General features: G+C 42.5%; 1 long non-coding RNA gene across 1 annotated transcript; it reads right to left on the bottom strand.

The window, feature by feature from the left end:
- Positions 1-20,095: 20,095 nt before the first annotated feature.
- LOC129163666 (uncharacterized) lies at positions 20,096-30,015 on the bottom strand. Its single transcript, XR_008563458.2, has 3 exons — positions 28,464-30,015; positions 24,495-24,577; positions 20,096-20,332 (listed from the first exon to the last, which is right to left on the bottom strand). It is a non-coding gene; the product is annotated as an uncharacterized lncRNA (long non-coding RNA).
- Positions 30,016-72,089: the final 42,074 nt, after the last annotated feature.

Below are 72,089 nucleotides of genomic sequence, written 5' to 3'. Positions count from 1 at the left end.
ACAGTGGAGAGGAAAACTCCCTTTTAACAGGAAGAAACCTCCAGAGAATCCTGGCTCAGTATAAGCAGCCATCCTCCACTATTCACTGGGGATCGAGAAGACAGAGCAGACACACACACACACACACACACACACACACACACACACACACACACACACACACACACACACACACACACACACACACACACACACACACACACACGCACGCACGCACGCACGCACGCACGCACGCACGCACAAGACAAAGACAAGTAATGTGTCTATAGTTATATTGTGATTTCTTAGTAATTATTCTGTTTGGTGAGAGATACACTTTATTGTATTTATCCTAGTGGATCTATAATTAAACGGATTAACTAGCAGTAGAACATCCAACGTCAAGGAAAGCAAAAAGTTATTATCAGGAGAGGGAGAATGTTTAAGTGGTTAGCAGTAGTGTGCTAGACGATGGCTCCTTCCATGAGGCCACCACAGCTCAGCAGAACATCATTATAGCTTCCTCTGGGGAGAAAAACACTTAGAGAAAAAATAAAGTTAACAGCTGAAATTGCAGAAAATAATACAGTTAAAGAGCAGATTGTAGAATAAAGTAGTAGAGTGTGAAAAGTGGTCAGTGTATCCTCCAGCAGTCTAAGCCTGTAGCAGCATAACTACAGAGATAACTCTGGATAATCTATCCTATTTAGATGGAAGCATGTTGGTGGCAGGGCAAGGGAGAGCCGTCTTTACCGACTGTACACTCCACCTCCCTCTACTCCCCCACTTGTCCAGATCTGGGCTAACATCAGATTTTAACCATAAGGCATATCAAATAAAAATGTTTTAAGCCTAGTCTTAAAAGTAGACAAGGTGTCTGCCTCACGGACTAAGGCTGGGAGCTGGTTCCACAGGAGAGGAGCCTGATAACTAAAAGATCTGCCTCCCATCCTAATTTTAGATATTCAGGGAACCACCAGTAAACCTGCAGTCTGAGAGCGAAGTGCTCGGTTAGGAACGTATGGAACAATCAGATCACTGATGTATGATGGATCTTGATTATTAAGAGCTTTATACGTGAGAAGAAGGATCTTAAAATCTATTCTGAATTTAACAGGTAGCCAATGTAGGGAAGCTAAGACAGGAGAGATATGATCTCTCTTTTTAATTCTCATCAGAACTCTAGCTGCAGCATTTTGGACAAGCTGAAGACGTTTAACTACATTCTGTGGACTTCCTGAGAGTAATGAATTACAGTAATCCAGTCTTGATTTCATAAATGCATGAACTAGTTTTTCCAGCATCACTCATGGAAAGGATGCTTCTAATCTTAGCAATATTCCGAAGGTGGAAAAAGGAAATCCTACAAACCTGTTCAACCTGGGATTTGAATGCCGTGTCCTGGTCAAAGATAACACCAAGGTTCCTTACTTTGTTCTCTGAGATTAATGTAATGCCATTCAGGTCAGGTGATTGACTAAGCAATTTCCTTTTCTGGATTTCTGGTCCAAAGATGAGAACTTCCGTCTTGTCTTGATTTGAAAGCAAGAAGTTTAGAGTCATCCAATTTTTTATGTCCTCAAGACAAGCCTGTAATCTACCTAACCAATTAGGTTAATCAGGGTTAATGGATAAATATAACTGAGTATCATCAGCATAACAGTGGAAATTTATCCCATGCTGTCTAATGATTTTACCAATTGGGAGCATATACATAGTAAAAAGAATTGGTCCAAGCACTGAACCCTGTGGTACTCCACAAGTAACCCTGGAGTATGAAGACGATTTGTCATGTACATTTACAAAATGAAATCTGTCAGACAGGTAGGATTTAAACCAGCCTAGCGCTGTTCCTTTGATCCCTACAACATTTTCAAGTCTTTCTAAAAGAACATTGTGATCAACTGTGTCAAAAGCAGCACTGAGATCTAACAAGACTAGAACAGACACAAGATTCTTATCTGAGGCCATGAGAATATCATTTGTAACTTTCACTAATGCAGTTTCAGTGCTGTGATACTCTCTAAAACCAGACTGAAATTCCTCAAACAGAGCATTAGTGTTTAAATGCTCACATACTTGGATGACCACTATTTTCTCCAGGACTTTGGATAAAAATGGAAGGTTAGATATTGGTCTATAATTCATTGGGTCATCTGGATCCAGAGAAGGCTTCTTAAGTGAAGGTTTGATTACAGCAACCTTAAAATCCTGTGGTACATATCCATTCACTAAGGATAGATTGATTATATCTAGAATGGGGGCAGTAACCAAAGGAAATGCTTCTTTAAATAATTTGGTTGGGATTGGATCCAAAATGCAAGGTGAAGATTTAGATTAAGCTAATATTTTTGATAAATCTGAAAGCTCAACTGGATCAAAACGGTTCAAGCACAGATGAGGTTCTGCAGTCACCTCTGATGTTGCCTCACTTACTGAGGAAGAAGAAATCGCATTAGGGAGGATGCTAAAGATTTTGTTTCTAATAGAATTAATTTTACTTGTAAAAAATCCCATGAAGTCATTGCTGCTGAGGGCTAAGAGCTATGATTCTGTGTGGGTTTGGCAACTGTACTGAAAAGAAATTTAGGATTATTCTTATTCTCCTCAATTAATGATGAGAAATAAGCAGTTCTAGTTTGTCGAAGCTTATTTTTATAAAGCACAAGACTATTTTTCCAGGATAGGTAGGCCTCCTCATGGTGCGTAGAGCACCATGTTCTCTCCAATTTCCTAGAGTTTTGTTTTAAGGCTCGTAAATGAGAATTAAACCAGGGAGCCAACTTCCTGTCCCTAAATACCTTCTTTTTTAAAGGGGCAACATCTTCTTATGCCACATGTAAAGAGGAATTAACATGATGAACTAAGGCATCAATTTGTGAGGGGCTAGAACTGAAAATATTGCCCTCTGCTACATGCCTCTGAGATGCAGAGGACAGTAAAGATGGAACAGTTGATTTAAAAGATGCAACTGCGTTGTCAGATAGAGACCGACTATAGTGAAATTTACTTTCATGTCTCGAGAACTCAGTTATAAAAAACTCAAAGGTTATCAGAAAGTGGTCCGAGAGGACTGGATTATGTGGAAAGATTATTTCCTCACACTCTATGCCATAAGTCAGCTCAAGGTCTAATGTATGATGGCAGGAGTGGGTGGAGCTATGTATTCTTTGAGTAAAACCAATTGAGTCTAAGATATTACTAAAGGCTACATTGAAGCAATCATTTTCAATGTCCACATGAATATTAAAATCCCCCACTACAATGACCTTATCAGGATTTAGCACCAAATCAGATAAAAAATCAGAGGTCTGATCCAAAAACTGGGAGTAAGGGCCTGGTGGACGATATAAAACTACAAACAAGAGTGGTTTTACAGTTTTGCAATCTGGATTAGGAAAACTAAGAATAAGATGTTCAAACGAACTGTAGCTATTAATTGGTAAGGGACTGATTAATAAATCCGAATGAAAAATGGTTGCTACTCCTCCTCCTCGCCCTGTACTTCGAGCAATATGATGATTTAAATAATTTGAAGGAGTCGACTCGTTTAAGCTAGCATAGTCCTCTTGCTGCAGCCAGGATTCTGTGAGAGAGAGCAAAGAAATCTTATTATCACAAATCAAGTCATTAACTATTTATTCACTTTGGTACAACCAAGTGGAGAGTCTAAAGAAAATTTAGAGTCTTCTAACGCTGTTTTCCAACTCCTTTTCCCTTTAGAGTCTTCTAACTAACAAATTCTTTGAAAAAATAGATCTAATGTTCAACAACCCACATTCAATTTTTCTAGTTTTCTGCTCAGTTGAATTTGTTCTAATATTAATGAGATTTCCATGATTTGCTTTATTAAGCCTGATATTTAATCTGTTTGATTTTGGCCGTGGGCAGGACACTGTCTCTATGAGGTAGTGGGTGGGTAACAGTACAGAAGCTGCAGAGGGGTGTGTTAAACTACGACTCTGCTTCCTGGTCTGGACCCTGGGTTTTCATGGAGGACTAATAAAACTGGCCATGTTCCTAGAAAAAAGAGCTGCTCCATCCAAAGTGGGATGGATGCCGTCTCTCCGCATCAGACCAGGTTTTCCCCAAAAAGTTTTCCAATTATCAATGTAGCCCACGTTGTTTTCAGGACACCACCTAGACAACCAGCGGTTGAAGGACAGCATGCGGCTAAAAATGTCGCCCCTGGGCTGATCAGGCAGGGGGCCAGAGAAAACTACGGAGTCCGACATTGTTTTGGCAAACTTGCACACCGAAGCAACATTAATTTTAGTGACCTCCGATTGGGTGTCATTACCGTCAGCGTGAATAACAATCCTACTGTATTTACGCTTATCCTTAGCCAGCAGTTTCAGATAAGATTTAATGTCGCCCGCTCTGGCCCCAGGTAAACATTTAACTATGGTTGCTGGAGTCTCTAATACCACGTTTCTGACTATGGAGCTGCCAATGATCAGAGTTGGCTTGTCAGTGGGAGCGTCACTGAGCGGGGAAAATCTATTAGAAACGTGGACAGGTTGGTGGTGGCCCACAGGCTGGGTTCTATGCTTCCTGCATACCGTCACCCAGCCGGCCTGAGGTCCCGGCTGCTCGGGTTCTGCTGGAGGATCGCTACGGGGTGGTTCTGAGCTAGTTAGCCCCGCGCTAGCTAAATAGCTACGGCTGTTTACGGGTTTTTCAACAGCGCAGAGCTGGGACTCCAATTCCGACACCCTCGCCTCCAAAGCTACAAAAATGCTACATTTATTACACGTACCATTATCACTAAAGGAGGCAGAGGAGTAACTAAACATCTGACACAGAGAGCAAGAGATAAGAGACGGAGAAGCAGAGACAGAAGTAGCCATAGCCGTGCTGAGGATAAGCTAACTGGACGAGCAAACTGTTCAACACCAAATAAACTGTGTGCGAACTCAAATGGTTCCCTAAAAGCTTGGTGGAACAACAGAAAATGTGTGTTTTAGCATGCTTATGTGCTATAATAACTCAGAGATATCTAGTACAGAGAAATTAAATCAGTTTTAGCGAGCCCCAAACACCAAACAGCTACACGTATTGCAACACTGAAAACAGGAAACGCCTTACCACCAGGTGCAGCCAATGATCCCTGCTGTGAAGTACTGTGCACAGGGTGAAGAGGACCTGTAGCTCCACCCCCTTTCGGCTCTCTGGCTCTAGATAACACACACAACACACACAACGTCTGATTGATGCCAAAATAACAGAAAACTATCTTTGTCAACCAAAGCTGACCACAATGGGATTTTTCTGTAGTTGGTCACAGCGCCCCCTACATAACTTTAACCTTCAATGACTTCAAAAAACTTGGTCTTCAGCGACAAGGTAATTAGGGACTTTAGCGACTGCACTCTGGTGTGCAGAAGCGGTCCGCGGTCTCTAACCACGGCTTACAGCTTATAATATTAGCAAGTTAAGCTAACTATTATGCTAGCGAGGTTACCGGAAAAGGTTAGGTGTTAATCAGTCACCCTTCTCGAACGGAAGTAATTCCGACGGGGATTAATATCACCGATTTCACAAAAAATGTTCACACAGTGTCACAAACACAGCGACAACCAATAAAACAGACAGTTTTCAACGTACCAAGACAGGAAAAATATACCTTCATATGTAGGCCTCAAGATGGCCGCTAACCACGTCAGCTTCAAGGTGTTTTGATGAAACAGCGCCTCCTGTGGAGGGCAATGAATGTGCAACCCCCCTCCAAGATAAAAGCACTGCTCCAAGCTGAAGGAGGAAAAGCTCGCTTTTTCCTTTTTATCTGAACTCACACTGAACAAAAATCCCAAATATGTCTCAAAATCGGCACAAAGTGTAATAAACTGTGCAGATATCAGGCTTAGCTCGCCAAATGTAATGATCTGAAGTTGTATATTTATACACTGTAATTAGATAATTTAATGATCTGATTTTGTATATTCATACACTGTAATTAGATCTAAGTAATTAATCAGAAGTGGTCGTTTTCATCATCAGGGAGTTTACTCAAACACTCTGTATTGACTAAGAGACAAGAAAAGAGAGAGTTGGGATCGTTTAAGAATCTTTAATTTCTATAATTATAAATTCTTACAATCTACCAGGACTATCTCAATGATGAATGCATATGGATTTGGATGTTTCGTGTTGGTGTGTGTGTGTTTTGTTCAGAATTTCTAGGCTGACGTAGCGAATCTGGTTGTTATGACTAGGCTACCACGAGGCTTCAGAAGCTGATGACATGAGCCGCCATTTTGTGCTGTGACTACGTACCCATGGAGTCTCCCGCGGTCAGATCAGGAGTGTCAGGTTCTAGAACCCCCCTTGGTGCTGGGCTGATGAAACAGTGGTGCAGCACGACAAACCAGTCTACGGATAGCTCCGGTAGTGGTAGCAGATCTCGGCGGGTTCAGCTCTTATTGTGAAGGAACCGTCGTCTTGTTGTTCAAACGATAGAAATTTCCAGCTCGACAGTTCAGCTCAAAGTAGGAAGTACAGCTGGCCAGCCTGTACTTCTCTTTTGGTGGTGATGGATTGAGAGCTGGTTGAAAACAATGTTGAGAGTATGATGTAACTCCTTTGGAGCTCGGATCGAACAGAGCTGATGTTAACGTGGAACTGAATATAAAATGGCGTTGCCTTATTTTATATCCTCTGACTGTTTACAAATCTCAGTAAACCGGATTGGACAACTTTCATAAAACAACCCAGATTCTGCCCTACCACAGACGAAAGTTCTGATTGGTTGAGAATAATGTGTCATGCGTTTCCATGGTAATGTATATCAGTCTGTCTGGTGCAGTCCTGTTTATTCATTAAACACATAACTCATGACATCTTTATTTCACAGATCATTCACCTGATTATTAATGATCAACATATGCTCTGATTAGCTTTATCACGAATAAAGTACTTTGATTAATCAATGAAAAGCGTTCTTCTTCTCTTCTTCTGTCTCTTCTCCTGGAATGTAAACATACTGAACCAAGCGTCCGACCTTGGTGATGTTACTGTGTGAAGGGGCAGCTGTTAAGGGCAGACCATTATAAGATTCATAACGCTACAGCATTAAACTTGGTCTGAGTCATCACACCACCAGTGTGGTAAAGATAGAGTATCCCCTAGTGGTTAGATGTGTAATTTAATGGTGGGCTCAGAGAATATGCTGGGTCAGGGTGAGGTGCAGATGAGGAGACCGTTCGCGGTTTCTGGTGTGGGGGTGGTCGATGTTTATGTTCAGCGGACGTGCCAGGGTGCACCAGACTGCCGGCCAGGCCAGAGCGGCGTGGAGCTGCGGGGGCCGAACGACGCAGCTTGCAGCTTTAATTTTTATTATAAGTTTAATTTTTCTCTGTGGCTTTACTGTCCTCTGTTATGTTCAGCTTGGTCTTCAAATGTAAGCTACCAGTTGTGTATTCCCTGACGTTTTATTTAAACTATATCTAATTATTTACATCCTGTTTGAAGGCTTTTTGAATCCTGGAGTTGGGCTTGGAGAGATTGGATGTGACAGATCCTGAATGACAACATTCCCTTATTTGGTTTAGAGTCTCTCTCTGGTCTCTCGGCCTGCCAGTTAGTAAAACGTACTCTACGTGTCTGGCAAAGCTCCTAAGTAAAGCCACAACAGTCAGCAGTTTGCGCACATTTGACTTTGACAGTTTGAACTTGTGGCCATCTGTAGGAACTTGCCGTTTAGTCAACGGTCACGTTTATCTCCTGCAAAGACTTTGCATAACAAGGAGGAACCGTGCTTTCTCATGCTGCTTTACATGTATTTTATTTCAGAAACGATCATTTCTATTGGAACTGACAAAGAGCCGCTATCACGGTAGTTTTTATTACAGTCTAAATCTCCAAAGTTAAACCAAATCCTGCAAGGAGTAACAATAAAAAGGACAGTGCGCAATCTCAGAACTCAAACTATTAGTCTGTGTGCTCAAACTCAGATTCAGAGCATTAAAAAAAAAGGCCTTTGTGCAGCTTGAATTCTTCATGCAAACGTGTTGCAAGCTATTTAATTTGTGCAACATATCAGCGCTGAGCACAAGCCAGGAATGCTTTCATAACACGGCAGTTCTGAGTCTGGATCCAGACCCGGGGTCAACCGAAAACCTGCCAAGAAGAAGAAATGTTCCACTTCCCGCCCTTTTTTCTTCCAGCTGCTTTCCATATTCAAAGTGACTGTTTATACTATAAATGATCGATTTATAACATCTTGCATTTCAGTATATCAGATAACAGGCAAATGTTTGCATTCATGGAGCCTAATCTCTCTTGTTTGATCACGTGAGAAGTAGAAACCAGTCTTTCTATTTTATTCTTTTGAACATTTTTATGCTTTTATTGGCATTTTTGTTACTACTTAATCAGACTTTCCTTTTCATTTCCTTGCTGAAACCTTATCTTGCAGACAGGTCGTTAGTGTTGGGTGTTTTCCCACCTGTTGTCTGTATAATATGTTCTGGAAAGAAAAGAGGTTGAGTACTTTGACCTTTGAACCTTTTAAAGGTGGAGTGAGAATTTTTTTTTTGCTGGAGCATTGTTTGCCACATTGAAATCCTGAATTGAAATCCTCTTCACATACTGATTACAACCAACAAATTAAACGTTTTGCCCAAAAATAATTTTAATCGCCTCTGAAAAGTACAATTCTGGAAAAAAACTAATTCACTCATTTTCAACATTTCCGTCTTAATGACTTGATCATGATCCATCCATCCATCCATCCATCCATCCATCTATCCATCCATCCAACCATTCATCCATCCATCCATCAACTTGCTCCTCAGAACATCTCCTATCCCGCTGCACCCAGCCCTCTCTGTGTACAATTGCACGTTCTAGACTCATTCTAGAAAGAGCTGGGCTACCTAGTATCACAGATGAAATTTCCCATTCTGTTTGCTATTTGTAAGTTTTAATTTAGGTGTTCTTTTGCATGTTCTGTTCAGAGTCTGGTTCTGTTCTTGTTGGGAAATGGTTAGGTGATCGACCAGTTGTCTGTGAATGCAGCTTGTCCTGGAAGAGCAGTGCACAAGCATGCACGTGTGTGTGTGGGAAGTTTTTTGAGAAAAAAGAATGACTGAGCAGGTTTGGAGTAGATTCAGGAGGTTTTGCGCTTATTTTCCATTGGGATTTTCCAGATTGTGGGTGGCAGTGAGTTTCTGTGATTTTGAAGTTATGAATAAACCAAGAAAGCTAAAATTTGCCTTGTTTTTCACCATGAAAACACCACTCTATATAATCAAACATACAGAACTGTTTTACAGTTACGTAGGTGTGGTATGTTAAGAATTATGACAGAAAAGATGAGATAACATTAAATTTTTATTAGGGGTACTACTTGATTAAAAGATTAATCTAATTAATTTGAGGATTTGTAATTCATTAATAATTATTATTCACAATAATTCAAGAGAATTTGCACCTAAGCAATTTTTTCTAAATAAAAAAAATGTTAGTGAGGCACAGAAGACATTCCCACACTTTAATGATTAAATGTATGTAGGTCTATGTGATTACTTTGGTCTCACTATGAAGGGAAATATTGTGGGATTTATTGGGATGTGTAAAGGTTGTCATATGTGTTATTCATAAAGTGTAAATGGGCATATAACATTGCCATGAGAGAGAGAGAGAGAGAGAGAGAGAGAGAGAGAGAGAGAGAGAGAGAGAGAGAGAGAGAGAGAGAGAGAGAGAGAGAGAGAGAGAAAGAGAGAGGTGTAGTGTAGAGTTCAAGGGAAGTTCTGCTGAGAGTTACAAGATGAATGTTGTCTGTATGCTTGTCCTGTTGTAATAAAGTTCATATGCACATGTGAAAACCTCTCATACATACATGTGAAAACCTCTCATATATACATGTAAAAACCTCTCATATATACATGTGAAAAACTCTCATATATACATGTAAAAACCTGTCATACACACACGTGAAAACCTCTCATACACTCAAAAACCCCTCGTACACTCATGTAAAAACCTCTCGTACATGTATGTAAAAACCTTTCATATATACATGTGAAAACCTCACATACATACATGTAAAAATCTCTCATACATACATGTAGAAACCTTTCATACATACATGTAGAAACCTCTCATACACACACGTAAAAACCTCTCATACATACATGTGAAATTCTGTCATTTATATATATAAAATCCTCTCATACACACACACGTAAAAAACTCTCACACATACACACACGTAAAAACCTCTCATACATACATGTGAAAACCTCTCATACATACATGTAAAAACCTCTTGTACTTACATGTAAAAATCTCTCGTACACACGCGTGAAAACCTCTCATGCACTCGTAAAAACCTCTCTTACACACATGTAAAAAGCTCTTGTACACACATGTGAAAACCTCTTGTACACACACACACACACACACACACACACACACACACACACACACACACACACACACACACACACACACACACACATACACACACACACACACACACACACACACACACACACACACACACACACACACACGTGAAAACCTCTCATACATTCATGTGAAAGCCTCTCATATATACATGTGAAAAACTCTCATATATACATGTAAAAACCTGTCATACACACACGTGAAAACCTCTCATACACTCAAAAACCCCTCGTACACTCATGTAAAAACCTCTCGTACATGTATGTAAAAACCTTTCATATATACATGTGAAAACCTCACATACATACATGTAAAAATCTCTCATACATACATGTAGAAACCTTTCATACATACATGTAGAAACCTCTCATACACACACGTAAAAACCTCTCATACATACATGTGAAATTCTGTCATTTATATATATAAAATCCTCTCATACACACACACGTAAAAAACTCTCACACATACATGTGAAATTCTGTCATTTATATATATAAAATCCTCTCATACACACACACGTAAAAAACTCTCACACATACATGTGAAATTCTGTCATTTATATATATAAAATCCTCTCATACACACACACGTAAAAAACTCTCACACATACACACACGTAAAAACCTCTCATACATACATGTGAAAACCTCTCATACATACATGTAAAAACCTCTTGTACTTACATGTAAAAATCTCTCGTACACACGCGTGAAAACCTCTCATGCACTCGTAAAAACCTCTCTTACACACATGTAAAAAGCTCTTGTACACACATGTGAAAACCTCTTGTACACACACACACACACACACACACACACACACACACACACACACACACACACACACACACACACACACACACACACACACACACACACACACACACACACACACACACACACACACACACACACACACACACACACACACACACACACACACACACACACACACGTGAAAACCTCTCATACATTCATGTGAAAGCCTCTCATACATACATGTGAAAACCTCTAAACACACACTTTACATACTTCAAAGGGTTCAAACTTATTTTTGAGATAAGAGCATTTTGCTCCGTTGGCTCACAGAAATATGAAGATGACACATATTTCTTATCCATCAGCGATTATCTGCCCTTTGATGATGGTTCTTCTGTTTGAGGTGATCAGGAGAATTTCCATCACTGGATTAACCCGATAACTGCTGGTAAGGCGGAAGATAAGTGCAGTTGTTGAAGCAAAAGCTATTGCTGCTGCTTCTCATTTGGTCCTAGGATACGGCTGAAGAATAATAAGCTACGTTTGGTGCAAATATTCAGTAAGTATGTACGGTATGTGTTTTTATATGTGTATGAGTCACAACCAAAGTGTTGTTTTAAATGTTCAGATCTCAGTTTTTTGGAACGTATTTTAGTGTCTTATTCGTCTAACTTGACCAAGTCCAGCTTTTCCTCAGTCAAACCAGCTCAAGGCCCCCAATACAGTCTGCTAAGCTCAAACAGACGCCACTTTGTGCCGGAGCCCCGCTTCGTCTTTGCTCTTCTTTTGAAGTGGGAATTGCTGCACTCAGAACATTCTGCAGTCATCGTTTGGTTTTTGATGAAATCCAACTGTAGAAATAGGCTCTTTTAAGAGTAAATTTGTTATTCATCTCCTGACGAAGTCTGATTTCAGTCACTCATTTTGGCCAAAACAAACCGATCTGCAAACCTCTAGATGCGTTTGAACGGGAATCCAGTTCTATCAAGGTGGTCCGTCTCATTTCTGTGTACACGTGAGCCAGTCTGTGTAAAACATTTTGAAGATTAGTCAGGGTAAGTTACAGAGTCTAACCTAATTTCTGTTTAGCAGAATGCTCTTGCACAACATTCCCTCCTCCCAGGGCGTGATGAAGGCCCTGAGGTGAGCATTTGGCCTCAGGTACACACAAACCGTCATTATCACAGTTATGGCCTAACTGCATTTAACAGCACTTCTGTCACACCACCTGTTTGTTTACTCTTGTTCTGACTCCCAGTGTGCAATCACGTGTGCACACAAACATTTTACAGTTCAGACCAGCAAAGATAAGAATCTGAATGGTATTACTCGTCGCTTGGAGGAGAGTTTGCGGGCTTCTGGTTGCATAAGCTGCTGTCATGTTTTCCAGCTGTGGGAGAAGAACCAGCCTGTTGGATGGGAGGGTTTGGGTTTTTTGTGTAGAGCTTCCAAGATGTGACCGTTTGTGGCTGAGTCTCACTTCAGGAACTCCGGGATGCTGTTCAGTTGAGTGATTGTGGCTTTGGCTGGGCGTGTGTCGCTGTGTTTGGGCCTCTGTTTCTCTCCATACCTGATGACTCGGAGTGGTCCTTTTCCGAAACAGAAACAGAGGATTTTCTCCAGCTGTAGAGACGGAACAGGCTGGCTCACGCAGGAGCTGCGAGTGTGCTCAGTCTCTGAATGCTATCATGTGACTTCATGCTTGCAAACGTTTTAAAAGGAAATGTTTAACTATTTTTTATTGAACGCCATACATTTGACAGCTGTGGTTGGACTGCAGATCAAAGTTCAAGGCTTTAAACTTTCATTTATTTGATCATTAAAGCTTAGAAATCCCTCTCCCTCATCCTGAATAGTCATGACCACAAAAGAAAAGCATGCAAATAAAACCAGAAGAATACAATTTGTTGCAGAACTATGTTCATTCGGCCAGGTGATTTGCATTACTTCAAGAGGCTCTCGGCCTTTAATTATCGTACAGCTTTTCAGATCTGTTTTGCACGGGGCTGAGGGGCGCTGCATATATCTTATTTCTGGGACTTTACATCAACAACTGACTCATTAACTTGATGTATGTGGGTGAGCGCTGTAGCCCTCACCCAGATCAGCAGCTTTCTTGGTTTGTTTTTATTCAATAAAAACATACGTGAGCTCAAATATGGCCCGCGCTGTAAGCTACACTCACCGCAGAGGGGCTTTTCGCCCTCTGCTCTACAGGAGGTTACAGTACGCCCGCTGTTTGCACAGGTGTGCTGCACTATGACGTCTGATTATGAAATATGCTGGACGTTCATAGCTGTTGCTTTTTCGACCATCAACACTATTCAGTAAAAGCCCCCATTGCAGAGCTAAGGCAAACAGTGTGATTTCCTGCCTGGCTCAATTTTGTGGTGCAGGCCCCGACCATTCCTCCATCACCCACAGCCCCCAGTGTCTCAGAGTGGTGAGGCTGAAAGCAGAGGGGCACCGTCAGCGATTATTTTTAGAGCTGCTTTGATTGGTGGACTGACAGCTGATATTTCCAAGGTGCTGTAGCGAGCTGTGAACTCTGCTGAGAGCCACCTGTGAGCTGATCGGCTCTCAGCCACGGAGATGTGACGAGGAAGGTTGTGCTTCAGTTGTCTCCAGCCAGCACAGACCTGTCAGAGTTAATGTACCTCACTAAAGCAGACAGCTTTATTTGACACCCATCCTGTAAGGGCTAAAGGCTTTGTAATCACCTCACATGGTGGTTATGTAAACACAGGTCTCCAAAACATAGAGACTGGACTTGGCTCTTAAGAAACAGAGACTCGACATTGACTTGATTCTAATTAGCCTTGACTTTCAAGGACTTTGGACTTGATTTAGACCCAACTAAAGACTTGAATCTTGACTTTTACTTGGCCTTCTAAGACCTGGAACTTTTCCTGGACCTGGGCTCAAACTTCTGAATCTTGACTTTGACTACTAAACTTGAGACTCGACCCTGAAATATCCATGAAAAAATTGACTTTGACATGGTCCACAACATCTTGAGGGTTGACCTGAACTTGGCCTTTGAAAAATGACTTGTGATCATCAGTAACTGTTGATGAAATCAATAAGACACTTTGCAGAAGTCATCCTTTGTGTCTCTATAGTTACAGTAAACCAAATATTTTTGCCGTCTTGAGCAACATTTCTTCAGTTTTCTGAAGTTGTCCCAGAAACATTTCAAACGACTTTAGATGCTTTTACCACTACAGCTATTTTCATTAATATTTAGCTCTTGGACACTTCCCTATAAACCGTTCTGACTTAAAACATTTTCTAATGAAGTTATGTGTTTTGACATAACAGACATAGAGAAGAAAATGGATTTTTAGGACCATTTGTGACCAGCAATTTGTTCTAAAGAAAGTTTTTTCCTTGTTTCTGTAGTTTACTCACTAGTGACAAAACAAAGATAACCATTTGGTGGACAGAACATAGTTTTTTTTGTCATGTGGTTAAGGACAGCCAACGAAACAATGGATGAGAAGACGAAACGGTGTTTAACAAAACAAATTAGAAAAATAATGATCTGAATAGGTAGCAATCAAAGGTGTGACCAAGTCACTGCATTGCAAGTCACAAGTAAGTCACAAGTCTTTCCAGTCAAGCCCAAGTCAAAGACAACCAAGTCCAAGTCGAGTCCAAAGTCAATGATGTGGAAGTCCAAGTCCATAACCTTGAATTTTCAAGTCACAATCAAGTCATCTGTCAAACTTCAATTTAATGACTATGTTAATAAACAAACTCCAGAAATAAAGCTTCTTAAAGCTTCATTTATTTGCTCAAACAAGCAGAAAGTGCAACTAACTGATTATAAAAAAGGGCTGCTGCATTTAGCCGTACAAGATCAAACCCAGAACGAAGAATGATTTATGATTTTTGTCCATGTCGTGCCACTTTTGTGCTAAAATATCAAATATGCTCAAGTCATCAAGTCAACAGATATAAGTCGATTCAAGTTGCAAGTCATTGCCGTTCAAGTCCGAGTCAACTCGTAAGTCTTTATAGATTTTATCAAGTCAAGTCAGAATCATTAAAATAATGACTTGAGTCTGACTCAAGTCCAAGCCATGTGACTCGAGCCCACACCTCTGGTAGCAATAAAACTGTAAATGTAAAGGTGCATGATGTAAGAACTAAGTAAGAATGTCATCCTGTGGTTAGTTACTGCAGTCAATGTTTCCAAACAAAGAATGACTATTGTTCCATGAGTTTCATGGAAGACAAGTCACATGCAGTAATTTCATAAGTAAATCAATAAACTGATCTTTTTAAGGGATTAGTATTTGCTTCTAATTTACCCTTAGCCTTGTTAGCGCAATGTTAGCCTCTAGCCCGTTTCACTTGAGATTAGAGTAAAACAAAAAGACACAGTGGCTCCTTAAAATAACAACAAATAACTTCTCGGCCCTTCCGGATTACTGGCTAACATACTGTTCACAACTCTGAGGCTTTCTGCTGGCTGGTGTTGAGTTACAAATGCAGACGCAGCAGCGTTAGCTAGCGCAGTTTGGGTCAACAGATTGTAAAACAGTGAATATGTCCCTCTTTGGCCACTTTGACAGGAGAAAAACTAACAACCCCCCAGCCAGATGAGAAGGAAATCGGTTTCAATGTAACCTTACTTCCAACAGGATTGATACTTTAGACTGTTTTGTGATTTTTTTTCACTGTAAAATTCTTAAGATGTTAGAGCTAAAACAGAGTGACAAATTAAGCATCATTACGGTGAGTGCATGAGCTGGAAACCTATCAGGTTTGTCATGGAAGATACTGATCCAGACAGATTGATTAGATGCTTGGTACCCGGACAAAAGACGAGTCAAAAAGTAGCAGAAGATAAAGGAAATGGGTTAAAACAGCTTCTGATAGCTGAAGAACAGCTGATCAAGACCGCAGCATCTGGGTGTTCATGATGTTTCAGTTATCAAGCTTTCCTTAGAAGACACAATGAAATGCTTGTAAATTAAAAGTAAAAGTTGAAGTAGAGAGGAAAATATGCACGAGAAGCCGTGTTCACCCCCACCCACCTACTTCCACCACCACCAAAAGGGTTGAGTAGCAAAAGAATTAGATGAAAAAAAGCATAATTTGGCAGCAACAACAAAACAGCATCTGCTGGGTTTGCTGATGTTGATATTGGCACAGAGCTAAACTTGGTTTGTGTTGTCCGACTGCGGTCCTCAGCTCACATGTTCCCCTCCTGGGAGCTTCTCCTTCCTCTCCCCCTCATCCAGTCTCCCTCCCTCCCCCTCGCTGCATTTTATGAAGCAGTTAAGTTATTTTACATCATGTCTACTCTCCACAACAACTCTCCGCCTTTCTACAAATCTCACTTGTCGTTATGAAAATAAGAGCCCGCAGCAGCCTTGCACGCCAGCATCTGGCAGTAGAATGGCCCCTCTGTAGACCAGGATGTGGGTACTGTACCCGGAGTGTGTGTTTTAAGGAACAGGAGAAGGTGGATGAGTGATTGCTCGCAGGTGACTGCTGCACAAGTTTCACGATTGAAGCCATTTTCAGCAAGACAGGTGAAGTTTCCAATGTCAGCTGTAATTATGACAAATGGACTGAGGTCAAGGCTTGGGTGGTGTTGGAAAAGCTTTCAACTGGACCATACTGATGTATCAGATGCCATATGTCCCTCAGATTAGACGTTTACTGTAAAATAGTCAAAATCTAAACAAATACATGTAAAAAAATCACATCACGGCTAAGAGAAACCTATTTGCATTGAAAAGATGCATTAAAAGCACAACCACTTGTTCTTTGACAGTTAAATACCTCCAGAAAATACAGTAGCTCTTCAATCATTCTGTCAGTCTCTTAAAAACATATTTGGCAAAACTACACATTAAAAAAGAAAAGACTTCAAATAAGGAACAAAAACAATGATAAAAATTCCACTTTTTTTTTGCAGATTTGAAATAGTTTTCCAACTCTTGTTTGCCTTTCAACAACCCACCCTTAATTATCTCCAAGTGGAGAAACTTCTCCTTAGATGTTCATTTGCATCTGACTAATTTTTGGAGTCACCCAATTCAAGATGGCCACCACTGCAAGCCAACTTTTGTGAACCCAAAAATGGACTAAACACAAGTCCATTTTACAGATATGGAGCTAAAATGTCAGTCAATCACACATCCAGAGCTCTAACCCTCTTACCGTGTCTAACTGTTCAGTAACCGAGTTAACACAAGTCAGATGGGTTAGTAATCTGAACACTCGCTGTGTTTAGATAAAGTTGCTCAGTCAAACTTTCCAGCACAACTTTACAGCGTCACTCCTTTTACCATGGCTGGTTTTACTGTGACATTTTAAACACAATAAAACACAAGGACGCTCCTTTCTGCTGCCACTGCTGGTAAATCATTTAAGACTTGAGGTATATTACCACCAAACACAGTTTGTTTTCTCTTCCCCGCTCTCATACTGCAGAGGATAACCATGAGTCGGCTCTAAAGCCCTGAGCTCATGGCAGACTAAAATAACTGAGGTATGATCTGACCTTTTGTCTGAGGTTTCTGCTCAGTTTTTTTTCCTAAATTGATGCCAGCTCCTAATAGTCTTTAATCCTCATCCATCATTTCGACAAGCCCTTCCCATCATGCAGCTCTCTGATTGGCAGAGAGCCGGTGGCCAGACAGTACAGCGAGCTTGCAGCCATTGTGATGTAACAGTGGGAACTCTACCTGAGGGCTCTGCTTTTGTTTCTCCTTGGCTGCCTTTGACCTCTCTGAGTCATCGCGCTTCAACTCAGTGATTGATTTCATCTGTAAACACACTAACACACACCCTTCAACCTTTCATTAGCACTCGCAGGGATCCTTTAATGTTTGCTTTGGCTGTTCTGACTTGTCAATCACACAAACTGAAAGACACGCACACACACACACACACACACACACACACACACACACACACACGCACGCACGCACGCACACACACACACACACACTAACTGTTTTAGATGGCAGAGATGGAAAGTAGGTTGTGCAAACTGGAACTGCAGGTTTGAGGGTTTTGACATGCTACAGCAGTGAGTTCTGTGAATGGCTGTTTCCAAAGGCTGGATGAGTAAGCAGCTCTGGCTCATTCTATGTGAGTTCATCACTGACCTCATTCTGTTTTACTCAGAAAACAACTTGGTCAGATTCACATGAAGCCAAGATTACCGGGTCTAGACAATGACTGTCAAACTAGCAGGACAATAAATGGTCACCATGATTGTGGGGAATTCTGCTTTTGTGTTATTTGCTTCCAAAGGAACTTGTGGGGGAAACAAACTTCCAGTGAAACATGACGACTGCTTGTGGGGAGCTTTTTTCCAATCCTAAATTACAGAGCTCTAATTGTATTTAATTTTCTTCAGAAAATGAACATTTTAATTACTTTTTCCAAAGTTTTGGATAGAATTTCTCTACATTCTGCGTTTATGGTCTTGCCAGCATTTTGAGTCTTAGCTGCAAACTTTTGCATGACTAAACTACTGATGAGTTTGATCCTCCAGCTAAGTTAAAGCTACAGTCTGGTGTCTTCCCTCAAAAGTACAAAAGTACCCTGTGTATATGTGTATATATATATATATATATATATATATATATATATATATATATATATATATATATATATATATGTATATCTATCATTAACCAATAGCAATAGACATCTGCTTACATACAGATGTCAACCACAGAATGAGTTTGATGGTGTACCTTGATGTAGAATTGACAATCTTTCTCACAGACAAGTACAGTGGGTACGGAAAGTATTCAGACCCTTGTCAGTTTTTCACTCTTTTGTTATATTTCAGCCATTTGCTAAAATCAATTAAATTAATTTCCCCCCTCATCAACGTACACATAGCACCCCATGTTTACAGAAAAATACATAATTTTAGAAATGTCTGCTGAGTTATTGTAAAAGAAATATTGAAATATCACATGGTCCAAGGTCTTCATCGAACACAAAAATACCGCTTGCCTACAATGATTTAGGTATTGCCAGGGAAACTACACATCTACGGAAAAAATACCATTTTTGGTGAACAAAACAGCTTCCAGTAGTCTTATTGTTAAAAATGTATTGGAAAAAAAAACTAAAACAAAATTCAAGATAGGCTGGTATATCTGGGCAAGACATGTGTCTCTCTTATATGCAGCTACAAGCTTCGGGTGGTAAACTTCTGACTTAGGCCTGGCTCACACAGCAGGATTTAAAGGCTTTTGGACACTTTTCAAAACATTTCAGATCCCACATTTGGTGATAAAAACAAACATGAATACAACACAAACTAGACACGCAAAGCAATCTTACTCATGGGCATTCGCAGATTACGTAGAAAATCTCTAAAATGCTTGAGATCATAAGTGACTTTGTGCTTCCATCACCTCACATTCACATTTGGCTACACATCACATTCAGCGGGCCTGTTTGTCATCAGATCGAGACAAAACAAACCAACATGTTAAATATCCCCGATTCATGGTCTGATTGGTTCCAAAGTGCTTCTGAACAGATCAAAATGCTCTTAACGTACCACACACGGCAGGAAAATCTGATAAGATTATCTTTAGAGTCATTAAGGTAGTCAGGGTGTCATTAAGATTGTTGGAAGGGGATATCAGGTCAGAAATCTGCATAATCATCTAGCCTAAGCGACACAAACATAGTTAAGTGAAAACTACCTTTAAATTTAGTTAGCAGGGATAAATTGTCGTGACGTGGACTGTAGCTGATAAGTAAAGTTCAGTAAGGAGAATAAACAGGATTAAATAGAAAACCTTGAACTGTTGAGTAAAAATACAGAAAAAGGGCTGACATTAAACACGAGGAACCAAACATAGAACAAAACCAAACAATTATGCCTCCACTGGAGCTTCAGTGTTTGTCCATCCCATCCAGCAGGTGTCCTGACCAGAACTTTGGGGTGCCAGTGATGTGGGTCTGTATGTCTCATGGGACGACGCGAAGCAGATCTGTTGCATCAGGGCTGTGATCTCGGCAGCTCGGATGTTCGGTGGGCGACAGACTGAGCCAGACTGGACCACGGGTCACTTTCCAGCGGGCGCCCGATCCCTTTGATGTCTGCTCGTTGCGAAACGCCAACAGTTGGTGCTTTTATGCATCCTCGCCTGTTCCACATTACTCTGGTGGACCACCCAATTCTGAAAAAAATGCCGTGGCAGGTTTACATTTTCTCAAGAATGTGGTCCATCTGAGCATCCACCCCCGCAGCCCATCTGGACCCCTCCTAACCTGGCAAACACTGCGTTGATTGCGGTCTGTGTGTTTAGTGTGTGGTAGCCTCTGAGTGTGTGGCCTTGTCATTGGGGACAGTTGAGAGCCCCTGTAAGTCAATTCCAAAGTCTCAGTATCATCTAAAGAAATTCACATGTGCTCATTGAACCAAGTCAATAAATTCTTCAGTGATCATTTTACACTCAAAGCTTCTCAAACAAGTTGGCTTCACTTTAAAGGAGTCATTTCTCTAATATTAGGCACGCACGTGCATGCATACAGCAAAGGTGAGTTACTTTAGTTTAAGCGCTTTCCTTGGAATATTACAGTCCACCGTTACTCATTCAGCCCAAAGTCCTACCAGGCTGTTTATTCAGACCAACGGCAGGTGACTGACTTTGATACAGAGCGCTTTTGATAGTGTTTATGGAGTTTGTCGGAGCAGATGTGAAATGCCAAGGGCTGTTAAAGAGGCAGATAAAAGGTAAAAAAAGGTTTGAGTAGATAAGGTGAAAAGGAAGGAGGGAGAGAGGACAGTTGACTGACACAAACCTCCTGATGGTGTGGGTCTGGAGAATGAAGCTACACCTGTCTGTGAGAAATACTTGGCGGGAGTTGACAAGTCTGTTTTTGTTGACTGACAGTTGGAGAAAAGGCTCGGTCATGGGCCGTGCATAAACTAGATTTCTTTGGTTTGAGCTTTCATCTGATAACATTCAAAGATCAGATCAGATTAGAAAGGTCCAGTGAGGGAAAAGGTGTTTAATTTCTGTTGCTTTGGTTCGTCATCAACCCACCACTTGTTTTGTTCATAGATGGTTTGCTATAGACTGGTTGTAGCAAGTGATTATTTGAGCTTCCTCCATTATGACCATTCTCCTCTGACTTAAATAAGACATTTTAATTCACAAAATTGTTGCCAACTGGATTTTCTACTTTTCAGACCATTCTCTCTAAACCCCAGAGATGGTTGTGGGTGTTTCATTCAGTTTCTGAAATACTCATATATACTGATACCAACACCCATGGTGCATCCAAGGCACTAATGTGTTCTCTTCTGAATTCGGATGCTTCTGAAATCTTTCTTCTGATTAATAAGTCATTGGCTGAAATTAGGGATTATCAGTATCAAGATTATTGGTTAATATTGGCCTTATAACGTAATATTAGAAAATGTTGGTATAACTTTTTACTCCTTTAGTAACCCAACCTTTAACCCTCCCACTGTCCTAATGGGTGACCCTGCGAGGAAAGTTGACCACTGAGCAGGATTGACGGTTTATCCCTTGGGTCTGTGTGGCAGAGGTGAAGTGGTGCTCACTCCTCACCTCTGCCACACGGACCCAAGGGATAAACCATCAACTCTGCTCAGTGGTCAACTTTCCTCGCAGGGTCACCCATTAGGACAGTGGGAGGGTTAAATACCATTCACATATTACAAATCAAACTCTTCAGCATCATCTTCTCTCTCAAAATACAAAAATGGGACAGATCTGAGGTTTAATTTTTGAGATATTTCAGTTTTATTTGGAACAACTCAAATTATTTCTTTCTTCGTCTTTTCATTCGTTGGACCCTGCATATTTCAGTATCGGTTTATATTGGTATTGGAAATGAAGAGTTAGACATCATTGGATATCTGTAAAAAAAAGCCAAAATCGAGCATCCCTAGCTGAAAATAAAGTTTTTTTTCATCCAGTTTCTGAAATACTCATATATACTGATACCAACAACCATGCTGCAAGGCACTAATGTGGGTTTTTTTTTCACCCAGTGATGTGAAAAGTTGGATTCTGTGAATTTCTACTAACTCAAACAGTCACTATCAAAGTATTACTGATCATTGTTCTGGTTTGTGTCCATTTCCTAAATTCAGTACACAGAAATGTTCAGAATGTACACACCAGATTAGAAATGTGCTTACCTGCAGATTGACTGATTTTGTTTGGCTAATTAGAAACAGCTGCTAAACCGCATGCCCTTTTAGAAAAAGTTTAGATGATTGATTCAGTCATTTTCAGGTGTGCTCTGTGTAAAAGTTAAAAATAATCCTATTTCAATCCAACCCTGACCAGCGGTGGATAACTACAGATAACTGCTAACCACTAGTCCAAACATAGCCAACCCTTCAGTGTGTTGCTGTCGTCTTTATATCTTCCAGTTTACAAGATTTTGTAATGTTTAGTGCAAATATTATTATTGAAACTGTTTTAAAGTGGTAATTTTGAATTACATGGATACTTCCACAGAAATATAAAGGAGGTCCTGCCAGATGTGACTGCCCGGGGGGTGGGGGGGTGGGGGGGGTGGGGGTGGGGGGGTGGGGGGTGGGGGGGGGGGGGGGGCTCTAAGTGCTGCTGCCAAAGAAGCAGGTTGTGTAAATAAATGTGTGAAGAAAAACTGGAAATACAAAGGTTAATAAAAGCAATGCTTGCATGGCCTGCTAGCTCTGAGATTGGAGCCATTTTTGTCCTGGTTGCACTCAGACTAGCATTTAGCTCATCAGTCACTGTTGTCAATGTAAACTTTTTTTTCTTCTAAGTGAGGTAAGTGGAAATCACCAACTTTATCCCTGAATCACACCTGAGAGTAGCCAAACTATCATTTTAATTAATCACTAAAAAGGTTTAATTAATTTCTTTGAGAGGAGCCAGTTGAGGTGGCTCGGGCATCTGGTCAGGATGCCTCCCTGGTGAGGTTTTCCGGGCACGTCCAACCGGGAGGAGACCTATAGGTAGACTCCAGACACCCAGGACACGTTGCAGGGACTACGTCTCTCACCTGGCCAGGGAACGCCTTGGGATTTCCCCGAAGGAGCTGGCCCAAGTGGCTGGGGAAAGGGAAGTCTGGGCCTCTCGACTTGGGCTACTGCCCCCGCGACCCAACTCCGGATAAGCGGATGAAAATGGTTGGATGGATGGATGGATGGATGGATGGATAACTTCTTTGAATGTATCGATTCATAAAAACCCCTTTGCACAATTATAAATCTTCAGATTCAGTAAATGTTGGAGATTTAATAATACATGTTTGAATTAAACAGCAGCTCTGAAAACATGTTCATAACTTTGGTTTGACAGATCTATAATTTCACATCATTAAGTACATTTTCAGGCCTTGCAGACTCAGCAGCGTCTCAGTTGTAGGAAAACATTGACTATATTTTCTAACTCATAGGTAGGTGATTAGTCAGGGGTGATTTGTCTAGAAAACACTTGAAATGTCTCTGAGACTTTCAGTTTGACTTTGTCTCTGGTGTTTAGTGGCGGCTTTAGTTGTCTGAGTCGGCGTTTGAGTCAAAAAACGATTAATTTCTATCAGAGTTTCACTCAGACAAAGACATTTGTACCATTATTAGATAATTCATTTTTCCCAAGTTTTGGCCTCTTCTTTTGTGTATTTGGTAACAAAAAATATTTTTTGATTATATATAAAAAAAAACTTTAAAATCTCATCCCAAACCAAATGAGTAATGTTCATCAGCTATTTACACTCCTCAAGGCCTCTGTGAGCATTCTTCTAGCTGCAGCTCCAGTGTGTTGATTGGTGTTTAAAATGTTTATTGCACCCATCAGCGACACGAGGAACAAATATCAGCAAAAACTGGGAAACTTGCATGTGTGAAAAAGCCATCAACAACAGATGTGAGATGCTGATTGTGTTAGCTGGAAACCTGTTGTTCTTCTCCATCTTCTTCTGCCTGAGACACATCAGCAGAAACCAAACAACCACAAAGGAAGCAAAAAGTAGCAGAAGACGTGATTCATGGCTTTTTTCTGTAAAGTTTGTCCTTTATTTGGCTTTTTCAAAGTAGCAGAATGGCACCACTATGTAGAACCTCTTTTCCAGTGTGTGAAAAGATCATCCGTCCTTACAAATGCACTTAATGTGGCTTAATGGCAGTTTTAAAGAGGTTTTATTAGTATTATTATGGTTAGTACATTGCTCACCCTGCAGTTGGTCCACAACATTGGCAAGATGGGCAGGTCAGAACTTGCAACTGAATCAATGGAGCTATTATGCTGCTCTTAGTAGAGCCAGAACCTGCTCAAGTAAGGAACAGGAAGGTAAAAAGTCAAGTTAAGGTACCTGTAAGGCTGCACTGGTTTTGTAGTTTTGGCGCTCCTCAGATGAGAATCAAAGCAGGGACAGCAGCAGAGCAGACCTCCAACCTGGGAAGTTAAGGGAGAAAGTCATGAACAGATTTAAGTATCTTACCTGTAGCAAATAGTACACAATTATCAAACTGTCTCTGACATATCAAGATGGATGAAATCCCACCATCTCCAACTCAACCTCTCTAAAACTGAACTACTTGTCATCCCAGCAAAACTATCCATACAGCACGATATCTCAATCCAAAATGACTTCCTATCTCTGGCTCCTTCAAAGGCAGTTCGAAATCTGGGTGTTGTGATTGATGAACACCTGACCTTTAAAGATCATGTTGCCTCTGTTGCTCGTTCATGGTGCTTTGTGCTGTATAACATACGAAAGATCAGACCATACCTAACACAACATGCCACCCAGCTCCTGGTGCAATCTACTGTCATCTCCCGCCTCGATTACTGCAATGCCCTTCTAACTGGTCTTCCAGGCTGTACTGTGAGACCTCTGCAAATGGTCCAGAATGCAGCGGCGCGTCTGGTCTTCAATCAGCCAAAAAGAGCACACGTCACCCCTCTGTTCATTGAGCTCCACTGGCTACCGCTAGCAGCACACATTAAATTCAAATTGCTAACACTAGCATACAAAGTCCGAGATGGTATGGCTCCCATCTACCTGAATCCTCTTGTAAAGGCTTACTTCTCGGCCCGGCCGCTCCGGTCATCACAGGATCGTCGGCTAGCAGTGCCTACACCACGCTCAGGACAATCCAGACTCTTCACATGCATCGTTCCACAAATGTGGAATGACCTTCCAGCAACTACAAGAACAGCGGCTTCCTTTACAATTTTCAAGAAACTCCTGAAGACCCTGCTCTTCAGAGAGCATCTTCTAAACTAGCACCCTACCTGCACCCGTCCCCCTCTCTACTGTCCACTCCTTGTTCCCTCCTCTCCATGACTGATGTCAAGTTGTTGTTATTGTTGTTGTTGTTAGCCTCAAGGGCAACATGCCGATTATCACTTGTAAGTTGCTTTGGACAAAAGTGTCTGCTAAATACATAAACATAAATATAAATAGTATTTTAAACAACACCAGTTTGAAGATAAACAGATTGTTTCTGAATGGATTAATGAGCTAACTGCTAGTTACAGCAAAGCCAACCCCAAAGTGAATTGATGACATTTGAAAACCAGTCCAGCCTCAAATATGTCATACAAAAAAAATAAATAAATACCGTAAACAGTGTTTTAAAAACATTTAGATTTCATTTCAAGGTTATTCCTGCAGAAATATTATGATATTTAGCTGCACTGAAGCACTAAGGCTAGCTGCTCCTGCCATTTATGCTTTCAAATAATCGTTGAATTGCATGTAAAGGTCTCTGTGAAGCTAAATTAACAGTGTTATGAAACAGCACTTACATGAAACTACTGATGCATTTTACCTTTAGTTACTCAATCCAGACATGATTAATCTCCATTTGTCCAAACTGAGCTGGAGTAAGATATTAATAGTTCATAACCTCTTGACCAAACTATCCTTAAAAAAGAGCTGAAAACTCTTTTAAGAGGTTTAAATTAAATCATTTGTCTCAATATTGGTGCTTCGTTTACACTGAACTCTTAAAACTGCATTTATTTACAGGAGTAAGACGCTACATGTTGTTTTGTTTTTAAGTGAGCTAATTTTGGCATAATTACGTTGATCCTTGCATAGTTTCATTCAGTCCTTGCCTTGAGGATTAACAGTAAATCCAACATTTTGCCACATGTAAGCGAGTCTTACATTTTGCACTCACACCCTCTGCACAATAGTGATCCCAGGGTGGAGGAAAGTCTCAGGTGTCTTTTTTTATGGTCAATAATTGGGTCATCACCAGGGTGATACCTTTATAAAACTGCCATCCTCCGTGTAGCACGGAACACATGCAGAGCATCCCCCGACAGGGCGTGGAGAGCAGCTCCTTGTTTATTAACTGACTTCATTATGGCACAGGTTAAAGTAATCGATTACATAATGAATGTGGCGTTTAACTTGAGTCATCACAGAGAACTAGTGTGCTGTTTATGTGGGAAAATGTTAGGTGGTGTTATTTAGAGGGTTGTGAGTATGCCATGGCCACCAGGGGGCAATGTAATAATTCCCACAGGAACTAGAGGCCTTCCATGGTGGGATGCGTGTCACTTTTCTTCACTGTTCAGAAAGCAAAGACAGGTTGGACAGCTGAAAATACTTCCTCTGCACACCAATGTACTAAACATGCTTCAGGCCCACTCATCAGACGTATCAGTTCGGCATGATTCGGGGGCGTTATGGAGGAAATGAGCGTGGGAGTGATGACTCAAATCAGAGGGTGTGTGAGGTGGGAGCTGGTGTGTGTGTCTGTAGATTGTGGACTTTGAAACACAAGCTCACGTCCCGAAAAGTGAAGGAGAAAAAACAGGAATGTTTGGTCAAAGTCGCCAATTTTCTCCTGGATTGTTGCTGTGGTTAGAGGGGCTGAAAAGAGCACTGGGGGTGGAATTTGTCTGTGTTCAGTTGTGGTCATTTATGAGAAGCAGGGTGTGAGTGTTTGTGGCTCTTTGTGGGTTTTTTGTGCGAGCCTGTTAAAGTGAAACGTGCTATTAAACCCTGATATTCCAAGTAAACAACGCTTGGTGTCGAGTAGGGATCCTTAAAATGAGCAGAATTAGGAATGGACTTGGCCTGCCCTGATTTTGGTGGGGTTATTATTGTTATGATGATCGAAGAGGACAAAAAAAAAAATCAAAGTCCAGGAATTGAATTTGTTTTAGTCTTGATGGTTTTAAGATGAAGGTAAACAGATGTTTTCCACAACTGTCAGTCAGCTAGAACTGGCCCCAAGAGGTCTTTCAGGCAATTGCTTAAAAAGTAAGTGGTGTGATTGTGCCTGAGTGGGTGGACGTGGGTGGGGTTTTTTTCAGGAAGGGGGGCTTCATCCATACCCTGATGGATGGTGAAAAGTGCAGCGCAGCAGAATGCATTCCAAGGCGGGGGGGGGGGGGGGGGGGGGGTGCTGCATCGGTTCCACGACTATCAGGTTCTTTGGCTGGGCTGTGGGTTTGGCTCCGTCGTTGCTTAATGGCAGGAAAAGAAGGGAGAGTGTATAGATGATTACTAGTGAAAACGCCAAACCAGAGAAAAATGTTTAAGGCCAAAACCTTTTATTTTTTATAGATAAAACATGTTGCCAGCGTCTTTAAAAGACGATGAGAGGGGCGTAAAATCCCAGCCTTGGATCATTAGGAATAAAAACGGATTTGCTTAAAGAAGAAGAAAAAGCTGCCTGTTGTGTGATGTTCGGGCTTTGCTTATGCATCTGTATGTGTGTGTCATGTGTTGCTTAGAGAAGCTTGCAGCAGGCCCTGTAGCCGGCCGGACTGCTAATGAACTTGGATCAGCGTCCGTGAACGTTGGAGCTGAAAGGGCCCTTTCTCCCGTTCGACTACAGCCACTCAGCTGTCACTCGCTGACCTACAGCTCTCTGATTATGTCACTGGAGCTTAAGGCCCTGCATTCATCCATCATTAGGCTACAAGTCTGGACACCCCAATCAAACCCCCTATTAAAACCTTGGGCTCCTCTCTTTTTAGTTTGTCCTCCGAACGCAGCTGCTGCTCTGAAGCCGTGTACCAGAATAATTCCCTTTTGTCTCTTTTTAGAGTCTTTCAATAAATTAAAGGTGAAAATACAGATTTTGTTGGGTGGAATTTGCACGAAACTGCTTCATCTCTGTGAGCGCTGAAACATGTACTGAATTTCCACCTTTCCATCAACATAACAGATGATAAAGACACATAAAATGATCAGATTTGCTTCACTGTAAATCTAACTTCTCCATAAATATAGTAGAAAATCCTCAAGTGTGGCTGAATTTATGTAAAATTATTCTGTACAGAAGAGTGGGACACTACTGACTGTAGTTACCAGTTATTAAAGGCCAAGTTCACTGATAAACTTTGACTTATTATTTTGAGATCGATCAGCCACTTTGAGTTTCACATGCAGGCTTAGCGTGAAAATGGTCTTCTACCTCCATTTCTTGCGTTAGCTGCAGATTGAAAAGAGACAGGGAAACATTGTGATTAGAAAAGCTGTCAGATCTGCGTCACACTGAAAATTAACATTCATGGACTTACCCATTTTGGCTCATGACGGGGAACTCTGTTGTTGATTTAGCGTCCGGGAGAGCCTGTCTCGGCAAGTAGAGGCTAACTGTTAGCATTAGCAATCCCTCAGTATGGCAGAACTCCTCCAGATTTGTGTTATTTGTGGAGATTAAACATCAACGTTGCAAAACAAACTGAGTCAATGGTAGAGTCGTATTGCTGTTAGCCAATCCGAGGCGAGATGTCCAAATATCAGGAAACAAATTCTGCTGTGCTGAACTCTGATCTGGCTCATTTCTAGATCCTGAAACAGGATTACCAGAGCTTTTTTTGCCACAGAGATCTACTCACAAGAACATAAATTAATATTAGAAACCACTGCAAATATATTCAAAAACAAGTGAACTTGATTTTTAAGTTCTGGGCTCCATTCATTTTCCAAAAAAGCCTAGGCTGGTTTGAATATTCTTCTGCCTAAATAAATGAAATCCTTATATGAAAACTACATTTTGTATTTACTCAGGTTATCTTTGTCTGATAATAAAACATGTCTACTGATCTGAAACTTGTAAAGCTGCTATAGCAAATCTGCAATCAAGCTAGGTTTTGAATGCAAACAGTCATGGAACACCCCTCCCCTCAGACATCTGCACGTGTTCAGCATCCACCGGGACTAGAAATCCACATTGCCAGAGAAAACGAGAGAGTGCTATACACCAGTCACTATTTTCTAAACCAAACATTTTTGATGTGCATGACTCTGGTAACTCTGGTAGTTAGTTTTAAGGTAGCAGCCGGCTGTTTCTCCTCTGATATTACTGAGTGGCTAACATCTCACACCAGTGGTGTTCTGTTACTAAATACGAAACTGCGTAATGAATGGAGGCCTCAGGTAAGTGGTTGCTCTTGGTCAGAACCGTGTTACTGGTGAAGGATTTTCAACAAATGAGAGAACCACTTTATCACTTATTTAATTTTTTTTAAATCTCCACAATAAATTTATAGCTGTGCTATGTTAGAACGCTGTTAAGAGGCATGAAAAAATGTTTTAAGCTAACTTGTTTTCCAAATTTGCCATGGTAGCTTCAAGTCTGATTAAAAAAGCAAAAACAGAAAACATCTGTACAGGGGCAAATATTTCTCATAGCACCGTGTTTACCTTACATTTTGCTAGTTATGGCCAAGTCCTTAGATGCAGTTTAACAGTCAACAAGTTTGTATTTCTACTTTTCTGCTAAAGTGTGTGCGTGCTCAGCCTCTTGGATATGGAGGAATCCATTGAGTGCTGGTTGCCGGGAGCAACAGGCCCTCATGAGGGGGAGGAGGAAAAGGAGGAGTCTAGCGTCCAACCATCCACATCTCCCTCTGTTTCTCTGTCTCTGCCAGCCTCCCCCCCCCCACCCCCCCCCCCACCCCCTGCACATGGGCTTTGCCTTTGGCTGAACGCTGGGATTCTTTCACAGAGGCTGCTGGTTGCCAAGAGAGAGCGAGCCTCAGAAAGGCAGAGCAAATGTATGTGGGTCAGTGTGAGTCAGAAGGGGGCTTTTCTTTCTCCTGTTCCCTCCTTTTTTCTCTTCCTTTTTGTTCCTTTGTTCCTTTTTGTTCTTTTTGGCTCTTTGGCTCGCTTCTTTCACCCTCATGAGTGAAAAGATAACACTGATTTGTGTCGGTCCTGTTTATTATTCTCCCGGACTCTCCGCTAAAACAAGGCCCAATAAGCTATGGAGCCGTGTCCTATTGACTTATTAACTTCTCCCTCCATGTGCACACATCCATGAGTGTGTGTGTGTGTGATGGGGGCTGGCTTGCGTTCCTGACTCATGGACAAACAAAATGCTCTGTTAGAAGAGGAGGACTGCACTAAAAAGGATCTTGAGCAGATGTTTCACTGGCCTCAGTCTCACTTCCTTTCACCAGCTCTTGACTTCTTCTTTCCCTTCCTCTTTTCCTCTGGATGCTGAGTGGTTTGTGCTGCTTTTGTGGACGCTCGCTGGTCTGGCCGAGCGCACAAACACACAGGAAACTAAACCAGATCAGAGGAAAACCCGTGCTCCTCGGCTTGGACTTTACCATACATGTTTGTTTCTGTTGGCCATATGCGCGGCTCGTCTGGCTCTGCCCATTGTCTCTCTGCGGTTGTTTATGTCTCTATTAGTCAAAATACAACAGCAACCTCATAAGCGGGTAACTGTAAGGCTCTGTAGGAAGCAGGGAGAGTTTATCAGAGTTCATCTGTCTTTACATCTGTGCAGGTCAAGAAGTCTTACAATAGGGGTAAAAAGTCTAGATATCCCAGATATCCACTTCAGAGCAGTTGCTATTATTTCATTAGATTGATATCAGGTTGTCTTACGCCGCCTCTTTTCTCTCTCGTTCGCCCTTCTGTGGCTGAGTTTCTCGTTTCATCAAAGACAATGGCATGCCTATCCTGCAGTACTGAGTAAATGTCAGGTACTGTCTACCCTCCTCATCTATTCACTGAAACACTCCAGGGGCTTAGAGCTAGATATCCATATAGCGCGGCCTGTGTGAGCTACATGGTATACCTACAACTCACATGATCAAATTTACCTATGTGGTTGTAAAAAAAACAACAACAAATAAACAAAAAAGATATTTTTATATTTTTTTCATGAGGTCAGGAAGTAAACACTTGCTTCTAATAGAGAGTTTCTGTAAGCGTTATTTAGAAATCTGCTTTGCATAAGCAAATAAAAGATACAAATGTGACGTCCTCATGGAGATTAAAACTACGCGAGTCTGATGGAAAAATGAAAACTTGTAGTTTTTTATGTGAGCGGCTATTCTAAAAAGTCATTTCAGTGAACAAGACGGGGGCTCTGATACGAGAGGGGAGTTGTTCCCCCTGGAGGCACTGACGGCATGTGTTACATTATATCATTAGGATAATAATTCCCCCGATATAAGACACCTCTGGAAGTCCTCAGCTCTTTCATATCCCCTCTTTCTTTGCTTCGGACATCTGGCAGACATACGCTTCAGTTTCACGGGGAAGGAAGGATGTGGGGGCGGGGATCGATTCCAAAACTCAGCGGACTTGTTGACTGAGAACTTTAGTGTTTTCACTGAAGGAAATATGGCTCATTCAGATGCAGGGCTCTTTTTTCAGTTGTGCTTGGCCCTAATGATTCTGTTTCTGCTGTAACAATATGAGGGGGGAGAAGCAATTAAACTCAAGTCACCTGATTTCCCGCCTCTCTTCTGAGCGTTTTTCTTCTCACTTCCTGCATGCCTGGTTTCCAGCAGATATTTCCAAAAGCCTCGTCTCAGCTGTGATGACAACAACATGTGTGCTGCCTCGGCCTGCAGACTTGTCATAGGCTTCACACTCATGTGAACGATGTGTTGCAACTTTGTGCACCAATTCCTCCTAACTGTAATTGCTATCAGACATCAGCCAGGGCCTGTTTGCATTGCATCATGAAAGCAATTTAAAAAAATCCCTGCATGATTTACAGGACAGGATAAATATTTTGGAGCTCAGCAGGAGGAAACGTTGGACACCCGTGTCACATGCAAAAATACAGAACAATGAAAGGAAGACTCAGATGTCAGGAGGAAGACGGCGTCCTCGGCTATGGCTATAGCACCAGGAGTGGCATTACACTATCACCTATCACAGCTTTGCATTATCTTAACCTTGCTCTCAGCATCCCTTTGTGGCCCTCACAGGAAGCTTGTCCACCTCCTGTCGAGCTCTGTTCATCTCCACGTTTGTTTTCTTTCCTCTTCATGTGTCCAGTGGGAGATTTGCAAATGACATAGTTCTTGTGGAAGGCTCAATAGGGAGCGTTGTGCCAGGTCCTCCTGGTGCCAGACAGGTCTGGGGACAGGCACCGCCACATAGCAGGAGAATGGAGTATTCCTTCCTGGTGGAGGAGAAACTACACAATTATTTTACTTCCAAACCAAATCCTCAGGAAATGGAGTAAAATAGAGTTCTATGTACTTTATTTACAGAGGTGTTGAAAGTATTTTTGTCAGGTTAAATGTTGGCCAACTTCCATCCATGCTTGTTAACTTATCCAGAGTCGGGTCACTGGGGCTACAGCCTAATGGGCTCGACACACGGGAAGCGACATCGCCTCTCCTCCATTCATTTTCAATGAGACGTGCGCAACAAAGCGATAATCGCGGGTCTCCCTCCTACTAAGCGAAACGCAAAAAATGTGCATGTGAAATTTTGCGCTCGTGCACGTGTCGTGCATAGGCGACCCAGCGACGCGATCCCAGAAAGTTGAAACATTTTCAACTTTTCATTGCTGTCGCTCGGACGAGGACCAATCAACGGAGGTTTCATTCACTGACCAATGAGCGGACAGGATGCTCCGTACACCTCCGAGCAAACATGAAGGAGAAGTTGATTATTATTATGTTTTATATAGTAAAATCACAAGTACGATTTCACATAACTCTAACAGCACCTTGTGAAACATCATATCCACCACTTTTTTAACTCTGAACCGCTTAAATAACCTTAATTCCCTCCAACCTGACACAGCCAAACAAAACAACGGAAGTTTCGATTTCGCCATGGAACAGAACGCATAGACGGTTTTGCCGCTGGCCGCTGCCGCGGATCGCCTCCCGTGTGTCAGGTAATAAAAGCGAAAGCGACAAATTTCGCTGATCGCGGTCGTTTTTCACCTCCCGTGTGTCGAGCCCCTAAGTAGAGAGGCCTAGTCTTCCCTCTGCCCAGCCACCTAGGCTAGCTCCTCCAGGGAAATCCCAAAGCGTTCTCTAGCAAGCCGCGAAACATAGTCCCTCCAGCATGTCCTGGGTCTTCCTTTGGGTCTCCTCCAGGTTGGACGTGCCCAGAAAACCTCACCAAGGAGGCTTCCAGGAGGCATCCTAATCAGATGTCCGAGCCACCTCAACTGGCTTATCTCAATACTATCAGTGCTCGGTAGCTTTTTTTTTTACCTTAATAAACTGAATAATTATTTAAAAACTGTATTTTGTATTTACTCAGGTTCTCCTAGGTTGATGTTTACAAGGAAGTGACTTGTAAGGGCAAAGCACTGTGTGTAGTTTCGAGGTAATTGACTTAATTCTTGGAATCAGCAGAGTCCTGATTTGGAAACATAAGGCTGACTAACCAATCTGTGCCTGTAAGGCAGCTCTTCAAAGTCTCTCTTGTTTTTTCTGGTCTTTGCTCTTTATTAGCTAAATTAGACGTTTATAGTGCACAGAAACGACTGATGGGAAAACAGGATCTGGCCTCCATTTTGGTTTTTTTGGTATTTTAATTTCGCCATCCTCTTCGGTAATGTTCTGTTGACTGTTCTGGCTTTTTGTGCTCGAGGTGCACAGTTAGCTGCCTCATGGAAAATGTGCATCATTTCCAGTCTTGGCCTGGCGCACAACAAACATGTCGACATACGAGGACACACACTGGAGCACGCACATGAGACTCAGAGTGAGCAAAGCCTGACACAATATAAAGAAACTCTGTTTTAAGCTGGCATACAGTGTTTTCCTTCACATTTCTGATCCATAACTTCCTGTTCCATGCTAGGTAGCAGCAATAGAAGGGTGGTGTTGGTGGGGGGTTGCGGAGACGTTTTGCCTAATGAGCAACTCTTTCACTGAACCAGACAGTTTATGGGGCGGCTGCCAGCCTCATTAAGAGTAGCCCTTAATTGCTCTTTTGTAGCCAAAAACCCAAAAGCTGAAACATCTGCTGGTCCGTGAACATTTTGCCTCCCCTGCTCCCAGCCTCCTATGTCACTTGTTGACTATTTGATACCGTTGGTATCACTACTTTAATCTAAACCCTGCAGTCTAAAATCTGAATACGACACCAAAATGGCAAAATGAAGCACAGACTAATTTCCTCATAATCTATTTTTCGTATGAAATTATGATTTAAAGGAATGAAAAGTCTCATCATATTGCCATACGTCTTTAGGAACAACATGCTCTAAAGTTATGCAAATAGGTTTTTATTTTATTATCACTTACTGGCAAAAGAGCAGTCTGTATTGTTGGCAAAATATCTCATGAACCACTAAACACTGTTTTAATGAAACTGTCAGAGAAAAACCATAACAGGTACAACTACAACCGAGTTTCTATTGGAGTCAACCAAATTCAATATGGCCGCCACATTGAAGAATGAAGAATTCAACAATGTCTGATCAAAATTCTGTCAACACAGTTTATGGTTGAGCATAGATAAACCACAGTGTTTGTAGACATGCTTTGTTTGGTTTCAACATGTTTTATGACTCATCTCTGGACATGATGGCATGAATATGAACAACCAAAACAAGAACCAGACCACCATGTTGATTCAGAGTAACTCCCTTCAAAGCTACAGCTAAGGCCCGGTTCACTCGGCAAGATTTTAAAAATTCTCAGATGATTTTCAAAACATGGGAGACCCCACACATGTGACAATAAGAAATATTTCAAATATACGACAAAGAAAATACACACCTGAACAGATTTTATTTACGGACATTTCCAGGCCAAATAGGATATCTCATAAAACTTTGTGAGATCAAATGTGATTTTGGAGTAATCAAACATGATGGAAGAGGAGGAAGTTTTTGAATCCTTTTGCCACGTGCAGCATGCTTCTGCCAGCTTTTGAAAGAAAGAAAGAAAGAAAGAAAGAAAGAAAGAAAGAAAGAAAGAAAGAAAGAAAGAAAGAAAGAAAGAAAGAAAGAAAGAAAGAAAGAAAGAAAGAAAGAACATGATCTTTTATAATGACCCCTTGCGTGTGACATACTGTAGTTCTCATAAGCCCCCTCCAGACAGGCCATGAAAAACGGAAATGTTCCGGACTCTGTCCGTAAGACCTTAGTGTCTGAATACAAACATCCGGATAAAGTTTTCCGTAATTAAACCGGACGATGCCCCTAGTAACAGGACCGGACTTGTTACGGACAAGGTGGCTGCTTCAGACTGGTGAGGTCGAATTCCGGACTGGGAGGAGGGGGAGGAGGAGGGGACCGGGGGACGCTGTGCGCTCCTAGATAGCTCGCTCCTGTAGCATTCGGCAAACCATGGCAGCTCGCCTCCTACGGTACTGTCTAGATGCGTGACGGAGCGCATCACACCGCTTCCGTGATTCCTTTAACCATTGAGCCATCATCCAGGCCTTATGCGTCTTCGTGTGCGCAGAATTATGCTTATTACATAAGTCCGACCCCCCCCCCAGACATCTGGAACTTTTCCCTGCTGTGTGAAGGCAGCCGAAAGGACAAGTTCCGGTACAAAAGTGGTGTGTCTGAAAACACAATTCTGGTTAAAAACCGGACTGAATTGTCCACACACATTCCAGAATGTCAATCTGAAAAGGGCTTTAGGCAGGGCTGGACTGGGACAAAAATTCAGCCCGGGCATTTTGATTGGAGACCGGCCCATCACCTGGTTTTTTTGGAAAAGACATTAAGCCTTATGCTGTTTCTGACACATACCAACGTACACTTTCTTATTGGTAGTATTTATGTATCAATCTAATAAACGTAAACCTACACCATCCTTCCTATCCTGGTATTCTAAAAAGTAGGGTTGGGGGTAAATGATTATTTTTAAAACGATTATTCTGACGATTATTTTAGTCGACTATTCTAATGACTATTTAGATGATTATTCTATCGATTATTTTTCTATTGCACAATTAATAAAAACCAAAAAATCTCAAATAAATTCCTCCAAAAAATTGATAACTTGGTACTGTAAGAGAATAAGCACTACAGGCCTTCCATTTTGTATAACACTGCTTTTATTGTGTTGCGGTTGTTTATGTTCTGGTGACATGTAGAACTTGGGAGTGCAGGCTGCTGCCTGAGTGGTGGTTGGAGAAGGAGTGTCTCCATGCTGCTTTGATTTGGTCACTTATGTGCATGAGGCAAGTGGTGTTACGACCCTTCCTGGGGAGTCACGTGTAAAGGGTTAAATTTACCTAAATATTACCTTATTTATTATCTCTTGATGTTATTAGTCCCTATTTCTGTGGTTAATTGACAATAGTTTCTTGAAATGTTTCTCCTATTTTAACTGTAAATCCTTCTAGCTGTTATATTTATAACAAGAAACAGATATTCAGATGGAATATTTTCATGTTTATTCGAATATGATTGTGGAACACACCCAGCATCATAATAAATGAAGTAATATTTATGCCAATTTAAGCCTTTACGGGTGACCAGGACACTGTGATCAATTTTTGGCAAGGGAAATGATCATTTGTTGCCATTTTTGAGGTGTTTATGAATTTGGAAGACACCCAGCATCCTGTGATGGCACTAATAACATCAAGAGATAATAAATAAAGTAATATTTAGGTAAATTTAACCCTTTACAGGTGACCAGGACACTGTAATGAAATTTTGGCAAGGGAAATGATCATTTGTTGCCATTTTTGAGGTGTTTATGAAGAGACCCAGCATCCTGTGATGGCACTAATAACATCAAGAGATAATAAATAAAGTAATATTTAGGTAAATTTAACCCTTTGCACGTGACCAGGACACTGTAATCAATTTTTGGCAAGGGAAATTATCTTCTTTTTTGTTGTTGCCATTTTTGGGGTGTTTATGATGATACAGAAGGCAGTATGAGTACAGTAACCCCTAACCCTAACCCTAACCCTAACCCATATCAAACTGCACAAGGGTGCCGCAGATTTGGCCGATGACAACAACAATCTACCGACTTCAAAAGGGGGGTGAAAAATACGTCCCGTTGGTTCCACAGATTTCTATCTCAGGTTACACAAATTTGTTTGTTTGTGAGTGTGCATGGTTGTCTTTCATGTTATACGTCACGTGCAGACTTAGGGTGTGTTGAGACGGACGTGCTGTGGGCTCCTGGAGTCAGGTAAACGGCCAGGTAACAGTAAGTGGGTTAGGCCACATAGTACTGTTATCCAAAATTTTGTTTTTTCTTTTCTCTTTACTAATCACAATTCCGTATGGGTACATTCACATGAAGGGATTACTAACTACTGATTTACATTTTAGTACTGATTTACATTTCTATTTTTTTTATAGTATCTTTGAAGTTGATTTAAAAGTGATTGTTATGTTTATCAAGTTGATTTATCTTACGGGCCATAACCAATTTTGCCCCTATCCTGACAGCATGTATTCCCAGTGAGGATTCACTGATACCAGTTAGGGTTCTTTCATTTTCTGCTTTTCGCATCATCCTTTTTGCGTCTTAAACAGAGAGGGTTGCACCCATTTCTTCACTTAATGGGTAATTCACATAAAACTTACACATAGAACAACAGGTACTCATAGAATTAGGGTTTTTTTTTGTTTCTTTGATGACATGAAATGCCATTTTGTCGTGTCTACATTGAAGTGCCTGCACTGTGCTCTCTCTCCTCTGCTGAGCTCGTGAGGATCCTGCTTCCTGGGGGTGGATCTGTGCCTCGTCATCTGCATCGACTACTCCTGGGTGGTGCTCCGGCTCGTTGGCCTTGGACGACCGTGGTTCCGTCATGGCTGCTGGGACACCGCGTTTGTTGGGATTACTGTCTACTACTCTTCCCTTTTTGTGGATTACGATAAGTACTGTTACAAAGCTCAATTTTTATTTGGAATATTACCCTGCCAGTGGATACATAGATCAATTTGCTATTTGGAATAATTACCTGCTCGTGGATATACACAAGATTTGCTCCTGCTTTGCTGTTTTGCCCGTGAGGATATAAAGCTGCTGTTGCTTCAATTGTGGCTTCCCTGGGGAATAGTTAATAACCTGCTAACTTGTGTTCTTCCTGAGGAGTGTGCGAGACTGTTCTTCGGCGTGGGGTTCGTACCTCACCACAGTTGGCTGTTCCAGTGGGATCGCGTCCTGTCGGTTGTCAAGTTTCTTCATAACTTGGGTTTGTTCAACGACCAAGTGGTCTCTTGCAGGACCACATTGACCTTGAAAAGGGGGGATGTGTAGCGTTAGGAAGCTGATAATGGTCTGCCTTAACAGCTGCCCCTTCACACATTAACACCGCCAAGGTCGGACGCTTGGTTCAGTATGTTTACATTCCAGGAGAAGAGACAGAAGAACAGAAGAAGAACGCTTTTCATTGATTAATCAAAGTACTTTATTTGTGAGAAGCTAATCAAAGCATTTGTTGATCATTAATAATCAGGTGAATGATCTGTGAAATAAAGATGTCATGAGTTATGTGTTTAAATGAATAAACAGGGCTGCACCAGACACACTGATTTGCATTACCATGGAAACGCATGACACATTGTTTTCAACCAATCAGAACTTTCGTCTGTCGTAGGGCAGAATCTGGTTTGTTTATGAAAGTAGTCCAATCCGGTTTACTAAGATTCTTAAACAACTGGGAGATATAAAAAGAAGGCAACGCCATTTTAAGTCAGTTCCACGTTCAGTTCCACTTTAAGCAGTTACATGTTAACCTCAGCTCCAGGACATCCGAGTTGCTAAGGATTTCCATCGTCATCATTAGGAAGTGCAGACTGGCCAGATGTACTTCCTACTTTGAGCTGAAATCTGTCAAGCTGAAGATTTTCCGTCGTTTGTACCAACGAAACGACTTTCTTTCAAAATAAGGGTGAACTTGCTGACGCCTGCCGACTACGACCGGAGTTATCCTCAGACGGGCGTTGTGTGCTGCGACCGCTGTTTCAACCAGCTCCAGTACCCATGAAGGTCCGAGGACCTGGCAATTCCTGATCTACATGGGAGACGCCCTACGGTACGTGGTCACGGCACAAAATGGCGGCTCAAGTCATCAGCTTCTGAAGCCTCGTGGTAGCCTAGTCATAACAAACCAGACTCGCTAAGTCAGCCTAGAGATGCTGAACAAAACACACACACACACACCAACACGAAACATCTAAATCCATATGCATTCATCATTGAGACAGTCCTGGTAGATTGTAAGAATTTATAATTATAGAAATTAAAGATTCTTAAACGATCCCAACTCTCTCTCTTTCTTGTCTCTCAGTCAATACAAAGTGTTTAAGTAAACTCCCTGATGATAAAAACAGCCACTTCTGATTGATCTAATTACAGTGTATAAATATACAAAATCATATAATTAAATTATCTAATTACAGTATATAACTATACCACTTCAAATCACAACACTATCTATCTTTCTATCTATCTATATGGAACGAAAACTAACGAAAAACTAAGCATCTAGACTTTTGTACGCCTTTAGATTAGCACCGGTGTACGGGGTTACTCCGTTGATAACATAGTGGTACAGGTCGTGTGGACTGAATTCAGGCAGGCTTGACGATTTAGTTAAGTCCATGAAAACACCAGGAGAAAAAAGGAATGGGTCTGTATGTAATCCTGCATTCTTCAGCTTCTCCAAATACCGCTCTGTGTAGACCTACAAGGGGACTGACCACAACCAACAACTGCACAACATCTTTATGACAAGAATCAGCCATGGCTACAGTTATAAAAACTATAACTAACCACCGTTTGTCTTCTATTTACATTTTACCGCTTCTTCTCTTAAGTTATGTCGCTAGCGTTTGACTACTCCGCAGTCCGTCATGGCGAGAACACGGATCAGATGACATAGGTGCAAATGGTCAATAGCGCCTCTCAAGATAAAATCTACACATCACATTAAACAGCCTGCATGCTTGTTTGGTCTCAAGGTACACCACACATGCTAGAATATTGAGGAAATCCAACATGTTGAATATCAACCAATTTATGATTGGAGCAGTCCAAATGTGCCTCTCAGCAGACCAGAGTACTCTTAACGCACCACACATGTCAGGAATATCTGATAAGATTATCTTTAGAGTCATTTTGGTAGCTTTAGATTGCCAAAACGGAAGACTTGCGTCAATAATCAACACTAGTATTTAGATACATTAGCCATTCTTTAAAAACTCTACAGTGTGCACAGCTATCTTAGCTAACTTTAATTAGCATTAGCAACAAAATTGTGTATGAATTTTGCAGATTTTTTGCTAGAATTTGGTGTAGTAGTTGCTAAAAGTCATTAAAAAACAGAGCATTACTTTATATGCAAAAATAAATATGCATTAGTTGGCAATGCTTCCCAAGACATGACCTGACTTTAAAATGGTTGCTAAAGTTTTTAAGCCTTTATGAGCCCTATGGAGCCTTTTCCCAAGGATGTTAAAATATTTTTTTTCATTTTACAACTTTATAGTTCTGGTTGATTCTCTGGATTAATCGTTTCATTCTGCTTAATGCAGCTGTTTGCAGCACAAAACTGCTCCGATCAACAATCTATCAGCTTCCACCGCAGACTAAACAACATTTGGTGATTACTCTGAGTATTTGTGGAACACAGGAGGGAGCCATGTTGTTAAAGACCAAAGCAGATCCTAAACAGGACTTGATATGGAACTTAGTCGTGACTCAAACACATGCTCTGGTTCTGTAAAGGGCAGCGGCTCACTAAAACACTGCCCACAAGTCTGTACAGCTCAGTTTTATAGCTTCATTTAAAATGTTCCCTTAATGTGCAAATGCTAGCGTGAATGCAGACATTCATAAGCCTGTTGCACTCGTCCTTCACTTCTGAGATGTCTGGTTTGAAGGAAAAAAAAATTCTGTCTGACTCTGCTCCAAGGCTCTGCAAGATATAAACACCACCTGTGTGACAAAATTCATCTGAAGATTAAAAAAGGAATGAGTGCAAACAGGTGCAGATTTAGGAAACACATGGCTCTGAGTAGGAGAAAATGTTTTAGGAAAGATTTGGAATAACTGTGATTTACCGCACTACAAATTCATGCCGTTGGATAAAAGTCCAGATTGCAATGGAAACACCTCTCCTTGGGTCTGAGTTGCAGAGAGGAGGCTGTGGGAGAGTTAAGCCTGGAGAGATTTGTTGATACTTTTTTTTCAGAGCCAGATAAGAGAAGCAGTTTAGACAACTCCTCATTGTCCGGTACTCAAGGTCACTAATTCCCTGTGTGTGACCGAGGCTCGGATAATGAGTCACTCTGATTTTGGAGCGGCCTTCTGTTTCACTGCCGTAGATAGGAAATGGAGAAGAGTGGTTTTAGACTGGATTTAATCACTTAAATGTAAATATTTAATTTTCTAGTAAACTATTTAAAATGTAAGCTTTATTTTCAGCCCTTAAAATGAACCTTACTTGTTGTGGATTCCACTAAGTTATCTGTGATGGCAGTAATGGTTTACGTTAGGGAATGAGTCATAATAAGAGGAATTATTTGAGATTGTTCCCTTCCATTTTTATTTTATTTTATTTTTTTTGCAGTTGAGTCTCAAAACATGCAAGTCAGAGTGTTGTCACCCAGCTGAGTGACAAATTTGTTTGCAAGGCCGTTCTGATCCCACCAGTGTTTGGGTGTGGGTTGCCCATTGATTACCTGGCTAAAAGAGATGAGGGAGGAAGGGGGAGGCTGCGGGTCCTGGAGAACGTGTGCATTGGAGGATTTCTCAACTTTGGCAGGCTGCAGACAGCTGGACCACCGGTTCGAGTTTCTCCTCAAAGAGTGGCTGAAATTTCAGCCCCTGAAAATCGAGGGTAATAAACGATTGTGGCTCTCAAAACAAGATCTCTTATGTGTTAATTTTCCCGCCACCTTCTTATTTCTCCTGTTGCTTCTCCTTGATTCAACTGCAACATACACTGGTATGAAATGAAATGTAATTATGTCAAAATATTGCACTCTAAAAATGGTCAAATGGTTGAAGAAGAAGAAGAAGAAGAAGAAGAAGAAGAAGAAGAAGAAGAAGAAGAAGAAGAAGAAGAAGAAGAAGAAGAAGAAAAACATCAGCGTTAGGTTTATGTTGAATCAGCAGGGTTCACAGCTGTTCGGGCTCAGTGCGGTTTGCATGGTTGGGATCATTCCTCGACCACAGAGACTGTTCTTCCTGATCTAAAGTCAGTCATCCAGCAATGTTTTTCAGTCACTAAGGTTTTGAGGAAGTGAGAAGTGCTGATGAGACAGTTGTGCAGCAGCACTGGTGCAACTAGAATGAGAAACAACAGGATGAAGCAAGGCTTGGCCATGACTGGGGAGGTGGGAGCTGAATGGACGTGCGCCTCATGTAGAATCAAGTTGACAGAAAGGACCCAGTAAGTGGAAGTTAAACATGAACAACAGGGTTGAGTCATCCTTCATTTGAGTACATTTTCAACCTCCTATTTGCTCAGATGGTCCAAGTTCATCTTCCCTTTATCACAGCTGCAGAAGCAGACATTTGTTCAGGCCTCTGGTGTTTCGGTTTTCTGTTGCCTTTGGTGCAATCTGTCAAAATAAGTTCAGGATATACAAAATAATAAAATTTAAAGGGAACCTTAACAGGAAAACTGTTCATTGTTGTACAGTTTTGAACCGTAGAAGCTTGAATTGAACAGTGGAGAAAGTTGGGCTAACTGTTTATTTTATGCCAAGCTAAGCCGATCGACTGGTTCCAGCTCCACCTTATGGAAAAGCCTCCCTTTGTTCAAATAGGAAAGTGGGACTGATTTGTTGAATTTTGTGCTAACACAAATGATAATGTGGTTTCTCTTGACTCTCCTGTGTAACAACAAATGAGGCTAACTATTTTGGTTAGCAGCTGAATGGCCATACGTGTTGGTTTGCCCCAGAATTCAGTGAAAATTACAAAGTGTTCACCTGAGGGCATGCTGCAGCATTTTTTGAGATAAAATTGAGTGTTTTCTTTATTCTTACTTAAAGCAGTATTTAAAAAGGATACAATTTTAACATTTTCTTATACCTCAGATTTTATGCAAGCTTACCTGAGGTAGAAAAACAGGCCCAAACCATGACACTACCACCACCACTATGTTTCCCAGATATGTGTGCTGAATTGCAACTTTTACCTTCCTCTATATCGAAAATAAATCCTTGGAATTCCAAAAGTGAATTATTTATGAGTTATTCTACATGGTTTTAAACTGATCCTTGTTGGTTTTACACTCCAGGGAGGAGAGAAAAAATGACCGTTTGGGAAAACCTGATCTAAATGTGTGTTGGCCGATGGTTTCGTTGTTCAACAACACGTTCTGTGTGGATCGGACTTGGATAGATCCTGTTGTGTAAATGAAACAGGGCACCCAATCCCACCTGATCATTGTTGGACTGACTGAGAACACCTAGCTCTGATTTCACACACAATAACTGTGAACATGAGAGGTTCCCATACCTTTGGCACTCAGTAGCTGTGTGTAATGTTGGATTATTTTCTCAACAGCTGAAATATGGCACAAAATATTTCCATCTGGTATGGTTATTTGTGCTTTCCCATGTTTTTCTTTAAGAATGTGTCAATTCGTAACATTTTAGGGCAACGTTATATCATCACTTAGAAAAATACTAGGTTTTTGGTGTTCAGAACTATTTTCTATTTAGAAATCCTATTAATTTCAACGCAACTTGTACGTGAAATTGAACTGTTTCCTAAATAAAATCTGGGGATTTCCCTTTGCCCACAACGTATTGGACATTTTTGTTTTCTATAAATCAAAGGTGACTTTCGAGCAGAGATTTCAAAGCCCAGCTGTCAGAAAGCCGAGCTTACCTCTCTCCTTACTCAGCAGAGAATAAAATAGAAGAAATACTCACTCTTGTCTCTTCATTTCCTTGCTCTTTCTTCTTTGTATACCTTCCTCCTCCCCTTCTTCTGTGATGAATGGAAGGTATGAATTCTCCACGGCCTCCCCGAGTTTCTCTCTGAGGCCCTCAGCAGCTGAACAAACAGCACACTCTCAACTTAAAGGCGCAATCAGGAATTTACTGGAACCATGTACTGTTATTTGTGTATGGTCATGAAACACTTGAAAAGGAACATGGCTGTAGGTTTTTGTAGGATGTTTAAATGTCAGAACCTGTTTTTATTTTCCTCCTAACATGTCTGGAACTTTAAACAAACCTTTATCAAACTCAGACCAAACACGCTCATTCATGAAAAGCTAAAGTAATGAGTCTTGGTGAAAAGCAATACCCACACTGAGATAAATCATAACGTAAACAAAGACGGAGCCTCGTCTCGGGTCTGTCTTTGAAACACGAGGTTACAGACTCACAGAGGCGGCAGTGGTGGTTGTGGTGGGAACGAAAAGGCAGTGTTGTTGGTCAGTCTGGAGGGGTGGTCCTGGTCAGAAGTCAGACCCAGCTGCTGGGGACTATTTATCCATGCCACAGCTGCAAAAGTTGTGGTGGCAGAGGGCTGGATGAGTTGGCGAGGCAAGAGCATAAAACAGAGAAGGAGAAAGAGTCTGGTTGACAGGGGTGGGGTGGGGGAGAGGAGATGGATGAGGATGATGGGAAGCAGATGGAGGGTGTTTTTTTTCCTTTTCTTTTTTTTCTTCAAACTATCTGCTATGACGCAGGTTGAGCTCTCCAGGTGCATTGTGGGTAGCCGGTGTGAATACAGATCAAACACAGGATTACTTTTAAAAATGCTGTTTTATCCCTTTGGTGCAAGAGGTCCTAACTGAAATCTTTTATTTTATTGCAATATCACATGCAATCTGTTAGCACTTGAGAGGATGATCCTCAGCTACGACACACACCTTTAGCTCATTAAGTGTACATTTGAGTTATTGCTGTTTTTGTCTATGATAGGCCATGGCGGCCATATTGAATTTGGTTTACTCCAAAATTGAATCAGCTGTCGATGTTCACCCAAAGATTAGTTCTTCAGTGGTTCAATAAAATCAGAACAAACCCACAACCATCGGAAAAATCATAATTTCTTTTAAAATTTTTGTAAGTGTTGTCCTTCCTAACTTCAGCGTCCAACAAATTTCAAAGTATCACAACAACACAGTAAAGCACTAAGTATGAAAGTGTTTTCAGTAGAAAACTAACGTGAATCTCAGCTACCATCACATAAAATATTAGCCTCTGTGTAAAGCTGACAAATTTAGCTATTTTTGAGCAACATCATCATGACTTGGTTTGACTCCAAGAGTTTGTTTATTGTAGATACACATCTATTGTTTTTTTAGTAGTTCATGAGACATCTTGCTACAGTCAATCCTAAAGTTTTAAGTAAACTTTTTGCTCAATAAGTGGTGCTGGAAGCCATAAAAAACCGGACCACTTCCGTTCTTCACTCGGTGTGAATAAGGCGTTAGCCACAGTAACACCAAATGCTGGTTTAATAGTTGTAAAAGGAACCGGCCCCGCCTATCCCAGGATTCACAGCGAATCAAACGGAAGATTTTACTTCTTGTAATAATAGTAGATTAAGTAGGAAAGGATTACAGTTTTAAATAAGTACATCAATATCGAGCGATGCAAAAGTGAGAAGCTTAAAGTGTTGTTGTTAGGCTTTTGTCCTTTCCAAAGTCACATTCATTCACATTTCTTCTCAAAAGTCAAATCAAACATCATCGTGAACAAGCTTGTGAGGTCAGTCTTACAGTTCTTCATTTATTTCCACAAAACGTATCATAACGTAAATGGCCAGTAGTTATATAGTGCATTTTAGAATCCTAGAACCCCCCAAGGCTCTTCACAAACGAATAGTCATTCACACATTTGTAATTATGAGCTACATTGTAGCCACAGCTTCCCTAAGGCTCACTGACACAAGTGAGGCTGCCACACAATGGGCACCACCGAGTCCAGCTAACCACTAGCAGCAGGCAAGAAGGGTGACGCGTCTCGTCCAAGAGCACACGTTTAGTTTTAACTTCTGTTTAGCACCATCACGGTTGCTATGCAACAAGAAATTTGCCAAGCCAAGAGTGGTAATAAATCTGAGAGTTAGACCGTTCATTTTCACAGCTGCTCACTTTTGGATTTAGAGGTCCATCAAAATATGTAGCCCCTGAATTTGGCACAGCCTTAAAAACTATTTCCAAAACCACTTTGCTGTGGCAGCCATATTTAATCAGGTTCAAATTAAGTGAAAGTTTCATTGAAATTCTTTGTGAGATATTTTGTAAAGACTACTACTACATTACCATAAATTAACCCGTAAAGATGCAAAATGGTGGAGTTGATTTAACCTGCATTTGAAGTGAATGAGTATGACTAGCAATAGTGGTGGCGACATTTTAAAACTGATGCCTACTTTTGTCCTAAAGTTGGAGATTTCAAAAATCAGTCGGAGGAAAACTTCAGGGACGTGCATCCTATTTAAGCAAAGTTTTATAACACAAACCACTACTCAGAGCCTAGCAACACTTGAAAGCACATTTATCCTTCTATGATGTGCTGAAATAAAGAAATAGTGCTGTGAGCCACATGTAAAGCAGCGCCATCCCTAAGAAATATACTTCCCTTCCACTGCCAGGCAGAGAGGTGAGGCTGTAGATGTTCAGGAGATGATGTGAAGTACGCAGCAGAACAGTTGGAGGCTTGACAGCTCTAACAATCTGCAGGCTGTGTAATTCAACTGGTCTTCACTCCCCCTCCCCTTTATCGCCCCCATCCATCCATCCACCCACCCACCTCTCTTCACGCTGCAGCAGCCAGAACATTCCTCACACATCTGGCCTCAGAGTCTTTCCCATACGCTCTCTCTCCCACCAATCTGCGCCACAATTACCCACAAGTCCTGTGTTCTCCTTTTCTCTTTTCTTTTTATGATGCTCAGCCCCCTCCCAAACCCCTTTAACCTGAATCATAAAAGCACGCAGCACACAGGCATCATTTCTGGTCATGATTTAGAAGCAAAGTGGGTTTTCGAGGTTCTACAGAGATGTGCCACGCAGAAATATGCTTTTCCTTCAGCGAAATGTGCGTTGCCAGAATTTATTAGAACAAGACAAACACCATGAATCAGTTAAACAGCCTGAGCTGCGATTCCTTCTCTAGATAGTTGTTTACCTCTTGGGATGTTTGAGCTGCTTTGAAGGGGGTTCAGTAAAGCAGGATTCAATAAGCAGGAGTGGGAACGAGTACAACTTCTGATAATTTAGATGTCTTATGGGACCTCGTGAGCATTTTGCACTGCTGCAAATTAAAATCAACCAAGCACAAATCTGAAGCCTTTATTTTATTTGCCTATATCCATTCTGTTGCTGTTTGTACTTATTACTACATCAGTTTAAGAAGAAAATACTGTATTTTTCTCATAGTTATGGGTACTGTTTATTGTGTTAAAGTAGCAAAAAAGCTGCTTTGCAAAAAATGTTCCAATTCCTAACCCGGATACCTCAACATGGGACTGTTTACATTTATATTATGTTTACTTGATATTTCAGTTTATAGTTTAGATTTGTCTTATTCCCAAGTTTACACTTACACTTTAACATTTTTGCACCTTGAACCGTGTGTGTGTGTGTGTGTGTGTGTGTGTGTGTGTGTGTGTGTGTGTGTGTGTGTGTGTGTGTGAGAGAGAGAGAGACAGAGAGAGTCTGGGTGTGTGTGACATCAATTTTAGCCTTGTTATTGAATTTTACTTATATTTTACTACCTCCTTACATGAGCTGTCTTTAGTGAGCACAAAGCTAATTTCATTGTAAACGATCTTGAAGTTTGAAAAAAAAATGTTTATAGAAAAGTTTAAGATAATTTCTAAGCAAGCATTTACTTTTAAGTGAGTTTAATTTACAGAATGATGTCAGAAAAGTGAGGAACTAGTCCCGTAATATAAAATATTCACCCCAATATCCCAAAACCAACATTTATCCCGTTTAGTGTCTATGCTAAAATATTGGATGTAGAACCACTGTTGCGTAATTCTTCCTAAGTAAAAGCGTTGCGTGTGGGAAAGCCACAAAGAGGTCAGAGGTCGATAGCATGTAGGGTCAATGCTGATGTGTCTGTGGTGAGCCGCATGTCTCAGCGTCCTCGGGAAGTGAGGGCGCATGCAAGAGGGCGCACATACAGGAAGGCGCTTTGTTGTTACTCCCTGCCAGGAAAGAACTATTGTTAAAGTACACCCGTGTGTTTTTATATCTGAAGGCGCTGTTTACTCCTGCTTTGTCTGTAATCTCAGGCCCGTCGCTCCTGTGCCTCCCACTGCTGGCACTCTGCCACACATTTGTCTCACAGCTCTCGCGCTTTAGATAGGGGCTTTGCTTTCACACAGTGGGAACAATTGTTGCGACACCTGAGTGCCTGATATCCGCATTGGATTAAAGGTTTGTTGGGAAGAAGGTGGATGATAATTTTAAAAAAGCTCTTTGAAGATGTCAGACATTTGAGTTTTGCTCTGATGAACGTTTCTGAGAAACCCAACTTCTGTAAACAAAAGTTTTGTCTCCCTGATGCTGAACAGATTTATGATCCCCAGCTGAAAGGGTGATTCAGCACCTACATGGTTCATTTGTTTTATTTGAGGAATGTTTTATTGTTCCTCGTGGCTCCCGTTGGTTTGATCTTTGGTTGACAACTCTAAACAACTTCTCACAGTTAGGTGTCGGCGTAATCCAAGTGTCCGTCTTCGCAACTAGCTTCTCAGCGTCAGAATGAAATAAACAACTTCTTTAAAGCTCAATGGGATCTTTTGCTTTTTTATGTGTGTGACTTTTCAAAAACATAATTTAGAAAATGCTTTCATAGAAAAATTCTATTAAAAATTTGTAAGCTACATAGTATTTTCACTTTAGTCAGTGACTAAAGTAGAAACCACATTATTTTCTAAGCACGTTTTTTTTCCCGTAAACTCCAGGAGATAATCTCTTACGACATTCTTTCACTGAGACTCAGCAGCTCTGCGCTCTCTTCTCAAATCTCCTCAGTCTGCCTTCAATAGAAATGGAAATTTGAGGCCCTCCCCTCCCGTGGCTTCTCGTCTCCTCACCCTGCCCCTCCAAAACAAGCCAGGATGTTTTGAGAAGTGGGATATTGCTCCTAATGGATTCCAAACACCACAAAAGTTTATTAGGAAGCAAGGCATCGTAAAAGAAGGAGGTGGGGAAAGGAGGGCGGGGAGGGGGAAAGGATGGTCTGGTTTTATTGAATATTCATTTTTAGTTAACTTGCATCTAAATCACTGGGTCCTTATTCTTAGTACAGCTAGAAGCTTTTTGGACTCCTCAGATCAGCATGTCCTCTCTTTAGACTCCTCCTACACGCAGGTTTAGTTTGAATGTTAGAAATGAAAGAACGTTTCCCTGATCATGAATACGTGTAACCTTTGTCACTGACAGACTGGACATGAATGGTGCTTCATTGACCACACATTGTGGCAGTTTTCCTGCCTAGAAGTGATACTATCGGAATGTGGATTTTCCCAGTTCGTGTGTGGCCATAAGCATCAAGGGTCTAACTCACCAGTTGACTTTCATTGTAATTGTTTCATTGTTTATTGTCATTATTGGAAAACCGCACGGGTAAAAGAGAGCACTGTTTTTATCAGACTACTTTTCAAGTGAGCCGATTTTCCCAAACATTCACAAATCCAGCGTAAAGAGAAGATGTTGGATGATGTTTTCAGAGTGCGTCCGTGACTCATTTGAGCTTTTGTTTTAAAGTATCAAGTGATTTGTTTATTATAATATTGTGACATTGTTTACAAATGTCTCTGCACTGATATAAAGAAAATACACATCAAGCTAATTAACCCTTTAAAACCTGACATATCTATTAAGTCTGAAATAGCAAATTAAAAAAAACTAATTAGCTTAATTTTTTGTCATGGCTCTCAGCAACCCTCTAAGATTGTATATCTAGAAATATATTGTGGAGATAAAAAACCAACAAAAAAATAAATATTCAGTGCTGCTCGCATTTGTCAGCTAATAACACAATTCGAAAAGCATTGAACCCTCCGGTTGTCTGTCTCACCGCTACACTTCCCTGGGTTCACCATTCATTATGCACTCATGTATTTAGCAACAAACCACTACTGGTGTGAGAGGTTCTCTGCTCAAAAATATCAGATAAGGAGAAACAGCCAGCTGCTACCACTTCAACTTAAGGGCAAACTACCAAAACACCATTTAAAGTCACTGACTACGAAAGATGTTTGGACCAAGAGAACAGAAACTGGTGTTACTTCTGGCCATGGAGATGATCTTTCCAGCAGAAGTGTGTCAGAGAAGATACCAGAGTGGAGGGGTGAGTGTTCCATGACCGTGTTTGTGTTCAAAACCTAGCTTGTTTACAGATTCACTATATCAGCTTTAACTGGCTACTGTCCATAAAACAATTGTATAACAATTTAAGACATTGTATTAGGTAAATATAAAATGTTACACTTGCAAAAACAAAATATAATCGGCACTTATGTCCTGCAGTACTTAGATCTTCCATAAAATGGTGAACAATTTATACAAACTTGGAGAAGAAGTATGAGGAATGTACTAATCCTGTCAAAGAAATAGAGGGTCAGGCATATAGGAATATAAAAAGCAGTCATGATGACAAGGTTATTGGATTATTAAAAATAACATCCCAAAAAAGTTTTGGATTTTTTTTTTGCAGGTTCTTTAGCTCAGAAGACTGTGGGATCCTTGAAATGTCTCATGAAGAGTTAAAACATTCTCAAAAGAACTTTAAGAACATCTTTATGCCATAGCTGTAGATGTTGTGTACAGGATGTCAAAGTTTGAAGGTTGGACCAAAGGAACAGGTAAATACAGCAGCAGGAGGCTAGCAGGTAAAGGCCACACTCTTCTAATAACAAGTAAATATGTACAAAGGGACATGAAAACAAGAGAATAGGACAAGTGAAACAATGAGATGTTGATTACAAAGAGAGAACAGCAGATTAACTGATGAAGAACAGGTGTGCAAAAGGAATGACTGGGAGGAAGAGGGAAAAAATCAGGACCAACAGCACCAATGACTAACAGTGGGATAGAAAATTGCAGGTCATTTTGTTCTAATCTAGTTATGTTCAGGGTTGCACAATCCTGGGGTCTCATTTATAAAACATTGCGCAGAATCCTTACTAAAACCATACTTGAGCTCAGCAAAAATAAATGTACTAACGCCAAGTAGGTTTGTGACTTATAAAACATGGAGTACGCACAGCTTCACGCAATTTTCGCTTTACGTATAAATCAGAAACTTCCTAGGAATGTACTCAGGTGTTTCTGGATCACATCTTGCCCTCAACGGGCCCACTTTCTGCCATAAATGGTCAATGCAAAGTGCCGTGTGGATCTCATGCATATACATAAGCCGGCTCGTTGCAGCATTTCAACATTAACGATGGCGACCGCAGATCAAGGAAGCGCAACTTCACCGAAGTAGAAATTGATGTACTTGTGGATGAGGCGGAAAAATGAAAGGAAGTGCTTTTGCAAAACAAGAGTTTCCAGCCACAGACTCAATTGAATGAGGTGTCACAGTATTTTGACAAGGTTTTAAATGTTTTACAAAGTATACAAATCTGAATTTGTATCTAAGCAGTTAGTTGTACTTCAACTCACTAGAAGGAGATATTGAGACTGAGTTAGACCTGGCTGTTTATGAATAAACAAGGGAACTGACTATTCAACAAACAAACAAATTAATGCCAAACAAACAAACTACTGAACAACCAACCAATGTGAAAAAGAAAAACAAATGCAACACTTAAGCAACCAAATAAGTAAAACAAATTATAAACTGTTAACAACCCACCAACCAACTGAAAAACACACAAAAACAACCCAACATGTAACTAATCAACTGACTGACCGAACAACAAAAAAACAAGGTCATCAACCCCAAATAACTAACCAACCGCATGGCTACCCAACAATGAAATAACATAAACAGCCAACTAAGCAACAAACAAAGACGCCAATAAAACCCAACAATCAACTTACCATTTGACCAGCTGACAAATCAAATGGCAGCCCCATTAACTAGCTAACTAATCAACCAACCTGTAAGTGTCATAAAATTACTCAAATTTGGTTCCAGAAGTTAGAATATATAATATTTGTTTGTATCGTAAATCTGTGTCTTTTATTTTGGAACAAGTGGTATCTTCCTCACCGAGTTACCGCGAGAAGTGATGTGAGATGTGAGATGTGACTTGTATGTGTATGAGGAAGCACGAGAACCGCTTTGTCTGAGCCATCCGCAGCACCTGCGCTGCCAATTACTCGAGAAACAGGGAAACCGCTTTGTCTGAGCCATCTGCAGCACCTGCGCTGCCAATTACTCAGGTAACTTGTTGTGTTTGTGTGTAATATTGTAAATATTTGCTATGTGTAGTATTGTACTTATTTTGTGTGTTGATTAGAAACAGGAAGACTGATTGTACTGAATTTGGACCTCCGAAGTGGCACGCGGCCACGAGGTATTTCTTTTTCTTGCTAAAGCATATATTTATCTTCAAAGAATGCAGTTTTGAAGCTACTGTTTTTCTGTGTGTAGTTTTCACGGCGTTTAATAAACAAGAGAAGCGCCTGTCGTCAGGAAGCCGAGCCAGTGTGGTCATTTCGGAGTTACAGTGAAAACTCGTCCAGCTTGAGCCGGTGAGAAGCCAACGGCAGAAGAAGACGACGGGAAATGACGGTACCGTGGCTTGCCACAAGAGGGCGCCATTACCTAAGCTCACCGCTGCCGACCACAGCAATAATGTTACTTAATTGTTGTATGGTGGAAATTAACAGAGGACAGTGCTAAAAGTGAAAGAAGGGTGGTAATTAAGTCAAGTTTAAAGAACCACATTAAGCTTCTATAGCACATTTGTCAATGGTTTTGTAATTTCTACAATATCTCAAAAGGAAAACATTGTTGTTAAAGTGCCTTGTGCAGTCTGTTTAAGGTCAAACGGAATTACGCTTACATGGTTTAAGTAGGAGTGCATCTGTGTTGAGTGAAGGTCATTGTTACTTAAAGGTTATATTGTTAAAGAGTATTTTGAAATTCAGATACAGAGAATTGACTGACATTTGACTCGACTCACAAGATGGCCGACAAAGATCATGAAGATGAAGCTGGAGCATTTACTGAAGGAGAAGATGGTACTCAGCAAGCTGCAGAAAGGCAGACTGTTCGCAGGGGTGAAAGAGTAAGAACACTCACTGAAAAGGGTAAAGAGCTTCAAGAGGAGAAGCTTAAAGGTCTCAAACACAAATACGCAGTTGTTTTTGAAAAGTGGAGATATGAAGCGAGATTGAGCAAAGTGTTATTAAGGAAAGAAGCTCCAGAGAGTGAATTACAGGAGCTGATTAACAACATAAGTGCTACCTGCAAAGATGTTCAAACCATTTATGAACAAATAAGGCACATAACAACTCCAGATGCAGATGTACGACGCAAAGTAGATGCCTGCACATCTCTTTCTGGATTCATTTTAGAAAGAGCTGAAAAGCAGCTACGGGAGGAATTCACAGAAGGTGATGAAGAGCCATGGCCAGACTTTGGGTCATGCTTAGGATCTGAAAGGACTGAATCAGGGTCAAAATCCCATTTGTCTAAAAGTGGTTCAGGTCACTCAGGCTCACAACCTATCAAAAGAATGGAAGCTGAAGCAGAGGCAGCTGCATCTCAGGAGATATTAGCAGTAATGGAAGAACAGGAGAGGGAAGCAGCTAAGCTACAGAAATTGGAACGTGAGCACTTTGAAAGGCTGCAAGAAATAGAAGAGCAGCGTAGAAAGATTAAACGTTTGGATGAAGTTAAAAGGTTAAATGCTGCAAAGGCTCGAGTAAAGGTTTATGATGAAGCTGAGAGTGTTTCTGGAAGTCAGAGCTCATCACAGAGCATTAAAGCAGAGAGTGTAACCCAAGCTATATGCATCCCATTAAACGTCCCCCCTCAAGTTCAAACTGCAGCTCATCTCCAAGATGCCACAAGCCCTGCATTTGTTCCAAACATTCCTACAGTCATAAACCAATCTCAACGAAATCCTGGTGTACCACCTCAGGTGACCATTAGCCAACCACTCAAAGCATCAAGTCCACCATTTATCCCTCAAGCCATACAAGTTTCTGCTGCTGCAAATCAGCCACAGTCTAATCTGGATCTAGTTGGCGTTCTAGCTGAAGCAATAAGCGCTAACTGTCTGCCAACTCCAGAACCTACACTATTTACTGGTGATCCTCTAAAATTCAAAGACTGGCAGTTGTCATTTGAAACCTTGATTGACAGGAAAAACATTCCAAAGAATGAAAGACTCTACTATCTCAGGAAGTACCTTGGTGGACCCGCAAAGAGAGCAGTTGAAGGCTTTCTCCTAGTGGGCACAGATGCAGCATACGATGCAGCTTGGGAAGTGTTGGAAAAGCGCTTTGGAGACCTGTTCATCATGGGAAAATGTTTTAGAGACAAGCTTCACAGTTGGCCTAAAATAAGCTCAAAGGATGGAAATGAGCTTAGAGATTTTGCAGATTTCCTTAAAAGTTGTGAAGCTGCAATGTCACAGATACAGTCCTTACATGTTCTCAATGACTGTATGGAAATTCAGAAACTCTTGCTGAAACTTCCAGACTGGTTGACGACAAGATGGAATCGTGCAGCCATGGAAATGAGAAAAAATATTAGTGGACAGTATCCACCATTTTACTCATTTGTGGATTTTGTATCCACTGAAGCTGACTTAGCATGCGATCCCATAGCTTCAATGCAAGCCCTGAAGGATTTGGAAACAAGTAAACCAAAACAGTTACGTAACCAAGTCTTTCAAGCAAAAACATTAACAGTAAATTCGAACCATTCAACCCCCTCAGGTCACGTGAATGCTGTAATTTGCTTTTTCTGTAAGAAAAGGGGTCACTCACTTGATAAATGTTTCAAGTTCAGAGAAAAAACTGTCCAAGAACGCGTCAAATTTGTACAAGCGGAAAGGCTTTGTTTTGGTTGTTTGAAAGGTGGACATCTTTCGAAAAGGTGTGATAAAAGAAGCACATGTGAAAAATGTCAAAGGAGGCATCCAACGTGTCTTCACGACGACAAGTTTGTTGAATGTAAAAGAGTAATACCTGCAACTGATGATAACCCTCAAGACAAACACGAAGAAAACGCCAAAGAAGGAGATGAACCAGCCACGGCAATCTCTAACAGAGCAACTCAAGCCACCTCAAATACGTTAACATCCTCTATACTACCTGTCTGGGTTTCATCTAGAAACGACCCTGACAGGGAAGTGTTGGTGTATGCACTGCTCGATTCTCAGAGTGATACATCCTTTATTTTAGATGAAATAGCTCAAGATCTTGACACCGATAAAAGTAAAACCAATCTGCAACTATCCACCATGTCTGCAAAATCAACAGTTATACCATGTGAGAAGCTGGTAAACCTTCAAGTGAGGGGGTATACACATGAAAAGAGAATCACCTTACCACCAGTTTATACAAGGGAGTTTATTCCTGTGAACCGATCACATATACCAACATCTAAAACCGCCTTAAAGTGGGCTCATCTAGAAAGCCTAGTAGATAAACTACCTCCTTTGCTTGAATGTAAAGTTGGTCTACTTATTGGATACAATTGTCAACAAGCCCTCCTACCACGAAAGGTTATTGCGGGCAAGGACAACCAACCATACGCACAGTTAACTGATCTCGGCTGGAGCATAGTTGGCTGCTCGTCTCAGATTGAAAATGACAGTGATGTCATTGGCACAAGTCACAGGATCATTGTTTGTGAAGTAACTCCTGCGCCACAACCCACAGTGAACCTCCAGCAACAAGTGTGTTTTGTATGCAAAACTCAAGTAAAGGAAGTTAGTCCAGCTGATGTAATAAGGGCGTTGGAATCTGATTTCTCCGAGCATGCAACGGACGACAATCCAGTCTCTCAGGAAGACCTTTTGTTCATGTCAAAGGTGACTAAAGGTATAAAACAAAAGAAAGATGGGCATTACGAACTCCCATTGCCCTTTAAAGCTGACAATCCGAGCCTCCCAAACAACAAAGAATGTGCAGAGCACAGATTGTCTTCATTGGAACGTCGACTTAAAAGAGACGAGAAGTATTATAGAGATTATGTCCAGTTCATGGAGGACATCATAACCCGTGGAGATGCTGAAAGGGTTCCAGACCAAGAGCTGGATAAAGGGCTAGCGTGGTATATTCCCCACCACGGGGTTTACCACCCCCACAAACCTGGGAAAATACGTGTAGTTTTTGATTGCTCAGCTCGCTTCCAGGGAACATCTCTTAATGATCACCTTCTGACTGGACCAGATCTTACTAACGCGCTGATCGGAGTCTTATGCCGATTCAGAAAGGGCCCCATTGCCATTATGTGCGATGTGGAGAGAATGTTTCACCAATTTCACGTCATCAAGGAACACCAAGATTATCTAAGATTTCTTTGGTGGGACAAAGGCAATTTGAACTCTCAGCCTTCAGTTTACAGGATGAGAGTGCATCTTTTCGGTGCAGCTTCATCTCCTGGATGCTGTAATTTTGGACTCAAACATATTGCAACACAAGGCAGAAACAAGTTCAGCAAAGAGAGTATTGAGTTCATTCAAAGAGGGTTTTATGTTGATGATGGACTTGCTAGTGTGAGGTCTATAGCTGACGCCATACAGTTGGTTGATGAGTCAAGGGAGCTTTGCAAAACAGGCAACCTACATCTACACAAGTTTGTATCAAACAATAAAGATGTGCTTGCTGCCCAGAGAAGAACAAGCTCAAGCCAAAGATCAGAACATGGCTCTTGGAGAACTCCACATTGAACGTGCACTTGGAGTACAGTGGTGTGTGGAGACAGACGAATTCCAGTTCCGAGTCCAAGTTAAAGTTAACCCATTGACCAGGAGAGGGGTGCTCTCGACTGTCGCATCAGTCTATGACCCTCTTGGGTTTGTCGCCCCATTCATATTGACTGGAAAGCAGATACTCCAAACTTTGTGTAAAGACAAGGTTAAATGGGACGATGATCTCCCAGAACACATTTTACCGTTATGGGAAGCATGGCTGAGAGACCTACCCAAGCTAGCAGCTCTGAAGATCCCAAGGACGTACTCACAACTCACCAACGTTGTGCAGTATGAGCTACATAACTTCTCAGACGCCAGTCTTGAAGGTTATGGTGCATGTTCATACCTTAGAGCAATAAGCAAAGATGGACAGATCAGTTGCTCATTTGTTATGGGTAAGGCAAGAGTCACGCCCATTAAACAAATGACCATCCCCAGGCTTGAACTGGCATCGGCTGTGACTGCAGTTCGCAACGCGGATGTAATCAAGCGAGAACTGGAAATTGAAAATCTACAGGAATATTACTGGACAGATTCACAAGTCGTATTGGCTTATATAAGCAATGACGCGAAAAGATTTCATACATTCGTTGCTAATCGAATCCAGCGAATAAGACAAAGTACAAGTTCAGAAAAATGGCGCCATGTAAGCTCAGAAGAAAATCCTGCTGATCAAGCCTCCCGAGGTTTGAGTGCTACTCAGCTGAAAGAATCAAGCTGGTTAAAGGGCCCCGATTTCCTTTGGAGACAAGATCTTCCAGTCAAAGAGGAAATGGTGGGAGAAGTTGAGGAAACAGATCCAGAACTCCGTAGAGGTCATACACATTCAGTGTGTTCAAAGGAAGCAAACCCACTGCTAGAGCGTCTAAAGAAGTTCTCCAGTTGGATGAAAGCTGTAAGAGCTATAGCCAGACTAAAACGATTCATCAAAGAGTACAGATGTATTCAACAAAAGACAAACAAAGAGACTGATCTTGAAGAGAGAAAAGACACTGAGCTATTCATGATCAAGCTAGTGCAAAACGATGTTTTTTCTGAGGAAATAAAGAAAATCAAATCTCAACATGGAAATTCTTTGCACAAGCAAAGTAAACTAAAGCAGTTGAACGCTTTTCTTGATAAATCAGAAGTTCTCAGGGTAGGGGGTAGATTATCCCAATCGTCCTTGCATCCTGATGTAAAACACCCTGCAATTCTTCCAAAGGAGTCCCATTTGTCAGCTCTACTCGTCAAACACTATCATGAACGTGTACATCATCAAGGAAGAGGCATGACTATCAATGAACTGCGTGCAAATGGGATCTGGATCTTAGGATCTGGAAGTTTAGTCTCTTCACACATTTACCATTGTGTTAAGTGTAGAAGATACCGAAAGGCAACAAACGTTCAACAGATGGCAGATTTGCCAGAAGTAAGAACACAAACAGCTCCTCCTTTTACGTACTGCGGTGTTGATTGTTTCGGTCCGTTCATAGTAAAGGAAGGAAGGAAGGAAGTCAAAAGATATGGATTATTGTTCACATGCTTATGTTCACGAGCTGTGCACATCGAAACACTTCGAGGATCTATCAACTGATGCTTTTATGAATGCTCTTCGGGTTCTAATAGCCATAAGAGGTCCTGTCCGCCAAATAAGATGTGACCAAGGCACAAATTTTGTTGGCGCCAAAAATGAGTTTCTGAAACTCATGAAACATATGGACCAAGAACCCCAAAGAGCCATTGGATGCGAATTTGTGATGAATGTCCCATCAGCCAATCACATGGGAGGCATCTGGGAGCGTCAAATTCGCACAGTACGGAGTATACTAACAGCAATGTTAGACAAGTCCTCCAGCAGGCTTGATACAACTAGTCTAAGAACACTCTTTTATGAAACAATGGCCATCATTAACAGCCGACCCTTAAGTGTGGAACATCTCAATGATCCCTCAGGTCCGGAGCCGTTAACTCCCAATCACATATTAACAATGAAGTCTTCAGTTATTCTCCCCCCTCCAGGAACATTTTGCAGAGAGGATTTGTACTTGAAGAAAAGATGGAGAAGAGTACAATATCTGGCAAATGAATTTTGGCAGAGATGGAGGAAAGAATATCTATTAAATCTTCAACAGCGGCAGAAGTGGCATAAAGTTACACGAAACCTACAAATGAATGACATTGTGATACTACAGGATGACAACGCTCCAAGATGTAAATGGAAGCTTGCCCTAGTAGTAGAAGCTCTGAAGAGCCCAGATGACAAGGTTCGAAAGGTGAAACTAAAGACTAGTGAAACTACTTTTGACAAAGGAAAACCACTGACAAGGATAATCTATCTAGAAAGACCTATTCACAAAGTCGTGACCTTACTTGAGACTGACGAGTATACTAAAACAGACTCTAACAATGACACTACTTAGAAAATCACCTTAAGAGAGTAAGGGGTGATTTGGTGGGAGTGTAAGTGTCATAAAATTACTCAAATTTGGTTCCAGAAGTTAGAATATATAATATTTGTTTGTATCGTAAATCTGTGTCTTTTATTTTGGAACAAGTGGTATCTTCCTCACCGAGTTACCGCGAGAAGTGATGTGAGATGTGAGATGTGACTTGTATGTGTATGAGGAAGCACGAGAACCGCTTTGTCTGAGCCATCCGCAGCACCTGCGCTGCCAATTACTCGAGAAACAGGGAAACCGCTTTGTCTGAGCCATCTGCAGCACCTGCGCTGCCAATTACTCAGGTAACTTGTTGTGTTTGTGTGTAATATTGTAAATATTTGCTATGTGTAGTATTGTACTTATTTTGTGTGTTGATTAGAAACAGGAAGACTGATTGTACTGAATTTGGACCTCCGAAGTGGCACGCGGCCACGAGGTATTTCTTTTTCTTGCTAAAGCATATATTTATCTTCAAAGAATGCAGTTTTGAAGCTACTGTTTTTCTGTGTGTAGTTTTCACGGCGTTTAATAAACAAGAGAAGCGCCTGTCGTCAGGAAGCCGAGCCAGTGTGGTCATTTCGGAGTTATAAGCCAAAAACAAACAAATACATCACAATCACATGAAGGAGCTTTGGTCAACAATTCAAATTCAGGGATGTTTTACTTCCAAAGGCATTTTATCGTAATTTTGTGTCTAGTTTCTCAGAAATGGAGTCAAAACCCCAGTTGAAAATCATTTTGGATGTGTTCGTTAAGCGTGTCCTTCTTCCAGCAGTTAATTAAAACACTAAAAGCTGACCAGCACCACTAGTGAGTGAAGACAAACCCAACAACGTTTTCCTGGAATAATTACTTTTTTGTAAAGTCACTTTTTTCTGCATTTAGTTTATTGAGATATAGATCCAGAGATAAATGCTGTTTCATTTTCTACCATATTTGAATTAGAACAGCCAATATGCTTTTTTGTTGAGCATTCAATGTTTGTGTGCAGTGAGTGCACACATATGCTTCTGTATAGCTGTGCGTGTAGACATCCATTGAAAGTGAATGGAAAATGTGGAATTAGATTGGATGCCTTTGCAGTGTGTTGGCTTGTGTGCTGGAGCACTTTTTTGATGTGTGTGTGTGTGTGTATTCATGGGCTCCTCTTGGCTGAGTCCGTCCCATCGACATATATATATATATATATATATATATATATATATATATATATATATATATATATATATATATATATATATATATATATATATGTATATATATATATATATAGGCCGTTAACAATCTAATGTCAGGCAAGTCATTCTCATGCACCCCCTTCTCTATCATGGTGATGAACAAATACCACCAAATATTGACACCAACAGAACTTGAAGGATAATTAAAGAACAGGTATCCATTGAAACACAAAAATATAACGTCAAACCATAAGATAAAGCTGAAGAACACAATATCTAACACTTAAAACCCATTACCCATAAGTCTTTGCGGCCCCCCGGAGCAGGCTGCTTGGCTCTGCTATGCCACATAGCCCCCACCAGAGGGGTTAGTCGTCCCCGACAACCCCATTTCTACAACAAAGTCCCTCATGTGAGCGGTTCGGCGCTGCTGTTGGGCCAGGCGTCTAGTGCTTGAGTCCCTCAGTGGACTCTGGCTGGCTCCATCCTCCCCCTTGCCAGAAGCCACTGGGACGCGGTGCCGGTATGGAGCAAGCCTGTCCTGATGCAGCACCACCAGGTGTCCCTGCTGGGACATGCACACCCGATATACCACATCGGACAAGCGAGCCACCACTTCTGCTGGTCCCCGCCAGTGGCTGCGAAGCTTTGGGGACACACCTTTCTTAAGCCTGGTTCATGCTTCTCCATCAGCTCCGCAAGGGACAGACACACACGGATTGACAGAAGCGTAAGGAAGGGCGTAGCGCTGTTCTGTGGTATCCTGTCATGTATCAGTCCAAGATAGTGTGTTTATATTGTGTCTTTTGTATATAAGAGACTTTTTAACACAGACAAATTTGTCTCTCATTCTCCTCCACCTCTTCATGCGCTCGCCACCTCTAAACCCACATTTCCTGTCATTTCCGTCCACAAATAAAACGCTTGCTGCGCATCTTTTCACTCTTCCAGTCACGGGAGAATTAAACATTCATGTTTTTAGAGTTTTTTCGCGAGGTATTCTTCAAGCTTCTCCGTGTCTGCCGCTTGTTATCCTCGGCTCTCTTTATGTTTTTGAGGGCGCAATTGCGGCGCTGTAGACAACAGCGGCGTCCTGACCAATCACAAGCTTGCGTTGTCCGTCTTGACTGACGGATGTTTAGAAAAGAGAGCTCGACTCCATCCGTCCTTGCGGAGCTCTCCGGCAGCTCCGCAAGGACGTTGCATGTCTCAGCACTGATGCTGACCGAGAAGCATGAATCAGGCTTTACGCTCAGGACAGTAGACCCACACCTTATCTCCAGGTGAAAAAGGCTGTCCATGAGTCATATACTCTCCTTTGGCGCATGTTAGAGCTGGCTTGTGCCTGCCCGGTGAACTTGTGCACCACCCGCACTCTCTGAGTCTCTGAAAGTAGTCCCCTGTAAGCTCCGGCTCTGGCGGGACACCAAAGACCAGGTCCACTGAGGTCCTAAGCTCTCGTCCAAACATCAGAACAGCCGGTGTGCACTGGCTGGACTCCTGCACAGCCGTGCGGTAGGCCCAGAGGACCAAGGAAACATACCGGTCCCAGTCCCTCTGATGGCGATCAACCAGGATGGCCAGCTGAGTGGTCATGGTCCTGTTGAACCTCTCCAACAGTCCATCGCTCTGTGGATGGAGAGGAGTCGTCCGGGTTTTCTTCACCCCAAGCAACCGGCAGACTTCCCCGAACACCTGGGCCTCGAAGTTGCGTCCCTGGTCACTGTGGAGCTCAGCGGGTACCCCCAGAGCGGGTGAGCATCTCCTCGACCAACTTCTCAGCAGTTGTATGGGCAGCTTGAGTTGGCACCGTGTACGACTCAGGCCACTTCATGAAGTAGTCCATTGCTACAAGAACGTAGTGATTACCAGCCTTGGTGATGGGAAAAGGACCAAGGATGTCCACCCCCATTCGCTCCATGGGAGCCCCCACCAGATACTGTTACAGGGGAGCATGCGATCGCTGAGGTGGCCCTTTTTGGGAGGTGCACAGGTCTCAACAGTGTACGTACAGTTCCACATATTGTCTGTTCCCCGGCCAGTAGAATCGTCCTCTGAGGCAACAGTGTCTTTGAGATTCCAAAGTGACCAGATCCCACAGAGCCGTGCATGCTCTGGAGAACCTGCGCACGAAGAGCTGGTGGCACCAGTAGCTGCAGAAGGTCATTGCTGCTGCCAGGAGCCTGCCATCTTCGGTACAACAGACCATCTCGAACCTCGAGGTTGTCCCACTGTGAGTGGTAGGCTTTCACTTCAGGGCCCTCGGCTGACACAACGGGCCACTCGGTGGCGTCGCCCTGTTTCGAACCATTCTCTGATCAATGCTTGGGCTGGATCTGCTTCCCGAAGTTGCTTCAGCTGGTCCTGTCTCCAAGGAAGATTTCCTTCGTCAGGGTTTGCCTAAGCAGTAGCAACGACTGGGCTTGCTTGATCCTCCCGCTCCTCCTGTCGCTGGCAGTAACGACACTCTGCCACCGCACAAGGTTTTCAGGAAAGGGCTTCAGCGTTGCTGTGTTGTTGACCAGGTCGATGCCGGATCTCAAAGTCATAGGTCTGAAGGATCTCTAGCCACTGAGCCACCTGGCCTTCTGGTTGTTTGAAATTCAAGAGCCAGGTCAGTGTGGCATGATCAGTGCGCAACAGGAATCGGCTACCCTGGAGGTATGGTCGGAAGTGTCGGACTGCCACCACCACTGCCAACAGCTCTCGTCGAGTCACATAGCAGTTCTTTTCTTTCCGGCTCAGGGCCCGGCTGAAGTAAGCCACCACTCTTTCTCCCCCAGGTCCGGCTTGGGAAAGGACTGCTCCCACTCCCACATTGCTGGCATCTGTGTCCACTACAAAGGCAACCTGTGCTTGAGGGTAGGCTAGGACAGGGGCTGCTGTGAGGGAGGTCTTAAGTTGGTCAAAAGCAGCAGCACAGGCAATGTCCCAGTGAAAGGGCTGCCCTTTGTTGGCAAGCCGGGGGGGGGGGGGGGGGGGGGGGGGCCGTTCCTGCACAGCAGTCACCTTTGCTGGATCTGTCGCAACTCCCTGAGCACTGACCACATGACCCAGGAATGCAGTTTTCCTCTGCAGCAGGTGACACTTAGCAGGGTTCAGCCATAATCCAGCTCCTTGGATGGTGTCAAAGACCTCCTGGAGATGGGTCAGGGCTTGGTCAAAGTTCACCGCGTGTACCAGCATATCGTCAAGGTACACCACACAGCGGGATTTGGGTATGTCAGCTATCACCCTCTCCAAGAGGCGTTCAAACGTTGCGGGAGCAGTGCTCAGTCTGAACGGCATCACCCGGAACTGCCACAGCCCTTGTTCAAAGGTGAATGCCGTCTTGGGCCTTGCATCATGGTGCAGCTCCACCTGCCAGTATCCGCTGTGTAGGTCGAGGGAGCTAAACTAGCTGGAGCTGCTGATGTAATCCAATGCATCGTCGATGCGGGGAAGTGGGTAAGAGTCCTTCTTTGTGACTGCATTAAGGCGATGATAGTCCACACAAAACCTCCATCCACCCGACTTCTTTTGGACCAGGACAACCGGTGCCGTCCAGGGGCTATCAGATGGCTCAATGATTCCGGTGCTCAACATCTGCTGAACCATCTCTGCTGCCACCTGTCTCTTAGCCATTGCCAGCCGGTGAGGTCGCAGGCGGATAGGGGCTGCTGAGCTGGTGTCAATCTGGTGTTGCACCCGACCCATCTGGGTACATTCCTCATTTTTGGCAGCAAATATGTCCACATATCTGCCTAGCAGGGACTTTACTTGGTCACTTTGGACTTGATCCAGGCCCTCACAGCTTTGCCACCAAAGCTCTTGAATGGCTTCTGCTGTCTCCATTGATGGGGCCGCTGGCAATACACTCTCAGTTCCAGGAGATGGCTGGGGTCGATCTGGTGGCTGGGTATGGGCGACTTGGGCACTTGCCTTTTGTACTGTTGGTCTTGGTCAGGTACAGACCTTTTAACCTTCCCGGGTACCCAACCAGAGTGCACTGACCACGGGGAGGGGCAGTGATTTGGAGTGATTGTCCCCTCACAGAACCCTTCCTCTGCTGTTTTCCGACGGCTGAGTTCCTCTGTCCTTTGGAGCTGGTGCGGGGCAATCTCGGGCTATGTGACCGGGCTTGTCACACCGATAACAGCGGTCACTCTGAGTGCTTTGGCGTCTCCTCACCATAGTGGGCTGAGCTTGAAACACCCCTTCTGTCTCCTCTTCCTCTGCAACATCAGCTTGGCGGGCATGCCGTGGTGGGCTGTGAGCTCGTGCAGGTTTGGGCCGTCGAATTAGGATACTCTCTGCTTGCTCTGCTTCTTGGAGAGCTTCCATGAGAGTGTGGGGTCTGGCCAGCCGAACATGTTGTCACAGGCATTCTGGTGTGAGGCCTTGGAGGAAGGCATGGAGTGCCAGTTCATCACATACCTCCGTCGAGAACTGGGGGTACCCCCGTTGGGCGTGGAACCTCACATCAGTGGCGAAAGTACCCAGACTCTTGTCCTCTTTATGGCAGCGGCTGGTCAACTCCTCTCGGCTCACCTCTGCGCACAGGCATTTACCAAACCTCCTCTCTAATGCTGTCATCAAGGATTTAACATCCCGCTGATCTCTTGGAGCTAGGTCAAGAAGCACCTGCAGGGCCGCTCCCTCCAGAGCCAGTGCCAGATGTGTAGCAGTTTCATCATCCTCCCAGCCACTTTGCCATGATGCCAGCCATACCTGGGCGAGGAAAGGTTCGAAGGGTGTCGCGCCACTGTACTTGGGTAGCTTGGCGGGTGTCTTCGGCCCCACTGTACGTTGTCGCTGGACAGGCATGGAATCTTCCTGGCACAAACTGCCTGCGCCCAACTCTGATTTCTGTAGATTTGTTTTCTGATAGTTTGATGATGGCGCTACCTGCCTGAGCTCAGCCCCCCTCGCCACCAGGGTGCAGTGTGGCCTAGGTGTACTGTCCTCATCCACCAGGGGACCGTGTGGTCTGGCTGCGCAATTCCCATCTGGTATGCATCTCCCAGCAGAAGTCTTTCGATGGGTTCCCATGTCTCCACTTATGTCTCCACCCAGCAGTCGGCAGTTTTCTTGGATGATCTGTTCCAGTTCTTCTATTTCTCTATCCATGTTGAGATTGGCCACATCCCACTTCTGACACCAATGTGACATCACAGGAAATGAGTCACTGGAGAGCTTTATTGCACACCTCAAGTGTCAAAAATGGATTGACAAGGTGGAGCCGTTTTTTAACAACTCTTGCAATCACTTGCTTGCCGTTAACAATCTAATGTCAGGCAGGTCATTCTCATGCACCCCCTTCTCTATCATGGTGATGAACAAATACCACCAAATATTGACACCAACAGAACTTGAAGGATAATTAAAGAACAGGTATCCATTGAAACACAAAAGTATAACGTCAAACCATAAGATAACACAGAAGAACTCAATAACTAACACTTAAAGCCCATTACCCATAAGTCTGCGGCCCCCCTGAGCAGGCTGCTTGGCTCTGCTACACCACAATATTTTTAACGTACCGGTAGTTATTAGTATTTGAGATAAATTAGCAGGCTAAATACATTTCATATATTTCTAAAACTTAATACTTGTTTGTGTCTTGTAAAGCCAAGTAGCCTTTATCCTGGACTCAGTACAATTCACCAAAAGTAAAGAGACATTATACAGATGAAGTAGGCACAAGATAACTTACTGGAAGAAACAGAATTATCATGAGAACCTGAAAAAGAGAGCCTGATAACAGTCATGTGAAGATAATAATTAAAAAGTATGTACGTATAATAGAAATAAAAATGTATTAGAATTAGTGTAACTCACTGTGATCCAAACAATAAATCAGCCATAGCTGTTTAGCAATCATGAAATGAGGTCTGGGAATTTTCAAGTTTCATTCTTTTAGTACATTTTTTTCTTAGATCTGTTAAAAGGTCACATGGCAGCCTGTGTGTCTTCAACGCTGGCTACACAACGCAGCAAGTGTAAGTACCAAGTACCTACCTGTCTTGATCACTTCATGTATGGTTTTGTACTTTGAACAGCTAGGCCAAACTTGTTATTTTTTTTCTCCATAGCCATTTGGATCATTGGAGACAGCTACGTGAGGCATGGTGCCTAGAGAGCTGCAGAGACCCTCGGAGGCAACCTTGGCCTGCCTGACGTCCATGTCTCCTGGTTCGGTTGGGGCGGACTGAGGTGGAAAGACCTTCCCCCCTTCTATTTCCACTCCCTGCGAGGAAGAGTAGCTCCTAATGTCCTTCTCATCCACAGTGGTGGCAATGACATGGGGGTGGTCAGCAGTGTGAAGCTGGTCAACATGATGAAAGAGGACTTGCACTGGCTTCACCTTCTACACCCTCATATGATGATCATCATGTCATCCATCACCCAATGGTATAGCTGGAGGGCAGGTGTAAAACCTGCTAAAATTGAGAAGGCCAGGAGGTTTGTCAACAGTGTTATGGCTACATTCATTTCTAGCTTAAATGGTGCAGTTGTTGTGCATCCTCACATCAGACATGACAGTCCAGGGATATTTTTGCCAGACAAAGTTCATTTCACAAATAAGGGAAATGATATTTTCTTAACTAATATTGCCGATTGTCTTAATGGCCAGCTCCAAAAGCAGTGAAAGACTTCCAGGTCTCGCTGCTTTAGAATTTTGCCTTTAGGACAGGTTTATTTTCAGGCAAACAGGATAAAAATATCCCTGACTGTTATAGCTAATGTGTTGTTGATAAAATGTATCTATGGCCATAACACTGTTGACAACTCTGTTCTTCCTTCACAACCCAATGTTCCACTCACTCTGCAGCTGCCTGGGCCCCTTTTATTATTTAACGTTTTTTTAAATGTACCGACACATTGTGTCTTGTTGTTTTATGAAATGGGATAAAATGAAAAGGGATGGGCATAGATTTTCTGCTGGGGTGGGGCTGGGTTGGTGCCCTCGGACTCCGTGGGGCTCTGTAATGCCACTGCTTTGGGCCCTGGCAGGATGGGCTGGGGTCTCCATGCCCTTGGTGGCAATTTGACAACAGAGGTGCCTATTGGGGCCAGTGGGGGAGCTGGCTCCCTGGAGGGCTAAGCCCAACCAGCTGTTCATCCTCATCCCCACATATTTCTCTCCTCCTGCTCCCTCACATCATCACACAAACATACACATAGGACCTTGGGGGGTGGACAAGTCAGGGAGTGCGGGTATGGACCCCATTTCCGCATTCCTGTGGCTACCTGCCCCCCAATTTTATTTGCGCCTTATACACTTCCAATGACGACATTCCACGCAAACACACACTTAGGGCCTTGGGAGTGAGCACATTCAACGGCATTTGGTAGGGGGATTTCTCAGCCTCCTCCCGAGTGCTGGTGCCCACTTCCAATTTTAAACTGCACTTAGACACCGAGGGCTGTGGGTGCAAGTGGGGTGGTGCGGTGGCATCCGCTGGCATAGGCCAGACAATGCCTGCACTGCCCGCTCACCACAGCCATGGAATACACCTCATTGACACACAACACTATAATGGAGCAGGCGGAGGGAGACTAGGGGTCTTAGCACACCTCTGTTGTTGCTTGGCTTCCTGGGGCTGGAGACTAGGAGGGAGATCTGGCCGTCTGGTTGGGGTCTGGGGTGGTGGGTTGCTGTGCTCGGCGTTGGGCGGGGGAGCCTGCTCATCAGCACCCCAGCAGAAAGGGTCAAACTCTGGTAACCGGTCATGGTTGTACCCAGTGTGCAGCAGTACCGGGACCAGAGTGAATAGGGTGTGTATGGGGAGCATGAGTGGGTGTCCGGCGTGTATTTTTGTAAGTCTTTGGTTGTATGTGTATGTGTGAGCATGAGGGAGGGAGTGTGTGTGACTGTGTTTGTGTATGACTGTATATGTCAGGTGGGGCCTTTGACTCCTCCCCTCTCCTGGGACCTCCTTTGATGATATAGATCTTCGTCTCCCCTCCCCCTGCCACACCTGGTGTGGGGTGTGGTGCCTTGATCTGCCTGAGTGTTTGTGGCTCCCGGGTCAGGGGGTTTAAAATCTTTGGCGCCTGCCTGGTCAATCCCAGTGGCTGCCTGGTGGGGTCTGGGTCCCTGGGCTCTGCTGGGTCCCCGGCGGGGGTGGTCGCCCCTGGGTCCTGGGTCGCTGGGTCCCGGGCTCGGCCGGCTAGGGGGTGGGAGGCTGCGGGCGGGCCTGTGGGCTTGCCGCTGATGTCTCCCGGGACTCTGCCGGCTGCTGGTTGTGGCCCCCCGGGGTGATCCTCTGTGCCTCTCGAGGGGGGCAGGGGCCTTTCTGGTTGCAGTCTCCTTGGGGTTCCTGTGTTCTGGGGCAGCGCCTGGATCTCTGGGACTTGGAGCTCCCCCCGTCTCCTGCACATCTTTGGGGGGCGGATCTGTGGTCCCTCACACTCTCTGTTGGACGCTCCTATAGAGAAACCTTACATAAACAAGCGCGTGTACACACACAGGTGCTCACATGGTGCTCTCAAAGGTATGGGCTTGGGCACGTTAAACACAGGTCCTAAGACTAAGGTGGGCACTTAATGCACTGTGATTTATTAACGTGATTCTTCAGTTAAGCAATGTTGATTATATATTTCTTCATCAAGTTGACGTAGTGATAGCTTGATCTTGTTGTATTGTTGTTGTGTCCCATTTTTCTGCCCTTTTGCTTTTTTGTCTTTTTCTGCAGGTCTAGAAGCAGACTCTTGTTCATTATTGTTTATTTTTGTGGCACCCCCCCCCCTCCTCCTCCTCTCTCTCCACCTTTTCTTTTCCTTTCTCTTTCACCTCTGTCTCCGTGTCTGCTCGGTATTACAAAGCATTCAAAAACAATAACAATAAAGTTTTAAGTATCAGGCGTGACATTAAAAGCAGACGCTTTGATGCTCCTCCTGAGAGTAAATCTGTAAGGCTTGTTACCAGCATTCAGACATCAATTGTGCTTGCTTCACAGCCAGACAGGACATGGTAAAAAAAAAAAAGGTATGGTCTGATCTTTCGTATGCTATACAGCGCAAAGCGGCATGAACGAGCAACAGAGGCAACATGATCTTCAAAGGTCAGGTGTTCATCAATCACAACACCCAGATTTCGAACTGCCTTTGAAGGAGCCAGAGATAGGAAGTCATTTTGGATTGAGATATTTTGCTGTATGGATGGTTTTGCTGGGATGACAAGTAGTTCAGTTTTAGAGAGGTTGAGTTAGAGATGGTGGAATTTCATCCATTTTGATATGTCAGAGAGACAGTTTGATATTCGTGCAGAGACAGTGTGGTCGTCCGGTGGAAATGACAGATAGAGCTGGGTGTCGTCTGCATAGCAGTGGTAGGAGAAGCTATGTGATAGAATGATCTCACCCAGTGAGGTGGTGTATATGGCAAAGAGAAGAGGTCCTAGTACAGTGCCCTGGGGGACTCCTGTGGCAAGATGGTGCACGGTAGAGCATTGTCCAAGCCAAGATAGACTGAATAATTGTCCTGTGAGTTATGATTCAAACCAGGTGTGTGCTTTCTCTATGATGCCCATGCTAGAGAGTGTGGACAAAAGGAAGCCATGGTTGACAGTGTCAAATGTAGCCGATAAGTCAAGCAGGATAAGCACTGAGAATTTGGCAGTTGCTCTAGCTTCTTTTAAAGATTCCGTCACTGCTAACAGAGCAGTTTCAGTGGAGTGACCCTTTTTGAACCCAGATTGGTAAGGGTCAAGCAGACAGTTTTGTGAGAGGTATTCTGTGATCTGCTTGAAAGCCACCCTTTCAATGATTTTGGACAGAAAAGGGAGGAGAGAGATAGGTCGGTAGTTCTCCACATGATTTGGAGGAAGAGATGTTTTTTTAGCAGCGGTTTAACCTGAGCATGCTTGAGAGAGGTGGGAAATTTACTCGATGTCAGTGAAGTGTTGATCACATGTGTGACTGCTGCGGCTACTGTAGGAGCAATAGCTTGGAGCAGTTTAGTCGGAATGGGGTCCAGTGAGCATGTAGTAGGGCGGCTGCACGTGAAAAGCTTGGACACACAGTTCTCAGTGAGAGGGGAAAAAGAAGAAAATGAAGCAGTAGGGCTTGAGATGGTTGGGCTAGAAGGAGTTTGTGGTAGCGAATGTTCAGGAGTGGCCATTTGAGTAAACTGTTTGCTTATAGCTGCCACTTTGTCAGTGAAGAATGAGGCAAAGGTGTCAGCTGATAGATTGTTGGTAGGAGGTGGAGATGGAGGGTTGAACAGAGTTTTGAATGTTGAAAATAGTTTCTGAGAGTCAGTAGAGCTGAGAATTTTGTCAGTGTAGAAAGCTCTCTTTGCATCACTGACGCTGACAGAGAATGAGGACAGTAATTCATGAAATTTCAATTGATCACCAGGATCTTTTGTTTTGCGCCATTTCCGTTCCGCAGCTCTAAGATTGGTGGGTAGAGACCGGAGGGTGTCATTTAGCCAAGGGTGCGACTGAGAGGATCTAGCAGGTCTAGCACAGGTAGACACGTATGTCTTTATCCCGGAGTGTCTTCACACCAGAGGGCTGAGACACAAGGGCTGACGCTTCAGTTATGCCACCGAACTTATGCTGTGCTACTAGTTGGAAACAGGTGTTCATGCAGCAGCTGATTGCAATGGTTGAGACCTAGATCACCTGATGAGTGTTTTCAGGGAGGGGAGAAACAGCTCGTTCACAGTCCCTGATTACACTTATTGTTTTCAGTTGGTCCAAACTGGAGCTACTTGACAACAGGATTACCCACAGATGAGTTTCCTTCTCTTTTCCCAATGGAAGATAGTGCAAAGCAAAAGTTTAAGAAGACAAAAACAAGCACAAACAGACACTCAAGGCCCTTCGGTGCAGATTCAAGAGGGACCAGAATGGCCTCTGTTGTTGCTGTTACTGTTGTAGCTGAGTGCTATCGGGTTGAAATGTCTTATTTAGTGTTGTGTGCTGAATACACTGATTCACTATTGACAAGGGAAATTCTTAGTTGTATGGTTTAAGCTGTATGTTAAGTAGTTTTTGGTCAGCTCCTTAATTTATAAAGACTACAAATATGGTTGATATGTATAATTCCCTTGTGTAACCACATGTTTAGTTGTATGAGAAATAATTACTCACAAGCTATTATTGAAGATTCTGTATTTGTTTATTCCTTGTAGGAAACCACACACACACACAAACATTCACCCATGTATTCTGCACCTGATTCCAACCTAGTCGGATACCTGTATGGAAAATGTTAGTGCCTAATAATAGAAGAACTCAAAGACAACTTTGGAGCTAGACATTCACTAATTATTTCCCACTCTCCTGAACATATAACCCCTGTCCTGACCCAACGCCCTGCAGTGATTGCTAATCTTAAG

This window comes from Nothobranchius furzeri, chromosome 18 (genome assembly GCF_043380555.1).
Source record: "Nothobranchius furzeri strain GRZ-AD chromosome 18, NfurGRZ-RIMD1, whole genome shotgun sequence".
Classification (NCBI taxonomy): Eukaryota; Metazoa; Chordata; class Actinopteri; order Cyprinodontiformes; family Nothobranchiidae; genus Nothobranchius; species Nothobranchius furzeri.
This window is presented reverse-complemented; position numbering and strand designations above follow the sequence as displayed.